At 45.4% G+C, this 70,272-nt stretch overlaps 3 protein-coding genes across 6 annotated transcripts in view; all 3 read left to right on the plus strand.

Moving 5' to 3' along the window:
* The first annotated feature begins 3,787 nt into the window (after positions 1-3,787).
* Cela1 (chymotrypsin like elastase 1) lies at positions 3,788-20,651 on the plus strand. Its single transcript, XM_042668735.1, has 8 exons — positions 3,788-3,887; positions 4,472-4,554; positions 6,500-6,600; positions 8,328-8,453; positions 9,614-9,750; positions 12,083-12,228; positions 18,898-19,047; positions 20,442-20,651. The coding sequence occupies exons 1-8, from the start codon at positions 3,848-3,850 to the stop codon at positions 20,457-20,459; spliced, it is 801 nt and encodes a 266-aa protein (XP_042524669.1). The 5' UTR covers positions 3,788-3,847; the 3' UTR covers positions 20,460-20,651.
* Positions 20,652-23,688: 3,037 nt separating this feature from the next.
* On the plus strand, positions 23,689-57,631 carry Bin2 (bridging integrator 2). 2 transcript variants are annotated; one of them, XM_042668734.1, is made up of 12 exons: positions 23,689-23,883; positions 35,040-35,120; positions 39,224-39,278; positions 39,537-39,631; positions 40,624-40,719; positions 44,321-44,428; positions 44,712-44,797; positions 46,327-46,402; positions 47,164-47,246; positions 51,938-52,700; positions 55,516-55,590; positions 57,185-57,631. In XM_042668734.1, exons 1-12 carry the CDS (start codon positions 23,803-23,805, stop codon positions 57,212-57,214), a joined length of 1,629 nt encoding a protein of 542 aa, XP_042524668.1. In that variant the 5' UTR covers positions 23,689-23,802; the 3' UTR covers positions 57,215-57,631. The 2 variants fall into 2 exon arrangements, with proteins under 2 accessions (XP_042524668.1, XP_042524667.1); XM_042668733.1 differs by having other exon boundaries at positions 23,694-23,883; positions 51,935-52,700.
* Positions 57,632-61,809: 4,178 nt separating this feature from the next.
* Positions 61,810-70,272, plus strand: part of LOC122098355 (small cell adhesion glycoprotein) — a 17,189-nt gene continuing 8,726 nt past the window's right edge. The window contains exons 1-2 of one of the 3 annotated variants that reach the window (XM_042668739.1): positions 61,810-61,858; positions 62,843-62,914. In XM_042668739.1, coding sequence (XP_042524673.1) covers positions 62,881-62,914 — 34 coding nt within the window. In that variant the 5' untranslated portion in view covers positions 61,810-61,858; positions 62,843-62,880. Of the gene's footprint in view, positions 61,859-61,935; positions 62,045-62,503; positions 62,573-62,842; positions 62,915-70,272 lie in introns of those variants that run through there. The other 2 variants (XM_042668737.1, XM_042668738.1) reach the window with 2 other exon arrangements.

The raw sequence follows: 70,272 nt of genomic DNA on the forward strand, positions 1-70,272 counted from the left end.
CACCACCATACCTGCCCAGCACAAGAACTCTGATGCTGTGCTAGGAATGGAAATGAGAGCTTTGTGTATGTGAGGCATTCCACATGTCTAGTTCCAAAGGCCACATTTGGACTTTGGTGGACCCTAGACACTTTGGTCTTCATAGTATTCTTGTTTCATTAAAATAAACTAATGATAGCTGTGCTTTAAGGCGCATACCTGTAATCCTAGCCACTCAAGACACTGAGATAGGATATGGTTCTAAGCCAACCCAGACAGGAAAGTCCTTGTTATCTCTAACCAGAAAAAAGCCAGAAGTGGTAGAGTGCTAGACTTAAGCAAAAGAAACAGGGACAATACCCAGGTTCTGAGTTCAGGCTCTAGGACCAGCACCAAACACACAACTAACTATAATTTATATGTAATTTATGTAGCCATACAATAGATGAGTACATTGTTCTAAAGGTGAATATACAGATTGTAATTTCTTCTAAACTCAAGAGAAAGTAAAACATCTTAGTTTATGGGCCCCTTGAAGTATTCTGGGCCGGGCACCATGCCTGCTGGCGTCAGCCCTATGGAGGAGCAGGTTGGTGCCCAGTGCAGAAGGGATTTGAGTGTCACATGAATAAATCAGGCCAGCTGTGAGAAGTCATGACCCCTCACCTTGAGCCCATTGCTGGCATTAAACACCTAGACATCTGTCAGGCAGAAATCTTTGTATTGTGGATAGCAACACCCAACAACACCCAGCCCATTCATATGGTTTCCAGCCAAGGCAACCTATTTCAGTACCAACACACCTCCTCCCACCTGTCCTCAAATAACATGGCATCTTGCAGGAGCTAGCAGCTGATAATGACCATGCTTAGGGAGCCTGGGGCTTGGCAGGACCACATCCTGCCCCCTCCCCCCCCCCAGGCCCAGGGGAGGGGCAAGAGGAGCACAGGGAAGGAAAGGGCAATGACTGCGGTAGTAAGAGCGTGGCTCACACCCGGAATCCTAGCTGCCCACAAGTCTGAGATCTGAGGACCGCGGGCCTCAGACTATCTTCAATTAACTAGCAAAATGCTTTTCTGGAAGTATGGCTCAAGGGGTAGTAGTACCAATGATCGAAAAGCACAATGAGGGTGCAAGGCCTTGAGTTTAAGCCAAGGTGCAGCACTAAAAGAAGATAAAGAAGGAGGAAGAGGAGGAGGGGGAGGAGGGGGAGGGGAGGGGGAGGGGGAGGAGAAAGACAGCAGCAGCTAAGAAACACTAGCTCCTTATCCTTCCTTTTAACTGTAGCTGGCATTGCCCTATCTCGACACCTGTACTTTTCCTCCTGACAGTCTCAAAGCTAACCTAGGGCCACCACCTCATAAAACTTGCAGCTAGCCCTATGAAACACTTTTCTGACATCTTGGCACTAAAGTGCTGATCCATCTGACATCAGTCTCCCATTTGTCTCCCATTTGAAGAGTATTAAACGATTGCCCAAACAGCTATCTTAGAAATTATTGTTGTTGTTGTTGTTGTTTTCCAGTCCTGGAACATGAACTCATGGCCTGGGCACTGTCCCTGGGGTTCTTTTGCTCAAGGTTAGCACTCTACCACTTGAGCCACAGCACTACTTCTGGACTTTTCTGTTTATGCAGTACTGAGGAATTGAACTCAGGGCTTCTTGCATGCTAAGCAAGCACTCTACAACCATGCTACATTCCCAATCCGGATTTATTATTTTTAATTACAGAAGCTATGTGTTGGAGTGGCTCAGTAACAAAGCATCAGACTAGCAAGCATGAGGCTCTGAGTTCAAATCCCAGAACTACTCCCCACTCCTGCAAAAGGAAAGGAATTCATAGTGTCCTTTCCCTACAGAGTTCTTCTCTGGAATAACTGTTGACAGTTTGATATCTAAACACTCCTATACTTTTTTCTATGAGTATACAGATATATACCACACTCTGTGTAACTGTCTTTTCATGTCAATTCATTTAAGTCTGATTCTTGGTGGGGGGGGGGGGAGGGGTAAGTACTTAAGTACTAAGATTTGAATTCAGGGCCTCTTGCTAGCAAAGCAGGCACTGTTACCACTCAGGCCATTCTCCCAGCCCCTTTTTTTACTTAGTTATTTTTCAAATAGAGTCTCACATTTTGCTTAGGCTAGCCTGGACCACGATCCTCCCATTTACCAGGTGGAATGAGATGTATACTCCATCGAGCCCAGCTTTTATTGGTTGCCATAAAGACTTCACGAGCTCCTGGGTCTGGCTCTGCACAGCTTCCAGATCTCACCCTCCAAGTAGCTAGGATTACAGGCCTGAGTCACTGCACCCAGCCTAAAGTTTTGGTTTTTAAGCAAACACAGATTGAGTTTGTGTGGATAAGTCCCTGCCCTAAGGCCTTAGGCAGGGTCTCTTTCTCTTCAGAGAAGCAGAGAGGTGAGAGAGAGACCAGCCCAGCTCCACCCTCTTTTCTGAGGTCTGGGCTGTGTCAGGGCTACCCTCCAGCAACCTGAACTTCAAAGCAAAACTACTCCAAGCAGCTCAAGGGACCTGAAAGGTAAATACTGTGCAGATTCCTTCAAACACCCTTTCCCTGTCTCTCCCAGCCATGCAGGAAGGAAGTCTAGAATCTCAAATGTAAGGGCCACAGAAACCATAGATGAGTCAGGAGATGTGCTTGCTTCGCTGGAGGCTTCTAGACTTCTCCCTTCCCAAATCAAGCTCTGCATTAAAGCCGACCACAACAGCATTAGCACATGCCTGTAATCCCAGTTTTTGGGAGACTGAGGAGGATGGGGGGCAAGTGGGGGTGGGGGGTGAGACCAGACTGGGTTAACATAAGATGCTGTCTCAGGAAACATAAACAAAAATTTTAAATTAAAAAATAATAGCTTCTAGCTGGGCGCTGGTGGCTCACACCTGTAATCCTAGCTATCAGGAGGCTGAGATCTGACGATCATGGTTTGAAGCCAGCCCAGGCAGGAAAGTCTGGGAGACTCTTATCTCCAATTAACCATGAGGAAGCCAGAAGTTGCCCTGTAGCTCAAGCGGTAGAGCGCTATCCTTGAGCAAAAGAGTTCAGAGGCAGGGCCCAGAACCTGAGTTCAAGCCCCATGACTGAAAGCTCCTACTCTTTGCTTCCACCGCAGCCCTGGTGCCTGCAATGGTTCTGATCATTGTATGCCCACCCCAAAGTCCTCTTCCCACCTCAAGACACACTTCCTCTCCCTCCTTTCTCCTCCTGACCAAGCGAGAGCGCTTTACCTCCTGCAGGGCCCAGCCCTTCACCCTCACAGCCCTCAGACTCGCTCCCCATCCTGCCTCACTTTCCCCTGCTTGGGAGATCTCCTTCCAACTTTGTATTTCAGAGTCTGCCCTGCCCTGTTCTGCATGCTGGGTGCCAGTCTGTCTCCATGTGTACAAAGTTAAAAACCAGCATGCCTGCTCCCCTCCTTCTATCCCCTCTCCCTGCTTCTCCATCGGCTGCCTTCACCCCCTAGTATGTAGAGCAGGTCCCCGCCACCGAATGCAGAGGGACAATGAAGGTAGGACAATAAGGGATGCACTCTGAGGGGAGAAATAAAAACAGTTCTAGGCTCTTCATTTGATTTCTGCAAAAGACTTTTTTGTTTTGGATGGTTTTCAACTAAAACCAGATGATTAACTGAGCTCTGACCTTGATCTGTCTTTGAACAACAGATAAATGAGTTGACTTGCCTAAGAAACCTTTTTCCTTTGTATTTCCATGGCACCTGTGAGTTTTTCTGCCTTCCCTCACAGCCCTGCCAGCTGGCAGGAAGGCGGTCAGCAAGGCTGCTGATAAGAGGTGTATAAAGAGGGCCTGCTTCCCGGCAGGGGACAGTGGTCTCTTAGCCAGCACCATGCTCCGCGTCCTGCTGTTTGCCACCTTGGTCCTTTATGGTAAGTGGATCGCTCTGCCTGAGGGCCACGGGAAGGGCGATTGGAGGGAGAGCAGGGAAAGCCTTCCCTAAGCCCAGGTCGGATGCTCTGCCTTTCCTCTCTTGGACAGCAAGGCAGGAAGGGAACCAGGGCCCTTGGTGGGCCAGGCAAGGGCCTTCTGGACCTCAGGTCCCCCGAGCCACCAAGCAGAAAGTGGCCCTTGCAGGGGGGAGCCTGGGCATCCCCTCTGGTGCCTAGACAGGAGGCGATGGTCAGCCAATGCCTGGCCCTGGGGAAAATCTCTGCCAAACCCTAGTGAGAGGGTTCTCTCAAGCCCCAAGTGAGTCCTAAGGCAAAAGCTATGGCCTCATGGGCCCTGTGTGGCCCTGGGCTGCTTGATTGTGGAGAGCTGCAGAAGGCACTGGCCTGGCTGCTGATTTCCAAAGGGGCTTGGAGAAGGGGGAGGGTGGCCAGGGTTGTCAGGGAAGAGCTGTGAATTTGCAGACAAGGCTAACCCCCCATCAAAGCCACGGCCCCTCCCCGCCCCCACCCCACCCCCGCTGACCCCATGCTTAGTCATCACTGGTGTCTCTTCTGCCACAAAGGACACAGCACCCAGGATTTTCCAGAAACCAATGCACGCGTAGTTGGAGGGACTGAGGCCCAAAGGAATTCCTGGCCCTCTCAGGTGGGTACTCCTTCACAGCCAGGATTTTTCCAGAATGTGGGGGGGGGGGGGGGGGATGTGTGTGTGTGTGTGTGTGTGTGTGTGTGTGTGTGTGTGTGTGTATGCAAGTGTGTCAACAGGCCATTCAATTGCTAGATTTTTGTGTATGGGTGTGTGCTGGTAGTGGGGCTTGAAGTTAGGGTTTGGGTGCTGTCCTTGAGTTTCTTTTGCTCAAGGCTAGCACTCTACCACTTGAGCCACAGCACCATTTTTGGCTTTTGTTTTTTTCTGGTGGTTAATTAGAGATTAGAGTCTCCCAGATTTTGCTGCCCAGGCTGTCTTGGAACCATGATCCTCAGATCTCAGCCTCCTGAGTAGCTGGGGTTACAGGGGTGAGCCGCTGGCCCCCAGCTCCTGTTGGATTTTAAAGACTGCTGAGAGCAGGTCAGGTGTTGCAGAAGGCTCGGAAGGTGGGGAGTTTATACACCAAGCATGTTCTCCCAGGTATACATCCTAACCAAACTACATTTTTTTTTTAGTGGTGCTGGGACTGTGAACCCAAAGCCTTCTACATGCTAGGCAAACGCTGTGTTACTGAGTGACATGCTCAACTCATCAACTACTTTATACACCCAGGGACACTACGTACAAGAAACTCACAAGACTGTGTGCCAGACCCGCACATCCAGCTCCACATAGTTTTTTCCCACAGGTCCTGGGGTTTGAACTCTTGAGAGTATGTTTGCTCAGCTTGCTTGTCTGTCATTCTCCCCACTTGAAACAAGTCTCCAGCCCAGTTTTTTGCTGATTGCTTTGGGAGATGGAATCTCAGACTTTTCTGCTCAGTCTGGCCTCAGACTTCAATCCTCTGGATCTCAACCTCCTAAATAGCTAGGATTGCAGGTGTGAGCCACTGGCAGTAAGTTCTACATACCTAGAGACACACACGCACTCATTTCTCCGCACGGTGTGTCACCCCACCCCATTTACACCAACCCACATGGCCCAGCATGTTGCTTATTTGGTTAAAGAGTTTCCTTGTTTGTCACAGAGCAGCTGTGCCCTAATTTAAGCAAGTCTAATGTATAAAACTGGCAATTAATTGGTGAACGCTTGGACAGAAATACCTGCAACTTAATTACATTCAGTGTATAATAGTTTTGAGGCCCAATTTTTGGGAACAGAGCTATTGTGTAATATAAAAAAAAACATGAACCAGTAACACTGAAACAACTGGGCTTTATTTTCTTTTTGTCAGTACTGGGGCTTGAACCTGGGGTCTCCTGACACTCTCACTTGGCTGTTTTGCTCACAGCTAGCACTCTACCACTTGAACCATTCCTCCGGTTCCAACTTCTTTGCTGGTCCACTGGAGATAACAGTCTCGCAAATTTTTCTGCCCTGGTTGGCTTTGTATATCATTCTTCAGATCTCAGCCTCCTGAGTAGCTAGGATTACAGGCATGCACTACTGGTGCCCGACTTCCCATGGCATTTCTAAGAATTCCACACATGGGAGACAGGGTATTTCATAAAAACATCAAAGGGAGGGCTCTGGAGTCTTAAGCCTGTGGGCTTGGCTGAAGGAGAAACACCTTGGCTACATTTTCTTTCGGAGAGGGAACAAAGGCTCATGGCCACAACCTGGAGTGAGGCTGTCTGAGGCCCTGTGGGTGCTTTCTCCCCCATGGGAGACACAGCAAACACCCCAAACAATGGAGCATCCTTTCCAGCTGGTCCCAGAGGCATCTCCACACCTATTCCCAGCAATGTGGTAGCCACTACCAACCAGCCCTGAGCAACTGGCAGAAGAAAAGAAAGCCACCATTTTATGCTATAAGTGACCCAGAACCAGGGGTAATGTGTTGAAAGATGTCAGGAATTTAAGGAGGCGGTATGTTGTATGAGGGAGGGTAAAGCCTTTTGGGAAGCACCAACCTGTCCCTCTTTTCTTCCTTCCCATGTAGATTTCCCTCCAGTATTTGTCAGGAGGACAGTGGCATCACACATGCGGGGGGACCCTCGTCAGACGGAACTGGGTGATGACAGCTGCGCACTGCGTGGACAGGTGAGAGCAGCCTTTCCCCTGGGAGGGGCCGGGCACACTGGTCTTTGGCTTCTCAGGACAAAGCTTTCAAAGGGTTGGCTGGGGAACCACTGCCCAACCCATTTGTATTTGGGGGCTAAGCGAGGGTGGATAGGCAAGAGAAAAGTACAAGTTTTGCAGTTAGGCAAGCTTGGGTTCAAATCTCCTAAAACTGGAGTTTTAAATCTCAGACCCAAACCCCAGGAATTGTACCCGTCCAGCTCCTCACCCCTAGAAGTCAAATGCAAAGGCAGATTGATTGTGTGGCACAATAAATGTATTGTATGGGAAGACAGCACTCTAGACATCTTTGGAATATAGACATGAGTTATTGGTTTAATAGACAAGAAGGGAGACAGGGGCAAGGGGAGATGTAGAGTTAAATGGATTCAGTCACAGACGTGTTCAGGGTGGTCCAATGTAGTAGAGCACTCCATTGTCTACGGATTGGTCGAGTAGGGCCTTAGTATAAGAGAGTCCTTGATGCCTGGCAAATGGTTTGGCCTCCTGTTTGCTCCTACTTGGCTTCCAAGATGCCTGTAAAGGGACTGCAAGAGAGAATGGCTCAGGAAAAAGAACATAGATACAAAATGGCAGAGGCTGGGATGCTTAGCTAGAATCCTGCTTGCAGCTCATTTATGAGGCCAAGCAAGGATTCCACGCTCCTCAACAAAAGCAGCATTTAAGCTCCTGTTGCAATTCCACCATCTTCCAGCTCTGTAACCGTGGTACATTTCCTTAGCTTCTCTACTCTACCAGTCTCTTATCTCTACAATACCAACTTGATAGAGTTGTTGTGAGGACTGAGTAAATATTTAAACAGTCAATACAGGACTGCTAGCTAGATTTTTTTCCCCACATTTGTAATAAGCAGTTCTCAAATCTGAGCATGACTCAGGAGAACATGAAAGGCATGGATCCGCCCAGCGGTGTTTCTGATTGGGAAGGTCCCGGGTGATGATTTCATTTCTAGCAAGTTTTCAGGTGATCCATGCTAACGATGTTGGCCTTGGGGCCACACTTCAAGAAGCACTTGTCTAAGCTGGGTATCCATGGCTCCTGCCTATAATCCTAACTACTCTCAGGAGGCTGAGATCTGAGGATCACAGTTTGAAACCAGCCTAGGCAAGAATGTCCAGGAGATTCTTATCTCCAATTAATGACCAAAAAAAACCCAGAAGTGGAGCTGTGGCTCAAGTGGTAGAGTGCCATCCCTGAGTGGCAAAGCTAAGGGACAGCACCTAGGACCTAAGTTCAATTCCCAGTATTGGGCATGATGGCAGATACTTATAATCCCAGCATTAGAGGCTAAAACAGGAGGATATGGAATTTGAGCCAGCCCGGGCTACATCATGAAATCCCGTGTCAAAAACAAAACAAACATTTTTTTTTCCAGATGATTAGCCTAGAAGTTTCTATTTCCCTGAAAGTCCCTCTGTAGCTGAATGCTATTATTCATGCCCACCTCCCTCCTCCCCGCCCCACCCCAATTCTGAGATATTCAGCCTTGTAGTGTTAGCTTCATAAACTGTGGTTCAACACGTTAGTAAATTAAGGAATGAGAGCATTTGTTTCCTTCTTATCTGCAAGGGTCTTTCTTCCTCCTCCGCCCGAACAAGATGAGTTCCTGTCCTAAAGATAAGACATCAAATGACTTTCCAGCTTTTCTCCAAGGGGACCCTCCTCTGAGCTCTTTTCCCTCCCTGCAGAGCCCTGACCTTCCGCGTGGTTGTGGGAGACCACAACCTGTATCAGAACGACGGTACCGAGCAGTACTTAAGTGTGCAGAAGATCGTGGTGCATGAAAAGTGGAACAGCAACAACGTGGCTGCCGGGTAGGGACCGGGCCGGGCTGGCCCTGGGCTGGGAGGGCAATGGCTGCCTGGCCCAGTAGGCTGAGTCTTGGCTTCCTTCACATATGTTCCCAGAGGACTAGAGATTGCACTGTCTGACACTTGGTGTGTGAGCCTGAGCCAGGGCACTGGCTCATGCAGGGAGCCACAGAAGGAGAATGTCTGAAGATGTTTAGGATTTGTTTGAGGTGAACAGGTGTGCATCACGGAAGCCTCTTTGTAGTTTGGGGATAGGGGTGTCTTGTGTTCTTTTGTGCTGTTGTGTCAGTCCTGGTGCTTGTACTCAGAGCCTAGGCACTGTCCCTGAGCTTTTTCACTTAAGATTAGCACTCTACTACTTGAGCCACAAATCCACTTCAGTCTTTTTAATAGTTAATTGGAGAGAAGAATCTCACAGTTTCCCGCCCCAGCTGGCTTCAAACTGTGATCCCCAGATCTCAGCCTCCTGAATAGATAGTATCTCAGGGGTGAACCACTGGTGTCAAGCTTAATAATATTTCTTATTTGCTTTATGGAACAAATCCCAGCAGAAAAAGGAAATCTCTTTATTTTATTTATTTTTGTTTTTGTTTTTCTTGTTGTTGGAGATCAGACTCAGGATCTCACACATACTAAAGCAAATGTTCTTGCACTAAGCTGTACCCCAAAGCTATTCTTAAAGTGAATCTTACACACAAGCACTGTAGGGCTGGGAATGTGGCTTCGTGGTAGACTGCTTGACTAGCATGCATGAAGCCCTGGGTTTGATTCCTCAGTCCCACATAAACAGAAAAGACCAGAAGTAGTTTTGTGGCTCAGGTGGTAGAGTGCTAGCCTTGAGCAAAAAGAAACTCAGGGACAGAAACCAGGCCCTGAGTTCAAGTCTCAGGACAAACAAACACAGAAGCACTGTAAAGCTGGGTGTCAGGGGCTCAGACCTATAATCTCAGCTACTTGGGAGGATTGCAGAGCACAACTATGCTGCAATACCAATATTCAACCAAAAGATGCCGCTGTTAAACATATAATGTCCTATGGTTGAATTTGGCAAGTTGGCCCCCTCTGTTAAAGTGGTTTGTTTGCAACTCTGTGAGGGCACAAAGGACTATGCACACACGTGCTGATCTGATGCCACAAGTGAGCTGTCTCTTTTCCTCCTGCAGCTATGACATCGCCCTGCTACGACTGGCCCAGAGTGTAACACTCAATAGCTACGTCCAACTGGGTGTTCTGCCCCAGGAGGGAACTGTCCTGCCTAACAATACTCCCTGCTACATTACAGGCTGGGGCAGGACCAGGAGTAAGTCTTGTATATTTCACGCCATCCACCATTGGAATTTTAAGTATCTGACTTTTAGGGCATATTTTTCTATGATCCTAAGTATTTATAGCCAGATACCAACCTAAGGAACCACAGATAAAATAAACTGACAACCAAGCTAAGAATAGGCTGTGAGCCGGGCACTGGTGGCTCACGCCTGTAATCCTAGCTACTCAGGAGGCTGAGATCTGAGGATTGCGGTTCAAAGCCAGCCCAGGCAGGAGACACTGTGAGACTCCAATCTCCAATAAACCGCCAGAAAACCGGAAGTGGCGCTGTAGCTCAAGTGGTAGAGCGCTCGCCTTGAGCTGAAGAGCTGAAGGATAGCGCCCAGGCCCAGAGTTCAAGCCCCACGACTGGCAAAAAAAAAGAATAGGCTGTGAAATAGTCAAGTCAGAAATTCATAGACTCTTAGTACTAAAATATAGTTAAATAAATAGCTGGGCACTGGTGGCTCACACTTGTAATCCTATTCAAAGGGCTGAGATCTGAGGGTTGCAGTTCAAAACCAGCCCAGGCAGCAAAGTCCTTGAGACTCTTATCTCCAATTAACCACCAGAAAACTGGAAGTAGAGCTGTGGCTCACAGTGGTAGAGTGCTAACCTTGAATCGGAATGCTCAGGGACAGCACCCAGGCCTCAAGTTCAAGTCCCACAACCAACAAAAATAAATAGACAGACAGACAGATAGAAACTTAACAGCTTGATGTTGGTGGATCACACCTGTATTCCCAGCTACTCAGAAGGCTGAGACCTGGAGGAAAATGGTACAAAAACAACTCAAGCAGAAAACAGCCAACAGCTAGACTAGAGATATTGCTCAAGTGATAAAGCACTAGCAAAGTAAGTGAGCCAAGCAAGTGGGAGGCCCTGAGTTCAAACCCCTGTACTGACAAAAAAAAAAAAAAAAAAAAAGAAGGAAAGAAGGAAGGAAGGAAGGATTCCAACAACTGTATAGGCTAGACAGGAGAACTCTGAGTTTTAGGACAGCCAGGACAATATAGCCAGACCCTGTCTTAAGAAAAAGGAATGAAGCTGGGTGCTGGTGGCTCATGCCTATAATCCTAGCTACTCAGGAGGCTGAGATCTGAGGATCATGGTTCAAAGCCAGCCCAGGCAGGAAAGTCCAGGAGACCCTTATCTCCAATAAACCATCAGAAAACCAGAAGTGGCGCTGTGGCTCAAGTGGTAGAGTACTTGCCTTGAAGAGCTCAGGGACAGCACCTAGGCCTAGAGTTCAAGCCCCATGACCAACAAAAATAAGATAAAAGGAATAAAGGAAAGAAGGGAGGGAAAGATGAGGGAGGAAGGGAAGATGAAACAGAAATGCACAAGCCAATTCTGCTTTGTGAAACTTAAATAAGTTATAAGCCAAATAAGTTATCAACAAGTCATGTACAGGCTCACACCTGTAATCCTAGCTACTCAAGATGCTGAGATCTAAGGGTCACAGTTCAAAACTAGCTTGGGCAGGAAAGTCTGTGATACTCTTTCTTTTTTTTTTAATTGTGAAAATACCGTACAGAGGGGTTACAATTACATGAGCAAGGTAATGAGTACATTTCTTATCAAACATTGTTGCCTCCTCCTTTGTTTCCCCTTCCCATCCCTTCCCATTTTCCCCCCCACCCCCCAGACTGTGATATTCTTATCTCCAAATAACCACCAAATAGCTGGCTGTAAAGCTATGGGTCAAGTGGTAGAGCACCAGCCTTGAGAGAAAAAGCTGAAGGACATTACCCAAGCCCTGAGTTCAAGCCCCAGTATCAACACCAATATATATATTTGTTGTTGTTGTTGTTGTTGTTGGCCAGGGGGCTTGAACTCTGGGCTTGGGTGCTGTCCCTGAACAATTCAGCTCAAAGCGAGCACTCTACCACTTAAGCCACAGCACCACTTCCAGTTTTCTGGTGGTTAATTGGAGATAAGAGTCTCATGGACTTTCCTGACTGGGCTGGCTTTGAACCACGATCCTCAGATCTCAGCCTCCTGAGTAGCTAGGATCACAGGTGTGAGCCTCCCAGCGTCTGGCTTTAAATAAACTCTAATTACTTGACTAAGTTATCCATGAATGAATAAAGCAGGAGTAGAGTTAGTGAAACAGTAAGCAAGGATGACTTCTTGAAGGAAGAGGCCTGTAACTGCCATAGATAGAAAGATCAAGAAGGACCTATGACATATAGCAAGCAGAAGGAAGGAGCTTGTCCCGAGTTCCGGTTTTACCAGCACCTGGGAAAGCTTGATAGGGAGTGGAGGATATTTTTTCCCCTAGAGCTTCTGGGGTTGATCTCCAGTGTGTGTGTTCTGTTCAGCCAATGGGCAGCTGGCTCAGACTCTGCAGCAGGCTTACCTGCCCAGCGTGGACTACTCCATCTGCTCCAGCACTTCCTACTGGGGCTCCACAGTGAAGAGGAGCATGGTGTGTGCCGGTGGGGATGGCGTTCGCTCTGGATGCCAGGTAAGTACAAGCACAAGTCCCTCTCCCATCCTCCACTTCGCCCATATCCACTGCTCAGCCCACATCTCACACCTACTCTTTTTATTATTATTTAATTTTTTATTATTATAAAGGTGATATACAAAGGGGTTACAGTTACATAAGTCAGGTAAAGATTTATTCCTTTTTGGACAATGTCACCCCTTCCACACCTACCCTGAGTGTGTGTGTGTGTGTGTGTGTGTGTGTGTGTGTGTGTGTGTGCCAGTCCTGGGGCTTGGACTCAGCCAGCACTGTCCCTGAGCTATGTTTTTGCTCAAGGTTAGCATTCTATACTTGAGCCACAGCTGTGTGTGTGGTTAACTGGAGATTAGAGTTATGGACTTTTCCTTCTCTGGCTGGCTTCAAACTATGATCCTCTTTATTGCCTGTCCAGGTGTGGGCATATCCTGCCCATGTTGTTAGGCTTCTTATCAGAGCAAGAATGACAGCACAGGCTGTAGTTTTCCATTGAGAAGGGGAGCTTGTGAACTTGTCTACCTGAGCTGACATTGAACTGCAATCCTCCCAAGTAGCTAGGATCCCAGGCATGGATTACAGCTAGGATCACCAGTACCTAGGTTATTTACATCTTTAATGGCAGGGCCTAGAAGGGGAGGTTGTACTTAATGTCTGTAAGGTAGCTCCCAGTCCCAGAAATCCCAGCTTTCCTTGGACTTCTCCCATGAGGGCCCATTTCATCCAGTCATGACAGCAGTGGGTGCAGGTGAGTTTAATAGGGGAAAGCATATAAAATAATTTTGTAACAATTTTTATATAACACAATTCTCTATTTTAACAAGGTGAGTCAGCAGTCAACCATACTACAGAAATGCTCATTGGGCACTGGTGGCTCACATCTATAATCCTAGTTACTCAGGAGACTGAGATCTGAGGATCACGGTTCAAAGCCAGCCCAGGCAGAAAAATGTCCTTGAGGCTCTTATCTCCAATTAATCACCAAAAAGCTGAAAGTGGAGCTGTGGCTCAAGTGGTAGCCTTGAGCACAAAAGCTCAGAGACAGCACCCAGGTCCTGGATTCAAGCCCCAGGACCAGCTCAAAAATAAAAAATAAAAAAATGCTAATTGTGTATCTACTACATGCCAAGTACTACTAACTCTAGGGAATAAAGGGGAATGAAGTTGTTTTTTTTTTGGGGGGTGGGAGGTCCGGTTGTGGGGCTGAACTCTGGGCCTGGGCACTGTCCCTCAGCTCTTCAGCTCAAGGCTAGCGCTCTACCACTGGAGCCACAGCGCCACTTCCGGCTTTTTTCTTTTTGCTTATGTGGTGCTGAGGAATCGAACTCAGGGCCTCAGGCATGCAAGGCAAGCGCTCTACCACTGAGCCACCTTCCCAGCCCGATAAAGGGGAATGAAACAACATCAAGGGAGAAGTAGAGGCACAGACAGGCAGTAGGGTATTATAATACATTCCAGGTAAGTGCTTATAAAGGAGAGACACACGTACACATATATAGTGGGATAGGAGCCCAAGGACAGTTACTTCTGTGGGTTAGAATCAGAAAGACTGGAATGTAGCCAGGCACTGGGGACTCACGCCTGTAATCCTAGCTACTCAGAAGGCTGAGAACTTAAGGATCAAGGTTCAAAGCCAGCCCAAGAAGGAAAGTCTGTGAGATTCTTATCTTCAATTAACCACCAAAAAGCCAAAGTAGAGCTGTGGCTCAAATACTAGAGCCTTGAGCAAAAAAGCCAAATCAGAGCACAAGGCCCTGAGTTTAAGCCCCTCCTCCCCCCAAAATATAAAAGACTAGAATTTGCAGTGAATACTGAAGGTTAAGGTTAAATAGAACTAAGCAAGTGAAATAAAAGGAAGAAAGATGTTTAAGGGAAGGGAACACTATGAATAAAGTCATTGGGCCAAGAAACAATGTAGAATATGTAGAGAATTACTGAGCATTCTCTTCCAGCAAGAGCACAGTGGAAGTTGGAGCCCTCCATGCCAATCCAGCTTGCTGCTTGTTTTTGGAACGGCCCACAAGCTGAGAATGACTATTAGATTTTGAAATGGTTAGGGAAAATAATAGTATTTCAATTACGGAGCGTAATGGTACATGCCTGTAGTCCCAGCACTGGGGAGGTTGAGGCAAGAGGATTGTGAATTTGAGACCAGCCAGGGCTATCCAGTGAGATTAGTAGCTCAGAAAAAAAATAATTACATGTGAAAAATATATGAATTGGCAATATTCATAAATAACATTTTATTGGAACATGGATACAGTTATTTGTTTACATATTAATTTATGACTGTTTTTGTATGACAACACAGAGAATATGGCCTGCCAAGGCTAAGATATTTACTGTCTGGCCCCTTACAGAAAAAGCTTGTTGACCCCTGGGCCAGAACATAAATAATTACAAATGTCAAGAGATGAGACTAAAGAGGCCAGCAGGGGCCACATGACCTTTATCTCACGGGCAATGGAGCCACTGAAGTCTCCGACCCAGAAGAGTATGATCAGCCTGGCCTTGAGAAGAGCATGCTGACAAAGATGTAGGCCTGTTGTATGAGAAGGGCCAGAGACACTGGTGAGAGTTTGTGTGGCGATCTAGAAGGAAATGTAAGGCCTGAATTCAAGCAGTGGTGGTAGGAACAGAGAGCAAGAGGGACGGAGGTGGCTCTGGGATGATTTCCAGGCATCTAGTTTAAGTGATAGGGGATTGGGAGTTATGGCTTTGAATGAGACATGATTTATAGCATTTACATCAGATACAACTAACCAGTAAGAAGTTAGATACTAAGAAGAAAGCATGAGAGAGAGAGAGAGAGAGGAAAAAGAAGAGAAGGAGGGTTGCTTGGAGCCAGTCACTAGTAGCCTTAATCTTCTGGAGGCTAAAATCCAGAGGATTGAGATTTGAGGCCAGCCCAGTTAGAAAAGTCACTGAGACTCCATCTCCTAAATAACCTGAAGGCTGAAAACATGGCTCAAGAGGTAGAGTGCCAAACAAAAAAAAGAGTAGAGTGCCAGTGGAACAAGCATGTGGCCCCAAGTTTAAACCTAAGTACTGCCAGAAAGAAAGGAAGAAAAGGGCCGGGCGCCGGTGGCTCACACCTGTAATCCTAGCTACTCAGGAGGCTGAGATCTGAGGATCAGGGTTCAAAACCAGCCGGGGCAGGAAAGCCTGTGAGACTCTTATCTCTGATAAAGCACTAGAAAACCAGAAGTGGCGCTGTGGCTCAAGTGGTAGAGTGCTCGCCTTGAGTTGAAGAGCTAAGGGACAGCGCCCAAGCCCTGAGTTCAAGCCCCACAACCGAAAATAAAAAAAAAAGGAAGGAAGGAAGGAAGGAACTTTGGAGGGAAAGCTGGGTTAGAGACACCCTTGGGAGCAAATGTGACTTGCCCTCCTGCTCTTGATGAGTGTTCCACAGTACACAGAGCAGCCAGAAGCCCCCATGGCAAGAACCAAAAGTGGCAACTCTGGCAACAGGTTGACTGCTGTTTGTTATGGCAAAAGCAGTGTCTGTGGAGTGGAGAAGAGCAGAAGCCTGACTGGTGGGCAAGGGAGGAAGAGGCAGAGAAACATAGCAGGAGATGTAGATGACTTTTCCAAGAATCTTGGCTGAAGGAGAAGAACAGAGAAAGGTTGCTTCGGAGACAGCAAGTCATGAGCAGGGTGGAGGTGACAAAAGGGAAGAAAATGGAGTACACGAATAGGCAGGAAGTCAGAGACGGGAGACTGGATGGCACAGATTTCAGACGAGCTGGAAGAGACAGGACCAAGGGCACAGGCTCTGAGCAGGAGGGACAATCACCAGTGTCCATGAAGTGTGGAGGCCTTCGTGGGTGGGGTGGCTGAGATTTGCAAGAGCTCTGTAATATCGTTTCTGGTTATTCATGAACTAGGAAGAGCCAACTTGTCCGCAGGAAATATATGTGCAAAGGTTACATGTGTCTGGAATAATGAAGGAGAATGGAAGGATTGTCCCCTAAAATACTGAGATTGGAGACAAGGATTAAGGGGAAGGATTCTTGCAGGACTGAATGACTCCATGACTGCTGCACAAACATAGCAATAGAACAGAATTACAGATCCAAGATCGGTATAGAAGAGAAGTTGTTTGCAGGAGGCTGGTAGGCAGCCTGAAAATAGTAGAATGAAAAAACTAAAGGGATTTTTGTGAACACCCCCAAATGTATGCACTTGGAAGTGATCCACTCATCCTGGTTGTTTTGTTTTGTTTTGGCTAGTTGGGGGAGGGAGAGTAATGACTCTTCTTAGTTAAAATGGGAACATTCAGGCATGGTAGAACACATCTGTAATCCCAGCTACTCAGATGGCAGAGGGTAAATTTATCAAGATCTTACTTCAAACACACAATAAAAACCAAAAAGAAGCTGGGTGCTGGTGGCTCATGCCTGTAATCCTAGTTACTAGGAGGCTGAGATTTGAGATTGTGGTTCAAAGTCACACCAGGTGGGAAAGTCTGTGAAACCCTTATTTCCAATTAATCACAGAAAAAGGCAGAAGTGGTGCTTTAGCTCAAGTGGTAGAGTGCTAACCTTGAGCACAAAGAGGCTCAGAGACAGTGCCCAGTCCCTGAGTTCAAGCCCCACAATTGGCTAAAACAATTTTTTTTTTTTGGGTCCGGTCGTGGGGCCTGAACTCTGGGCCTGGGCGCTGTCCCTCAGCTCTTCAGCTCAAGGCTAGCACTCTACCACTTGAGCCACAGCGCCACTTCCGGCTTTTTTCTTATGTGGTGCTGAGGAATCGAACCCAGGGCCTCGAGCATGTAAGGCAAGCGCTCTACCACTGAGCCACCTTCCCAGCCCCAAAACAATTTTTTTTTAATTTGTATTAAAGTCATACCTATTAACAGGCTGAAGTTGGCAGATTTGATTATGAGGTTCAATAGTGGAATATAGTTTTAACTCTGCTGCTTTTCCCTGCCACCTCCAGTCAGTAACATTTCTAATTCTTTTCTTTTCTTTTCTTTGTCAGTTGTGGGGCTTGAACTCAAGGCCTGGACACTGTCCCTGAACTTTTTAGCTTAAGCCTAGTGTTCTACACCTTGAGCCACAGCTCAAGTTTTTAGCTCAAGTTTTTAGCTCAAGTTTTCTTGCCCAGACTGGTGTCCAACTGTGATCCTCAGATCTCAGCCTAGTGAGTAGCTAGTATTATAGACATGAGCTACCTGGTCCATTTCTAATTATTTTCAGCTAATTTCTGCCTGCCCCCTCCCCCGCACCCAGTACTAAGGCTGAGCCTATAACCACTACTCCCATCACTCTGGCTGGCTGACTATGTACTCTTATGTCGACCCAGCTAGATCTAATTAGAGCCATTGGCCTCAATGCTAGGGATAAAGGAATTATTAGAACTCTCTACTTTCCCATCCCAGGTCCAGTTCAAGTCAGTAAGATCTTATTTTAAATTTAAGATGTTCAAAGTTTTATGTTTAGCCAGATGTATCAATACACACTTGTAACCCCAGCACTCATGAGACTAGTGGGCTATATAGTAAGACCCTGTCTCCATGCTTTTTAATGTTCTTAAGTCAGTGGTAGGAGTGCGTGATTAAGATGCATGAGACCCTGGTTCAAACCTCAGCACCACAAAAACAAACAGACCACAACAACTTTAAAAAACAAACAAACAAAAAAAAAAAAACAGGTTCTAGCCGGGCACTGGTGGCTCACACCTGTAATCCTAGCTACTCAGGAGGCTGAGATCTGAGGATCATGGTTCAAAGCCAGCCTGCGCAGGAAAGTCCACATGAGACTCTTTTTTTTTTTTTAATTTTATTTATTTATTTATTTTTGTGAACATACTGTACAGAGGGGTTACAATTACATGGGCAGGATAATGCGTACATTTCTTATCAAGCATTGCGGCCTCCTCCTTTGTTTACCCTTCACATCCCTTCCCAGCCTCCCCCCCACATGAGACTCTTATCTCTAATAAACCACTAGAAAACTGGAAGTGGTGCTGTGAACGGTAGAGCGCTCGCCTTGAGCTGAAGAGCTGAGGGACAGCACCCAGGCCCAGAGTTCAAGCCCCATGACTAACCAAAAAAAAAAAAAAAAAGAAGAAATAAAAAACAAAACCCAGGTTCTATGCTAGCATTATGGGGAGAAAAGATCAGTAAGGCGTAGTTCCTGGCTCAAGATGCTCATGGATATGTGTAGGAGGCAGAAACAAATTTCGAAACCAAAATACAAGGCAGAACATGACATAGCTACAACAGAGAGGAAGGAGGTTAGCAGTGGTTTAGAAAGGAAGAAGAGCTTTGTTTTTGACTGTGATGATATGAAGAAAGTGGGGAGAGAGAGAGAGAGAGAGAGAGAGAGTGTGTGTATGTGAGCACGTGCACATGCATGTGCACATACCAATCAGGGCCTGGTCATGTCTCTGAGTTTCTTTTGCTCAAGGCTAGTATTCTACCACTTGAGCAATAACACTCCACTTCTGGCTTTTTGGTGGTCTGTTGGAGATAATAGTCTCATGGTCTTTCCCATCTGGTTAGGTCTCGGACTGTGATCCTCAGATCTCAGCCTCCCAAGTAGCTAGGATTACAGGCGTGAGCCACTGATGCCCATCTTGAAAGTGGAGATTTGAATTAGAGCCTAGAGAATTTCACCACAGCGATGGGTGGGCTGGAGTTTGAGGACTGTGCTTCTCTCCCTGCAGGGTGACTCTGGAGGCCCCCTGCACTGCTTGGTGAACGGCCAGTATTCTGTCCACGGAGTAACCAGCTTTGTGTCCAGCCTGGGCTGCAATGTCTCCAGGAAGCCAACAGTGTTCACCCGGGTTTCTGCTTACATCTCTTGGCTGAATAATGTGAGTCCCCTTAAATGATAGGGTACAATGGGGTCCCCTGAAGGTCTCCACACTGGCTAGGGATGCCATTGTCTTCCTTCTCCGTTCATGTGTTTATTCTTTCCCCTCCCTACATAGTGAATGTTCATTTGGTGACATTGCCATCTTGACTTAACATGGCCTCACTGCTCCCCCAAGTACCAGCAGCAGATCTGAAGCAGGCATCTGGCAGTGCTGTCCTAAGTCAAAGCTAAGGGGGAAAGCTTCAGAAAGGCCTAGCAGTTCCTTTCCCTCTAAGAGCACTGTGAGAATTTGCTGTGTATGTGTGTGTGTTTGCACATGTACCAGCCAGCACTGGAGCTTGAACTCAGGGCCTAGGCGCTGTCCCTGAGCTTTTTTGCTCAAGGTGAGTGCTCTAGCACTTGAGTCACAGCTTCATTTCAGCTTTTTTCTGGTTGTTAGAGTCTTGTCAACTTTCCTGCCCAGGCTAGCTTCAAACTGTGATTCTTGGATCGCCACCTCCTAAGTAGCTAGGATTATAGGTATGAGTCACTGGTGCCCTGCTGCTTTAACTTTTAAAAGAAGTTTGACCATAGTCAAACTTTAAATAGTACTTGAGAGTTAAACTCTGCCTATAGTGACTTAGTAGCATCAGACCACAACACCTGGCACTGTACCTGCCAACCTCCACACACATCCTGGAGACTGGCTCTGTGCATCTGGGCTCATGGTCATTTCAAGGTTTGTCCTTGCCTCTAGGACCTGGGTATGTGCTTATAGTACTGAGGTGTCCTGACACATCTCAAATCTACTGTCTGCCCTCCTTCCGGTAAACCGAGTACATAGCCGCATCTAACTGGAAGCCTTAAGGAAGATTAAAGTAGACGTCAGGGGTTGGAGCTGTGGCTCAATTGATAAGAGCAACAGCTAATGAGCAAAGCATCTGGTACTAAGTTCGAATTCCAGATCCAGAAAAAAAAAAAAGAATGAAGAAGAGTGATAGACAGAAGCGTAATTCAAGTGGTAGGGTATTTACCTAAATAGGAAGCCCTCAGTTCAATCCCCAGTCAGAAGGGAGGGAGAGGAGGAAAGGCTTTTTTAAAAATTCAAATCAAAACAAAAACCTACAAGCTGTGAGCTGGTGGCTCACATCTGTAATCCTAGCTTTGCAGGCAACTGAGATCTGAGAATCAAGGTTCAAAACCAGCCCAGGCAGGAAAGACCATGAGATGCCTATCTCCAATTAACTAGCAAAAACCCAGAAGTGGAGGTGTGGCTTAAGTGGAAGAGTAACAGCCTTGAGTGGAAAAAGCCAAGCAAGAGAACTAGGCCCTGCATTCAAGTCCCAATCACCCCACCCCCACCCCCGCACATACACAGTTACTAACTATAGATATAATTGTCTTTTCCTTTAGGTCATTGCATCCAACTGAACATTCTTCTGAGTCTCATGGCCTTTCGGAGATGGTTCTTAGATCTGCAATAGGACTTGAGGTCAACCAGTAAGAGCACGGTGGTAGAGCTCAATGCCCAGCACTCAGAGAATAAAAAGAAAAAAAACATTCAGAGGCACTATTGGGCCAGATACAGAAAAGTAAATAAAACGAAATATATATTCTTACCAACCCTGTTTCTGCTTGTACCTAAGCCCTCTAGAGAGGCAAAGCAGCTCTGGGCCTACACTGGACCTACCATTTCTGTGGGCTGCTGCTTCTCTTTGCTGCTCTCCATATCAGTCCACAAACTAAGCCTAGTGGGAGCTGTTGTACATCACTATTTGGGATTATTCTAGGAGCTACTTATGCATTAATCTTTTCCTCTGTCCCCTTCTCCTGTCATATTTGCTTTATCACAGGTACAAAGTTCTTTAAAAGCTTCCCAAAGCCAAAGGGACAGCGCCCAGGCCCAGAGTTCAGGCCCCACGACTGGACCCCCCCCCAAAAAAAAGGTTCCCAAAGCCAGTACCAGTAGCTCACATGAGTAATCTTGGCTATTCAGGAGGCTGTAGATCTGAGGGTCGTAGTTCCAAGTCAGCCTGGGCAGGAAAGTCCATGAGACTTTCAACCACCAAAAAAATCTAAAAGTGGAGCTGTGTCTCAAGTGGTAGAGCACTAGCCTTGAGCACAAAAGCTCAAGGCCAAGTCCTAGGCCCTGAGAGTTCAAGCCCCAGGAATGGCATCAAAAAACCAAAACACACCAAAACAACAACAACAACAACTTTTCAAGTGACTATAAGTGCCCTAACTCTCCAACGTAGACCAGGGGCTGCCACTTCTTGTTTCCTCCCCTTTTAGTGCCTACAACTGGTACTCAGTCCAAACTCCTAGGAACCAACTGCTAGTAGGATGCTCTAGAGATCTAGAGAGGAGATGGGTTAGGAAGTAGTCAGATGCCAGCAGACGAACAAAGTAGAAAGAAGGAGGAGGGTAAAGGAGAAAAGAAGAAACTAGACAAAAAAGGGAAGGTATTGAGGGGAAGAGGCAGAAAGAGAGGAAGAGGCAGCAATAGAGCCTGATCCTCAGTGTGAATCAGCACTTTCAGCCTGCAACTATAATAGGCATACCAACCGGATCCAGGGTTTACCCAGGGTTTACACCAAGAGCTAGGAAACTGGTAACTGCTCTTTCCTGGCCAGGCCTCAGTGTGTTAAGAGTAGCCTAGGAAAAAAATGAAGAGGGAACTGAAAGAAGTCTGTGTGGATGAGAATTAGCTTTTCACAGCAATCACTGCAGACAAAGGAGGGACTGGGGAGGAACTGCCTGAGACAGGGCCTCAAAACATGAACGGTTGAGACTGAGGTTATCTGTGACCCAGTTCCATGACTGAGGGTGGGGTAACCTTGGGCGCATTTTCAGCCTTTTCTGTGACTCAATTTCCCCATCTACTTCACTTCTGTGGGTTGTACCTGCTCTAGTACTACATGATTTGGTATCCTTTATTGACACTAAAGGGAGTTTCTCTAAGGAGGTAAATATATTGCTAAGGGCAATATGAGGTCCTGGGAGTGATGCAGGCATTAGCCTCATGCTAATGACACATTTGTGGTCACCGCCACCTTCTCTCACTGTTCTGCAATACCACTGTGCTCCAGTGCTATTCACTCCCCTCCTCTCCCTCCACCGTGATGTCCCTCTATTTGTTTCACTCGTCTCTTCTGGGCCCACACCAAAGTGAACAATCACAATAAACCCCAACCACCTATTGCCTGAAAAATGTTGTAGCCACTGTTATAGATGAATTAAGACTATGACAAGCTACACAGCAGCAGCTCACGTCTGTAATCCTAGCTACTCAGAAGGCTGAGATCCAGAAGATCACAGTTCTAAGCTAGCCCAGGCAGAAGAGTTTGTGAGAGTCCATCTCCAATTAACCAGTAAAAAGTTGATCTGGAAGCATGGCTCAAGTGGGAGAGTACTAGTACAGCAAGCAAGATGAGTGAGAAACCCTGGGTTCAAACCTTAGTACTACAAAAAAAAAAAAAAAAAAGACAGTATAATAATCTGATTAGTAACCTATCTCCACCTCCAGATGTTAAGCATCTTAAGGTTAAGGACTGCATTTTATTTTGGCTTCCCAACACCTCACAAAGCCTGGCACAGCTCACTTGACTGCAGTATGGTGGGGAGAGGAGAAGTGGAAAAAATACAAAAAACACCAAGTAATTTTGTGGCAGACTTGCACTTTCCCTCTACACTGCACAGAAAGTCCCTTTTTTTTTTTTTTCACTGAAATTCTACTTGCCCTGTAAAATCTTTGAGTAAGTGGATTAACTCAAACAGAATCCTAACTTCCAGCTATCCATTCAAATGGGACAGAAAAGAAACTTCCATCCAGAGACCTTTTCCCTAGAGAATAACGACAATCTCATTGGCCCTGCCCCAACTGACACAATCTGTGTGCAAGTTCACATTCTCCTTCCATCTTGTTATGCGGCACTCTAAGTGTTCCTTTCCCAGCCCCAGCTCGAGTCTGTAAACACCCTCTGAGAATGGAACTCAACAATACCTCTGCCTCCCTTCAGTTATTGTCCAGTGCTGGGTGGACAAGAGAGAATTTCAGTTCCCAAGATATTGGTCCTAAAGAGAGTTTCTTAGGGGATGCACAGATGTCAGCACACACCACTATTGTCATTTCTCAGTGTTCAACTATACCTCCATCTCTGCATTTCTCTGTCTCTCTGTCTCTGTGACTCTCTGTCTCTGTCTCTCCTCCTCTCCCTCTCCCTCTTTCTCTATCCAATATCAAGTCCTTCCGTTCCTTTCCCTCTGCCTCTCAGGTCCTCATCATCTTGAGAGGAAAGCCGCTTACTTAGGCCACACGGGAAGGTCCCATTCAGTTGGGGCCATTGTTCCAAAGGGGAGTGTGGGGATGCTGGGGCTGGAAAGTTGGAGTAGAGTAAGGGCTAACTGAAGGCAGGCCAGGCCGAATCCTGCCCCAGGCGGCCTCTGCCTCCTCTCCCTCCTCCCCTCTCCCTCCTCCTCCGGTTCCAGAGCCTCAGGTCCCCAGGGCCCACAGCCCGCTCAGGCCCCACCCCAGCTGGGCCTAGGCCTTATGGTGGCCAGCAGCGGGCCTGGGCTCGCAGTGGGCCTGGGGACAGGGCCTCTGGGTGGTCAGGATGGGCTGGGCCCATGCAGGGTGGGGTGGGGGAGGCAGGGACCGCCCCCACAGCGGAGGTGCAAGGCCTGCTGGGAGTCGCACTTCCTCCTCTGGGGCCTGTAGAAACCACAGGGCCCGGCCCTGCCCAGGCCAGCCGCCCCCGGGGAGCCGGCAGGCAGCATGGCGGAGGGCAAGGCGGGCGGTGCAGCAGGCCTCTTCGCCAAGCAGGTGCAGAAGAAGTTCAGCAGAGCCCAGGAGAAGGTAAGGCAGAGGGGCGGGGTGGGGGTGGAGGGCGAGGGGACACCGGGACTGTAGGGAAGCGTGTCCCAGAGGCCCGGGACTTGGAACTGGAGAAGTGGATGTCCATGAAAACTGGCAAATGGAAGAACCCAAAGCAACCGAGGTGACAGCCGTCTCGCAGGAACCCTTCAGGCTGATCCAGAAAAGGTGAAGGAAAGATTGGTAACCAACTTTTTAGCAGGCCCGGGTGGCCTGCTAACCTGATGATACGAGAGGATAAGTTCACTTACTCAAGGTCAAGGTTGAGCCACGGCCAGCTGTGATGCCAGCTGTGATGAGCACCCCCACGTAGCTTGAGCTGGGGAATCCACTGAGCACTAGAAATCATTCTTTGTGCTTGTCTCTGGCCCTCTCTACCGCTGCCTGGCCACTGCGGGGGTAAGCTGATAGAAGCAGTTGTGGGATCTGCTATCTGCTTCCTGTAGCCATTCTTGGGCGTTGTAGGGTACACCACCCAATATGACAAGCAGGCATCTTCGGTCAGATTGGGTCTTCCTCAGACTGGCTAGCCCCACTCTAGCTCCGGCTTTTAGGTAGAGTACCTGACCATCTAACTTGTCTGCATACCTACCTTATGTGGACACCAGGTGTGTATTAGTACTGGGGCTTGAACTCCAGACCTTGTACTCTTATTTAGTGTTTTCTCTCCAAGGCTGGCACTCTTACCTCTTGAGCCACAGCTCCACTTCTAACTTTTTACTGTAAATAGATTGTCTCAGGGATCTTCCTGCCCAGGTTGGCTTTGAACTGCCATTCTCCGATTTCAGCCTCCTAAGTAACTACGATTACAGATGTGAGCCACCGGTGCCCAGACCCAATCTGGCTTTGAACCTGGATCCTCAGATCTCAGCTTCCTGAGTAGCTAGGATTACAATTATGAGTCATTTTGCTTGGCTAACACTATATATTTTAATAGTATTTTTTGTATCAGTTCAGCATATTTTATTTATTTATTTTTTTTGCTTTTAACTGCTACCTACCAACTTCTAGGAGAAAAGGTGACATGTAAAGAGGCTAAAACAAAAGAAAAACGGGGAGGGGGCGGAAGGATAGGACATGGTAGCTGGTGGCTCATGCCTGTAATCACAGCTTCTCTGGAGGTTGAGATGAAGAGGATCAAGATTCAAAGTCTTACTAACAAAAAGTAAGACTCCCATCTCCACAAACAATCCAGGCATGCTGGTGCAGCCTGTCATCACAGCTGCAAAGGAGGTATAGTAGGAGGATCACCTGTCCAAAGCAAGCCCTAGGCAAACATTGAGACCTGTCTGAAAAAATAACCTAAAAGCAAAAAGGGCTAGAGGTATGGATCAAGTACTAAACCTGGAGTAATAAAGCTGAGGCCTTCAATTCAAACCCCACTAGTCCCCCCCACCCCACCCCAGCAAAAAACATAAAGGCAGTGGTAGGGAGTCCACAAGAACTTCAGATGAATTACTGGTTTTCTTAGTGTTCATGGTCTTAGCAGAATAAATGAATAGCACATGTTTAATGATGGGAATATTTGTATTGTCTTCTAAAGGTAGAGCACTGGTATGAACCCAGGAAGGATTAAAAACCAGCAGCTCTTATAAATGGAGAACTGATGGAATGACTTTGGGGTCTATATATTTTTTCTATTTTTTTTTGAATGGTATTGGGGTTTGAACTCGGGGCCTGGTGCTTGCTAAGCAAATGCTTACCATGTGAGCCATTCCAACAGCCTGTTTTTCCTTTGGTGATTTTTCAAGACAGAGTTTCACTTTATGCCCAAACTGGCCTGCTTTGCTCTGTCACTGAGTTGATAGGTTGGAGCCACTGCACCCAGCCATTGTGCTTCCCTTATGGCATGGGATAATACACACACACATTCACACACATTCCCACTCACATATGTATGTGCGTGTGTATGTGTGTGTGCGTGTGTGTGTGTGGCTGTGTCTGTGTCCGTGTCTGTCTGTCTGTGTGTCTGTGTCTATGTGTGCCAGTGCTTGTCTTGGGGCTTGAACTCAGCCTGGGCACTATCCCTCAGGGTTAGCACTCTGCCACTGAGCCAGAGCTCCACTTCCAGCTTTTTGGTGGATAATTGCAGATAAGTGTTCCTGCCTGAGCTGTCTTCAAACCTTGATCCTCAGATCTCAGCCTCCTGAGTAGCTAGGATTACACATATGAGCCATCAGTGCCTCACTAATATTTTTTTTGTTTTTGTCTGTTGTGGGGCTTGAACTCTGGGCCTGGGTGCTGTTCAGCTCTTCAGCTCAAGGCAAGTGCTCTACCACTTGAGCTACAGTGCCATATCTGGTTTTCTGGTGGTTTATTGAAGATAAGAGTCTCATGGATTTTCCTGTCTGGGCTGGCTTTGAACCATGGTCCTCAGATCTCAGCCTCCTGAGTAGCTAGGATTATAGTGTGAGCCCCCAGTGCCTGGCCTAACTAATAATTTTTTTAGAAGGCATACCAATTGACTTGCTTTGCTCTTTTCCCCTGTTTTTTAAAAAAAATGTATTATTTTTATTTTTATTGTTATTATAAAGGTGATGTGCAGAGTGGTTGTAGTTACATAAGTTAGGTAAAGAGTACATTTCCTGTTGGACATTGTTACCCCTTCCCTTGATCACCTCAGTTTTTCCCTCTCGTCCCCACACATAAGTTGTATAGTTCATTTTCCATATAGTGTCTGGTGAGTACCACTGCTGCATTTTTCACCTTTTGCCTCCATTTCTATTGCCTCCCAAAGACAGATAAATGAACAAACAAGACAAAAAGAAAAGAAAACATGGGGCTGAGAAGGTGGCTCAGTGGTAGAGCACTTGCCTTGCATGCATGAGGCCCTGAGTTTGATTCCTCAGCACCACATAAGCAAAAAGAAAAAAGCCGGAAATGGCGCTGTGGCTCAAGTGGTAGAGCGCTAGCCTTGAGCTGAAGAGTTGAGGAACAGCCCAGGCCCTGAGTTCAGGCCCCAAGACTGGACCCCACCCCCCCCCAAAAAAAGAAAACATACAACAGAAAGAAAAAAAAAACTCTCGTTTCCACTTCCTGAAATGCATTTTGGAACCCTTTCTGTCTTTTAATCTGCCATCATACAATGCTCTTACCTTAGGTGTTCTATCCTTTTATTAAGCTTAGCCTCTAAAATTTTAGGTAAATGTCCTGCTTCACATCATGCATCCATAGAATAAGGGGGTTTCTATTCTTTATGAAACTAAGTGTGGTAAGACCAAGTTGAAAAGAAAAGGAGATGACTCCTTGAACCTGAGTCAAATATTTCCCAAGGGAAAATCCAGCCTCTTCAGGCCTTGAATCCTCACCAAGAAGGGAGAGAAGTAAACCCAAGCCTGCCTTTGAAACCTAGGTTTTAGCCTCCAGCTGTAAACTCCTGGGATTTCACATATCAGGTCTGGCCACTTGTCCTAAAAATATACTCAGTAAATAAATGGTGATAATGGTGAAGGCCAGATAAAAAGAGTTTTATGACATAGCCTGGGAAAAGGCAAAATAAATACTTTAGCCATCTGAAGATTGTAGACATGAGGTTTAGCTTGGAATAGACGAACAATTGGAAGAGGGGGTAAAAGATCCACATACACAATCCCAACTACCAGTGTGGGCCAGTCAATCCTTATTTCAGCTCTGGTTCTCCATGAGTTCCAGAGAAATTATCCCTGTCCCATTTGAGGGGAACAACCAGTTCCCATGAGGTAATTCCTCCTGCTCCAGGATACAACCCAATCATTGTAGGTAATTGTCTTCATTTGGTGGGGAGGATGTGACCTTCAAGGCTCTGCTGTTCCTTAGGGGTAATTTCAGTCTCTTGTCTTAAAGATGTCTGTTCTTATCCTTCTCTAGTTCTGAGGGGACTACGAAGCATATGGTTTAGAACAAAACAAACAGGTCTACAAATGGGCACCGAGATACCAAGCCTTTCTCTTGCCTTTAGTTAATTCAAAGGCACAAAGTAAGGTAGTAGTGCTTTTTCGGCAAAAGCTGGCACAAGGGACTTCTCAGGCAGGGGACCAACATCCTAATGATACGATTTCACTTTATCTCTTTAAGCCGGTTGCTTGTTTTCCCCCTTTCTCCTAGTGCTGGGGATTGAACAGATGTCAGACAAGCACTCAACTAGAGCTACAGCTCTCAGCTCTCATATTCCAATTTGAGAAACAAGAATTACTAAGCTCAGGCCTGGTTATCCTAGCTCCTCAGGAGGCTGATATCGGAGGATTGACGTTCAAGGCCAGCCAGGGCAGACAAAGCTTGAGAAACTCTTATCACAACTAACAAAAAGCTCAAAGTGGAGGTGCAGTGGTAGAGCATTATCCTGGAGGGAAAAAGCTAAGTGACAGCATGAGGTTCTGAGTTTTAAGACCCAGCACCCACACCAGAGAGGCGGGGGGAGGGGAAGAGAGTGGAGGGGAGGGAAAGGGGGAGGCATTTTTGAAAGAGATTGGTAAATGGTAACCACTCCTGAAACCCAGCTACCCCTTCTTTCAGTCCTAACCTCAGGCCACTGGCTAACCACCTTTCTGATAAGTCACTCTGACATCTGTGCCCTTCCCCCACTTCCGGCTCCTCCTTTCTCTGGAGTCAACCTAGCCGAAGAAACACTTTTTTTTAAATAAGCCCATCTTCCTCTGAAAAGCAGGGGTTGACGGTCTGGTGACTGTTACACAAAACAAGGATGAAGCATTCTAATTCTGTTTTCCATTTCCCACCAAAACTCAACATGAGACCAGGTTCCGGCTGGCTTTATTGTATTTTACAGTATGAGACATCCTGACATTGTAAACGGCTCTCACACCATCTGTTTGTGATTTCTGCGCAGCAGACTTCTCAGATCACCCCTGTGCAAGAGCTTTTTTTTTATTTCTTTCTTGTTTCCACCCCTTTGTTGGTCTTTTCTATTGACTTTTACTCAACTTAGATCTCCTAGGGTTGAAGCCAGCAAATATTTGCATAAGATTGCTTTGTTCACTGGGCTGAGCTAGACCCAAGAGGGAATTTAGAGATGAATAAGAAGCCGTCCTGCCTGCCGGAAGCTTACAATCTAATGGGGGAAAAATAAAGTGAAAATGAATGAGCTGAGAGATAGGTACATCCGTGGGAACTTCGGAGACAGACAGCTGCAGAGCCTGGAGGGAGTTTGGTGTTGGAGGCTGCATTTGAAATGGGAACTGTCTATGAGTCAAGTTTCTCAGGCCCAGGAGAGGACAGCCCTGCTGAGAAATGCCAGCGGGAGCCAGGCCGAGCTGCTAATCCTTTTAGGCAGAACTAGGAGGAATGCATCTGGCCTGGAGCTTAGGAGTGACGGAAAAAAGTCTGGAAAAAGTATATTGAAGCCACGTTAAGGAAAGCTAACTGACTTTAACGTATATCCTAAAAATTTTTGCATTACCAAAATCAAATTACTAACCCCTAAAAAAATGAATATTCTACAATACCATCTGCCATCGAGGCCCTACTTAAATTGCCCTAATTGACAAGAATAGTTAAGTATGTAATAAGTAATTATGGTAAGAAACTGAGCCTTTATACCTCCTACCTCAGTCTGTAAAGTTAAAAGCATAGGTCATGCTGGACACTGGTAGCATAGCTCATGTCTATAATCCTAGCTACTCAGAAGGCAGAATCTGAGGATCATGGTTTGAAGCCAGCCTGGACAGGAAAGTTCTTGAGACTCTTATTGCCAGTTAACTAGCAAAAAGCTGGAAAGTGAAGCTGTGGCTCAAGTAAATAAAGTGCCAGTCTTGAGTGAAAAAAAAAGTCAAGTGAAAATGAGATCTTGTTTTCAAGCCCCAGCACCGGGCCCCCCCCACACTAATAACAACAACAACAACAACAACAACAAAATAAAAAGAATAGGTCAGTAATCACTGGGACATCTTTCATCCATCTTCACCAAGTGTGAACATTTGTATCACACTTGTCCTTACTCTTGTTGTAAGAATCAGAACTTCTTAGCTGCCAGGCCATCAAAATTGGGGCAGAATTCTCAGGACAAGACTTTAGGGATTGGCATTACATGGATTTCCATGATCCAAAAATAGAATTTATTGTTTCAGTAAATATCTGTTGAGCATCTGTACACTGTTTCCTGGAAGGAAGAACACATGTAACACAGAAGTGCCTAACACACAGACTATTTGCTTATAGCAAGAAATGATGGCTCAGAGGGATGAGTTTCTGGTTTGCACTTTCAGAATTGAAGGTGGGAATGCTTCCTCAGCACCCACCAACCCTCATCCCTCCACGCCATGAGCTCTGGGGGACTGGGAAAACTGGCCCACACAGACATTCTCAACACAGACTCTGAACTGAGTTTTCTCCATCTTTTCTAACCTCTTCACCTAAGAAGTACCAAGCCCTAGACAAAGGAAGGGAGGAGTTGCAAAAGGGAAGTAGGAGTTGTACTTAACACTAAACTAGGCGGTTTTGCAAGTTTTCTGGTAGGGAACCTAGTTTTGTTGGGGAGGGGTGAGGAAGAAAAGAGAGGAGAGAAGAGGGGAGAGAAAGAGCCTGATAGGCCAGGTGCAGGTGGCTCACAGCTGTAATCCTAGCTACCCAGGAGGCTGAGATCTGAGGATTGTGTTTCAAAGCCAGGCAGCTGGACAGGAAAGGTCCATGATACTATCTCCAATTAACTACCAAAAAAGCTGTGGCTTAAGTGGTAGAGCACTAGCCTTGAGCACAAAGGCTTGTAGACAGTGCCCAGGCCCTGAGTTTAAGCCCCAGGACTGGGAATGGGAGGAGTGGGGACCAGACATGGGAAGAATGGACATTGCTTACTGTAGTATAGCAAGGAGAAAACAAGCTAACATGCATAATCTCATTTAATTCCCCAACAACTCCAGGAGAATTTTTTTTCCTTTTTGTGTTGGTCCTAGTGCCTGAACTCAGGACCTAGGCATTGTTCTTAAACTTTTTTGCTCAAGGTTAGTGATCTACCACTTGAGCTACTTTCAGAGTGTGTGTGTGTGTGTGTGTGTGTGTGTGTGTGTGTGTGTAATTGGAGATGAGGCTCATGGACTTTCCTGCACAGGCTGGCTTTGACCCATGGTCCTCAGATCTCAGCCTCCGAGTAACCAGGATTACAGGCGTGAACCACCTATAACAACCAGCTGAAAAATATTATCTTAATGAAGGAAAGAAACTCTGTAAAGCAAGGCTCAAGAGTTAAGTGACTTGTCCCAAAGCTTGTACCAGTAAGTGGAAATGCCAAGATGAGAGTTGATACCTGACTCCGAGAGCTCTTGATCTTAATCAGGAAGTGAGACACATTACTCTCACCACCAGTAAGACTGCAAACACTCAAGGGACAGTGTCTACATGGAGCTGGCCCTGCTCCCAATGCTTGGGTCCTCTTGGATGTAATTCAAAGCCCTGAATATTGAGATACCACTCTGCCTTTCTAGCCACATTCCCTACCACTCCCCCTAACACACCCTAAATTAGACAGGCAAGCCCTTCCAGGAAGCTGTCAGGAATTTCCTTACTCTCATGACTTTGCTGAAGTCCTTGTCTCATTGGAATCCTTGGACTCTTCACTCTTCAACACAGTATTCCAAACTAACTCCTTCTGTTGTGATCACTATAGTTTTGCTGGTTACTAGGTGATCTAAAGAAGTGAATATCTATTTAGAAGGAGACATAGATAAATACATATAAACAACAACAACAATAATAAATAGAGGTATATACAAGGTAACTAACCAAAGTCATAAGCATTTAGGAGTGATTAACTTATTAAGAGGATGAAGTAGGTGCAGATAAAAGTTACAAACTATATGGAGTAGGAACTGGGTTGTTATTTGTTTTTAGGTATTTGCCTGGCAGACAAAGCAAGCAAGGACCTTTGAGAAAGAGGGAACTTGCTACATAATTAACAGTGTGGCTTATTCATGAACCTTAAAAGAAAAGTGTAGTTTGTGTAGGGAGACCTTCAGCCAATAGGAATTGTGCATGCATGCTAGAGTTTGACTATTAATGGATATATAATGGGCATTTGATAGAAATTAAGCAGAGAAGAGTCAGGAATTAGGAGTTAGTAGTTATTAGAAACTTTAGACCTATTTCAGCAAGCTATGGAAGAAACAATGTACCTAAGGCTTTGGTTTGTTTTTTTGTGTGCATGTTTGTTGTTAAGATTTTGGGTCATAGTTTATTTTCCTCCTATTCTTAAAAGAGTTGTGGCACTGAGATTTGAACTCAGGGCCTTTTGCTTGGTGAGCAGATGCTCTCCCACTTGAGCCATGCCTCTGGTCCTAGCATCTATTAGTTATACTGGACTACAGCTCTGCCAGTGAGACCAGAAAGCATAGGCTAGTTTACAGAGGAGTCCATGAAGAGAGTGAGGGAAAAGTAACCAAAAGCAATTTCTCAAACCTGGGGGGATGATGGTGGCTTTTTCCAAGATAGGTGTTGCAGCAGACTCCTGCCCTTCTTCTTCTTCTTTTTTTTTTCCTTTTTTTTTGGGGGGGGGTCCAGTCTTGGGGCCTGAACTCTGGGCCTGGGCGCTGTCCCTCAGCTCTTCAGCTCAAGGCTAGCGCTCTACCACTTGAGCCACAGTGCCACTTCCGGCTTTTTTCTTTATGTGGTACTGAGGAATGGCACCCAGGGCCTCAGGCATGCAAGGCAAGCGCTCTACCACTGAGCCACCTTCCCAGCCCCACTCCTGCCCTTCTTATCACATATCATTACTTGTTTATGAGTGAGTAGCCCATCTGACAGACTGTACAGCGTCACCACTTGTACTGACACCAGTGTGACGGTTGGCTGTAGTGTTTCCTACCTGAGAGGAGACAGACACGGGTAGCATTCATTTCTAGTTGAGTTCCAGTTGTATATGTGTGTGTGAGAGAGAGAGAGAGAGACGGGCTTGAACTCAGGGCCTCCCATGCTCCCTGGCTTTTTCACTCAAGGCTGGCACTCTACCTCTTGAGCTACACCTCCAGTTCTGGCTTTTTGTTGATTAATTGGAGATGAGTCACATGGGCTGGCTTCAAACCTCAATCCTCTGGTCTCAGCCTCCTGACTAGTTAGGATTATAGGCATGAGCAAGCAGTGCTGGGCTTTGAATGCATTATAGCAGGGCTTCCTGAGAGAAGAGTCTTGTGCCCACCTCTCTCCACTTCATCTCTGGAGAGAAATCTGTCATTGTGGCTGGAAGGTTCATGTTTTACATTATTGTCATTAATTCTCATTTTAATGTAATGACCTCTCTCTTGCCTCTTATGAATCGCTTTAGGGCTGAATGTGTAACTCAGTTGTAGAGCATGTGCTTAGCTTGAGCCAGGCTCCTTCAGCACATGCGTGCCCTCTCTCTCTTTCTGTCTGTCTCTGTGTCTGTCTTTCTCCCTCTCCTTCTCCCTCTCTCCTTACCTCCCCCCTCTCTCTCCACAACAAACGAAAGCCACACACTTTAAATAACAGTGAGAAGCCTTGCATGCTGTGATGCAATAATTCCTGCTGCTTGGGAGACAGGGGATCAAGGTAGTCCAGGACGTGAATAAGTTTGGGAGACTCCATCTCATCAATAGCTGAGTGCTGTCTCAGAAGAACAAGTAGGGGGATTGCAACCCAAGCCAGCAAGACCCTACCCCTTGAACATAACCTATGTGAAAAAGGGCTTGGAGGCATGGCTTACATGGTATTTATCTAGCAAGCAAGTGTAAGGCCCTAAATACAATCCCCAATGGTGTTTTTTTGTTGTCGTTGTTGTTTTGGTCTGGTCATGGGCCTGAACTCTGGGCCTGGGCGCTGTCCCTCAGCTCTTCATCTCAAGGTTAGCACTCTATCACTTGAGCCACAGAACTACTTCCGGCTTTTTTTTTCCAGCTTATGTGGTGCTGAGGAATCGAACCCAGGGCCTAGTGCATGCAAGGCAAGCGCTCTACCACTGAGCCACCTTCTCAGCCCCCCAATGGTGTTTTAAGAGAAGAAAGAGAAATTTAAAAAAATGAAACAATGAAAATCGATGAGATTCCAGAAAGTTAGATCTTAATTATTTATTAATTTATGTTTTGTTTTGCCCACCCTAGGGCTTGAACTCAAGGCCTGGACACTGTCTCTGGGAAGTTTTTCTTTTGTTCAAGGTTAGCACTCTGCCACTTGAGCCACAACTTCACTTCTAGCTTTTTTGGTAGTTAATTGGAGATGAGAATCTCACAGACTTTCCTGTCTGGGATGGCTTCAAACCACAGTCCTCAGATCTCAGCCTCCACAGTAGCTAGGATCATAGGTGTGAGCCACTAGGAGCCTGGCTTACCTTATTTATTCATAATATGAGATATCTCTTCATGAGCACACTACCACTTATACCCAGTTAGCCCACTTTGAGCACTCTCATTTTTGTCAGCAACATGTTACATTTTTGCATTGCTAATTGTATGAGCCCTTAGTCATATCCCAGACTCTGAGAGAAGCCTATAGATGATTATAGTAGACTTGATTGTAATCTTTTTTTTTAATTGTGTTTTTGTTGTTGTTGTTGGTCATGGGGCCTGAACTCTGGGCCTAGGTGCTGTCCCTCAGCTCTTCAGCTCAAGGCAAGTGCTCTACCACATGAGCAACAATGCCACTTGCGGCTTTTTCTGCTTATGTTGTGCTGAGGAATTGAACCCAAGGCCTCATGCATGCAAGGCAAGCACTCTACCACTGAGCCACCTTCCCAGTCCCTTGATTGTAATCTTTTATTTATTTATTTATTTATTTATTGGTCAGTCGTGGGGCTTGAAATCTGGGCCTGGGCCCTGTCTCTCAGCTCTTCAGCTCGAGGCTAGCACTCTACCATTTGAGCCACAGCACCACTTCCAGTTTTCTGGTGATTCATTGGAGATAAGAGTCTCATGGACTTTCCTGCCTGAGCTGGCTTTGAACTGCAATCCTCAGCTCTAAGCCTCCTGAGTAGCTAGGATTACAGGCCACTGGTACCCTCTTTTAATTTTTTATTGTAATTATAAAGGTGATATACAGAGTAGAGTTAAATAAGTCAGATAAAGAGTACATTTCTTTTTGGACAATGTCAGCCCTTCCCTTGCTTTCTTCCAGTTTTTTCTTTCCCAACTCCACTCATAAGTTGTGTAGTTCATTTTCATCATAATTTGACTGTCATCTTATGGGATTTTTCTGTTTTATATCCCCAGGTACTGCAAAAATTGGGGAAAACTGTAGAGACCAAAGATGAGCGATTTGAACAAAATGCCAGCAACTTCTACCAACAGCAGGTAATCTGGAGAGTGGAGAAGGGGAGGAATAAAGAAAACAGAGGCTTAAGTGGCAGAATGCAGGTTTTACAAACCAGCAAGCATCCTTACCGAAATTTGGGGGGGAGAGAGGGCTCTTTTTCTTTGTGCTGTTGTTGGGTCTTGAGCTTAGGGTCTGAGCACTGTCTTTTAGCTTTTTTGCTCAAGGCTGTCATTCTAGCACTAGAACCACAGCTCTGGCTTTTTGGTAGTTAATTAAAGATAAGAGTCTCACAAATTTATCTGCCTGGCTTTGAGTTGTGGTTGTCAGATCTCAGCCTCCTGAGTAGCTAAGATACCAGTGTCAGCCACCAGCATTTGTTTTCAGAGGACTTTTTTTTTTCTTCCAGTAATTTTTCTTTCTTTTTTTTTTGGTCCGGTCGTGGGGCCTGAACTCTGGGCCTGGGCGTAGTCCCTCAGCTCTTCAGCTCAAAGCTAGCACTCTACCACTTGAGCCACAGCGCCACTTCCGGCTTTTTTCTTTTTGCTTATGTGGTGCTGAGGAATCGAACCCAGGGCCTCATGCCTGCAAGGCAAACGCTCTACCACTGAGCCACCTTCCCAGCCCCTCTTCCAGTAATTTTTCTTAGTATTGCCAAGGTACTATGCCACAGATCCTAAGGCAGTATCAGGAAAAAAGAAAATGAGCTTCAAAACAATAAATTTTTACACTTCCTAATCTACATCCACCATCCACCATTATTTCATATCCTTGAAATTGTTTTGCTGTATATGTATGGTAGCTAGATATACACATAATAAGTAAATGTGATGCTTACAAAAGTGAAATTATTTCATTGCTTTGTTGTTGTGGGGTTTTTGTTTGTTTTTTTTCTTGGGGGGAGAACTGGGTCTCATTTTGCAGCCCAGTCTGGCTTCAAACTCAGGACTCTCTTGCCTTAGCTTCCTGATGGCTGGAATTATAAGCTTCTGCTCCACAACTGGTTACATGCAGATGGTTTTGCAACTTGCTTTCTTTTCACTTGATAACATGATACAAGTATCTATTCAGAAATTCAGATTAAGTATTCTACCAAGGGTAAGTTTTAGTGCTATCCAAAAAAAAAATAGCATCATTCTTTAATATCCAGATGTCCAAGCCAGGTGCCAGTAGGTCATGGCTGTAATTCTAGCTACTCAAGAGGCTAAGGTATAAGGATCGTGGTTCAAAGTCAGCCCAAGCAGAAAAGTCTACAAAAGACTCTTATCTCCAGTTAACCACTCAAAAACTGGAAGTGGAGCTGTGGAGCAAGTGGTAGAGTGCTAGCCTTGAGCACAAAGCAGTTCAAGGATAGTGCCCAAACCCTGAGTTCAAGCCCCATGACTGTCAAAAAGAAGATGTCCAGCAAGAGCTGGGATGTAGCTCAAGTGGTAGAATGCTTGCTCAGTACATGCAAGGCCATGATTCAAAGCCTGGTACAAAAAAAGGTTAAAATTAATTAATTAAACAAAGTCAGTATTCAGATTCCCCTGACCGAGTCATCATTTTTTATTTGAAATCAGCTATTCTTTGACATGTTTAAGCCTCTTGGATGTGTAGTTGAATCTCTTAATCTATAGATTCTAATCCCTCTCTTATTGTAGCTTACTTATTGAAATCAGCCTGTTTTGCAGGGCCCTGCAATTTATATTTTGCTGATTCAGTTTTATGGCTTAACATAGTTCTTCCTCCCGTATTTTCTGTAAATTGATCGATTTAGAGGCCTGCTGAGATTTAAGCTTTTGGTTTTGTTTGTTTTGATGGCAAAAACATCACATAAGTGGTCTGAGTAAAGTGGCATATGCCTATAATCCTACCTACTCAGGAGGTAAAGGTAGAAGAATTAAGGTTTGAGGCTGGTGGTGGCAAAAGTGTGTGGTTCAAATAGTAGAGCACCTTCCTCACAAGCCCATGAGGCCCTGAGTGCAATCTCTGGTATTTCCAGAAAATAAAAAAGATGCTCTTATAGTCTTCCATCAGAAGGCACATAATGGTGTGCCTCACACCTGTAATTCATGTTTAGGAAGCTGAGACCTGGAGGACTATGGTTCAGAGCCAGCCTGGGCAGAAAAATTCTCAAGATTCTACCTTTAATTAACCAGAAAAAAAGCTAGGCTGGAGGCTTAGGGTAAAGGCCCTGAGTTTAAGCCCTGGCACTGACAATAACAATAATAATAATTAATAGTAACTTAAAAATGGAACAGTCTTCTTTTTTTCCCTCCTAGATCTCCACTAGATCAGACACTTGCTCAGGACCTGATCGTATTCTTTGCCCTTGTTCTGCTGAGCATTTGGTTTTCTATAAGTCTATTTTTGTCTAGCAAGTAAGGAAGTCCAGACAAGAATCTTCTTGTTCTTTCTAGTATCCCCTGTCTCTTTGGTCCTTGGTGTCTAGCTGACTGCTTAGGTGAGTGCCCTACCATGAGCCACTTCCCAGCGTAGCTAGCTGCTGGGGACAAGCTTCCGCCGTGAGTGGTTCATTAACTGAGGGCTGAGACTGTTTGTATAAGGGGTGGCAAGGACTGACTCAGACTCTTGATGGCAAAGCCAAGAATTTGGCAAGGTTTCATGGAGCAGAGTGATAAAACCATAAGATCTGGAGTAGAAATGGCCTTACCTCTACATTTATGGATGAGGAAACGAACCAGAGAAGTGGAATAACTTGCTAGTTGGGAGGAAAGCCAAGTTACCTGACGCCCAGACAAGTGAGAACATAGGACTGTAAGAGTTCCATCTCAGGAAAGGAGAGGATGCTGGGATTAATCAGCCTGCAGTCATTTCAGAGAAGGATGGACAGGTCTATGGCCATACCACCCTGAACGCGCCCCATCTCGTCTGATCTCAGAAGCTAAGCAAGGTCAGGCCTGGTTAGTACTTGGATGGGAGAGAAGGATGGATGGGTCAGAGAAATAAAATGACAGTCAGAGATGTGCCATCTTATCCCCATGTCACATGCCCTGCCACCAGCCCCTTCCACATAAATTCCTATACTGCATCTCCCCAAGGGGAGGAACAATAGCATAAAGGAAGAACGTTTGAGTAAGAGGCTTGATTTTAAAACATGAGTGGAGATGGCTTCCTGAGGCACAATGCAAGGCAGAAGGCATTCTCATTCTGGGCTGTGACAGAAAGTGTTAGTACCTCATTGTTTTGTGCAGTGCATGGTCAAAGACTTGATCAGTGATACTTTTAAGGCTGAGGATATTTTTGTACTGAGAAAATAGGAATCTTATTTGTTAGAATTATGCTAAGTAAGCCAGCTGTGGTGGTACATACCTGTAAGCCCAGTACTCATGACACAGAGGCAGGAAGATTATGAGTTTGAGGCTAGCTGGGACTATGTACCAAGATCCTGTGTCCAAACAAACAAACAAAAGGCATAGTTCAAGGGGTACAACTCTTGTGTAGCATCTACGAGGGCCTGGCTTCAGTCCTGTGGTAGAAAAGGATAGAGAACTGATGTAAAATAGTGTAATTGTTTTTGTTACTCAAATATTTTTTTGAAATCAAGTTTTCATGGTGAAATAAGTTTTCTTTCGAAAAAGCATCTGAAATATTCGTTCATGTTTATAATCCTCCAAATTCTTTCAAAGCTCTTTAAAACCTTGATTACCACATTTTCAAAACTCAAAAACTGATACTTATCTCCTATACATTGTATTGTAGGGTGCCTGTAATCCTAGCTACTCAGGAGACAGATCTGAGGATTGTAGTTGGAAGCCAGCCGAGGCAGGAAGGTCTGTGAGACTCTTAACTGTTTCATCACTGTTTTACACTGTCTGCATGGTGCCTTCTCAGGGTTACTGGTTCGTGCTGGTACTCCTAGCCACTCAGGAGGCTGAGATCTGAGGCTCATGGTTCAAAGCCAGCCTGGGCAGGAAAGGCCATAAGACTCTTAACTCCAGTTAACCACCAGAAAGCTGGATGTGGAGCTTGTGGCTCAAATAGTAGAAGAATGCTAGCCTTGAACAAAAAAGCTAGGGACGGCACCCAGGCCTTGAGTTCAAGCCCCAGGACCAACACCAAAAACAAAACAAAACAAAACAAAAACACTTAAAAAAAATTAAAATGTCTCTTTAGTCACCAAAGCTATTTTTCCCTTCAGGCAGAAGGCCACAAGCTACACAAGGACCTGAAGAACTTCCTTAGTGCAGTTAAAGGTAGGTCTTTTGTACATAAGAATTACTAGGCATTTGTGGCCCTGCTGGGGTTGGGGGTTGCAAAATTACCACACCTGGGTTCCTTTCTGCTTGCCTCCAGGCACTCTTATTTTTTTCTTAGCCAGCCCCATCCAGCATCCTTCATGGATAACCTTCTAAGTTTGACCTTAGAAATGGATCTACTGCTTGTCTCTCCTGCAATGACCTCAAACTGCCCTCTGGGAAAATTCATGTTAGGACTGAATTCTCTGCTTTCAGTGATGCACGACAGTTCGAAGAGAGTGTCTGAGACACTGCAGGAGATCTACAGCAGCGATTGGGATGGGCATGAGGACTTGAAGGCCATTGTCGGGGTAAGGGCAGTTTGGGCTTGCTGACTATTCTGCATAAACTCTGTCCACAGCTCAGCTTAGCTCAGCTGAACATCATCATCTAAGAATGTACTTCACCTCTGCATTTGGATTGCCTCAGCCTCTGGACAGTGGGAAGAAACTGCAATTATTACAAAAACAACTTTCCATAGTCCAGCACTGGTGGCTCACATCTGTAATCCTAGCTACTCAGGAGGCTGAAATCTGAGGATCACAGTTCAAAGCCAACTTGGGCAGGAAAATCTGTGAGACTCTTAATTCCAATTAACCACCAGAAAGCTGAAAGTGAAGCTGTGGCTCCAGTGATAGAGCGCTAACCTTGAGTGATATAGCTAAGGGACAGTGCTCAAGCCTTGAGTTCAAGCCCTAGGATGGGCAAAAAAAAGAAAAGAAAAGAAAAAGTGTGCCCTAATCTGTGGATTCCTCTGGCTTTGATCCGCTTTCACCTCATTAAGGCTTTCTAGAACTTTCATCTCCTGAAGATGGATTGTTTTTGAAAATGATCTTAGGCAGTTACATATTATCCAACTTTTCATCTAAGCTCTTGAATCCAGGGCTTTGATGGTGTGATTCTGTTCTCTATGTCTGAATATATGTCTGATCTCTTTCTGAGTAGTTTCTGAGGGCAGGTTTGGCTTGTCTCCTCCTCTTCCTCCTCCTCTTCCTCCTCTTCCTCCTCCTCCTCCTCTTCCTCCTCCTCTTCTTCTTCTTCCTGCTCCTCCTCCTCCTCCTCCTCCTCCTCCTCCTCTCCTCCTCCTCCTCCTCCTCCTCCTCTTCTTCTTCTTCTTCTTCTTCTTCTTCTTCTTCTCCTTCTCCTTCTCCTTCTCCTTCTTCTTCTTTCTTTCTTTCCCCAGAAACTTAACATATTTTAAATACACTGCTACAAAAGTTTCTTTGGCAGGGAGGATCTGAGTATTTCCTGGGAAGGCTGCTGAGAAGTGAGGGCTCTCATGGCCTCCACCTCTTTTCCACAGAATAATGATCTCCTTTGGGAAGACTATGAAGAGAAACTGATTGACCAGGTTTTGAGGACCATGGAAAACTATGTGGCCCAGTTCAGCGAGATTAAGGTACTTGATTTGTAGAGTCAAAGCTAGACTGTGAAGCCAGGAGCCAGTGGCTCACACCTGTAATCCTAGCTACTCAGAAAGCTGAGATCTGAGCATAGTGGTTGGAAGCCAGCTTGGACAGGAAAAGTCTATGAGACTCCTATCTCCAGTTAAATCATAGAAAAGGCTTAAAGTGGTGCTATGACTCAAGTGGTAGAGTGCTATCCTTGAACAAAAGGAGGTCAGGGACGGTGCTTAGGCCCAGAGTTCAAGCCTCAGGACTGGCATGAATGAATGAATGAATGAATGAATAAATAAATAAATAAAGCTAGGCTGTGAACTGGGCACTGGTGACTCACGCCTGTAATACTAGGTAGTCAGGAGACTGAGATCTGAGGATTGTAGTTCAAAGTCAGTCTGTGAGATTCTTATCTCCACTAAACTACCAAAAAGGCCAGAAGTGGTCTGTGGCCCAAGTGGTAGAGCATTAGCCTTGAGTAAAAAGGAGGTCAGGAACAGAACCCAAACCCTGAGTTCATGTCCCAAGACCAGCACAAAAAAACAAAAAACAAAACAGAAGTAAGGCTGTGGATTGCCCATACTGATTAGAAAATAGATCAGGTTAAATATTACTAGTAGCCATAGAGCTACTTGCATAGTTCAGGAGAAGGATTAAAGTTGAGAGTTAGACAAGGTTATTTAAAGTCAGATTTCAGGCTCAATGATCAGTGAATAAGATCCAAGTCAAGGCATACTTTTTTTTTTTTTCTTGGAAACAAGTCTTCCTGTGTAGGCACACTGGCTTTACATTTGCTTTCTGGTACTCAAGTGGTTCATGCCTATAATCCTAACTACTCAGGAAGCTGAGATGTGAGGATCAAAGCCAGCACAGGCAGACAGATCCTTGAGACTCCTATCTCCAAATAACTAATAAAAAGCTGAAAGTAGAAGCATAGCTCAAATGGTAGCGGGCTAGCAGCTGTAGTGGGGAGATGTGGGTGGGGGAACCATACACCACAGCCACACAATGAGGACACAAGATGGTCAAGAGCTCTAGACCCTGTGTTTAAGCCAGTTATCAACACACACACACACACACACACACACACACAAACACACACACACACACACACACACACACACACACACACACACACACCCCAAAACTGGGGGAGGACTGGGGGAAAATGAGGGAGAAAATAAGTTTGACAAGAAATGTACGAACTACCTTACTTAGGTAACTATAACCCCTCTGTACATCACTTTGACATTAAAATTAAAAAGAAACAAAACTACTATCCACCTGCTTTAGATTATAGATGTCCACTACCATACCCAGCTAGGGCATCCTTTTATATAAGAGAAACAACTAACAGGATTAAAAATATTCATCTTGGGGGGGAGGGAAAGTGGAAGAAAACAGGGAGGGGGTAACAATGTTCCACAAGAAATGTACTCAGTACCTTACTTATGTAACTGTGACCCCTCTGACATCACCTTTACAATTAAATTAAATTTTAAAAGTTCATCTTACAGAAGAAGAAACTCAGAAGATAGTTATCTTCAAATACTTGAAATTTTGTTAGATAAAAGGGGAACTTAACATATTCTAAATTATTTCAGAAGGCAGAATTCCCCTTCTTTATTCATTCAACTAAATTTATTAAACATCTACTCTGTCGGGTTCTGTGCTGATTTTAGATTAAGAGGAGGAAACTAGAGGGAGGCAGACTGAAGTTTCTAAGTTTATGCTAACAGTTAACTTTGCAGGGAGGGCCAATACTGAAGCTTCAAATCAGGGCCTCATGCTTGCTTGGCAGGTGCTCTACCACTAGATCCACAACCCCAGCCCTTAAGTTTGACTTCTCAATTAAAGCTTTCTAAAACTTAAATGCAGTACAGTCTGAGATTGTTGTCTGTTCTCTGTTTAAATACAAGTTGAACTTCTTTTTTTTTAATTTTATCTTATTTTTCTTTTTTTTTCACATAAACTGCTTTGTTAAATTGCAAAAAATTCAATACATAACCTAAAATTAAGGTAAATAAGGAAAGAGGTAGGTTGGGATGGGTGGGTGACAAGGTTGAAAGGGGTGACATTGATCAAGATGCACTATATTTGTAAACTGCTTTCATGAATGGTAACTCCTTTATACAACTACTTAAGGATAATTAAAATATATTCCAAAATATGTTCCAAAAGTAATAATGATAATATTTTTTCTTTAAGTAGTTATACAAAGGAGTTGCCACTTAACAAAGCAGTTTAGAAAAACAATGCATCTTTTATCATTCTCACCCATCCCTCCCCTCCCGTATCTTAATTTTGTAGGATCTACATTGAATTGTTGACTGCATTCTAGAAGTTGAACTTCTGTTTACACTTATCTTAGGCATTGAAAAGTTGCTTCATTGTCAGAGTTGCCTCATTGTAGAGTTGCTTCATTATAGAGTAACTTCATCAGACATTAGACCAGGACTGGAGCTGTGGCTCAGTGGTAGAACTTGCCTAGCATTTATGAGGTCCTAGGTTTGATCCCCGCCACCCCCAAAAAATGACAACCAAAAAAGGAAGATGTTGGATAAGGTGATCACTCAGATCTTTTCAAATTATGTGTTTGAGAGGATGAGATGGGCTAATAACATACTTAGTTTGTTTTCCTCCCAGTATAACTAGTAGTTTTGATGAGATTGAGTAGACTCTCTCACTACTTACAGTAATTTATGATGTTTTACTGTGCTTTAGAGTTCTCAGCACTTTATATTCAGTTCAACATCTGATTTTAAATGATGCTTGTGTAGAGCAGAAGAGGTTCCTGAAGCTTCAGAAGAGATGGGCCTTGATCTAGGCCAATAATGGGCAGATTTGGGATTAAGACCCAGAAATCCTGACTTTCAGTTTAGTGAGATTCTCAAGGTTGTTTCTCCTGAAGGAAAATCAGTTTATAATGGTTTCATAAGAAGCATTTATTTACTCTGGGCACTGGTGGCTCATGCCTATTATTCTAGCTACTCTGAGGATCGCAGTTCAAAGTCAGTCCAGGCAGGAAAGTCCATGAGACTCATATCTCCACTTAACCACCAGAAAACTAGAAATGGTGCTGCGGCTCAAAGTTGTAGAGCACTAGACTTGAGCAAAAGAGCTCAGGGACAGCTCCCAGGTCCTGAGTTTAAGCCCTACCACCAACCAACCAAAAAAAGATTTTTTTTGTTTAGCTAGTGCCAGTACTACCAGGGTTAAGACCTCAAGCTTTCACTAGGTTTTTTTCCCTCACAGCTTGTGTTCTACCACTTGAGCCATGTCTTCAGTCCAGCATTTCCTGGCTAATTGGAGATAGTTTTGAGGACACTTCTGCCCAGTCTAACTTCAACCACAATCTTCAGATCTCAGACTTCTGAGTAGTTAGGACTACAGGTGTGAGCCACAGGTTTTGACATGCTCTGTAGAATTACACACACCTGAGAAGTCCTATTATTCTCAGGCATTGAAGGAGATCCTAGGACATATTCTCCTTTCCGCTAGAAATAATTTGGTAATAAGATCCAGGAATCCTGCGTCTGTTGTACACATCTGGCCACTGACAAGTGGATGTCATCTGCACTCTTTCTCATCACCCTGAGCTAGGAGAGAATTGCCAAGCGCAGTCGGAAACTTGTCGACTATGACAGTGCCCGACACCACCTGGAGGCAGTGCAGAATGCTAAGAAGAAAGATGATGCCAAGACTGCCAAGGTAACAAAATGAAACAACCTGCTTAGACCTTCCTGTTCTCCACCCCCCAGGGGTGGCAGGTGCTGGGTACAGGAAATGCAGCATCAAGTGACCTAAAGGAAATCTGGTTTCTTCTGACCCAGCCACTGTAGGCATAGCCAGAGTCTTCAGGCTGGAGTGTGGGGGAGAGATGGAGCTGGGGAAGGAGATAGGAGTACCTGGAAATCCACAAAAGATGAAGGAGGCAGCTTATAGTCATGGCGTCACAATAGAGGAGGATTGTCTTGTCTCTTTTACCATTTAGGCAGAGGAAGAATTCACCAAGGCCCAGATTGTCTTTGAAGATCTGAACCAGGAACTATTGGAGGAGCTGCCCCTCCTTTATAACAGGTAGCAATTGAGATTCACAAGAGGGCGGGATTCCTGAGCTATTTGCAGCCCACATCTGGCACCTCTTTAGTAGAACACTGGTCCAAGAGTGGGAGGTAGCCTCAGCCTTGCCACTAACATGCTGGCAAGCTACCCTGTCTCTCTAGGCCCTGGTTTCTTCACCTCCAATACAGAGATAATCATCCTTGCCCTGCCAGCTCTTCTGGGTCTGAAGATGAGATGCTTCTTGGGTAGGGAGGATCTTGGCAAGGGAACTGCTGTCATCATGCACAGTGCAAGGATCTGCTTTTATGCTCAAGTGTGTGCTATATCAAGTGAGCTTGGTTTGTAGACATCTAAATTTACATAGATTAACTGTGAGGTGATAGTTAATGAAGAGTCCTTACTTCATACTAGATGAAAGTGTTTTAGATTTAAGTTTTCTACATTGAAAGAGAAATCTGGTCAGAAACTTTACTCTGTGTGTGTGTGTGTGTGTGTGTGTGTGTGTGTGTGTGCGCGCGCGCCTCCGCGCCCATGTGTGCACACATGCGTATGTGCATGTGCGCTAGTGCTAGGGCTTAAACTCGGGGCCTGGGTGCTGTCCCTTAGCTTTTCCACTTAAGGCTGGCACTCTCCCAGTTGAGCCACAGCTACTTTTGGCTTTTTGGTGGTTAATTGGAAATAAGAGTCTCATTGACTTTCCTGCTCAGGCTGCCTTTGAATCTCAGGTCCTCAGATCTCAGCGTCCTGAGTAGCTAGAATTAAAGAGCATGAGCCACCCATGCCTGGCCAGCTTTACTTGTATTCCGTGTTCACTATACAACTATGCTGTAAAACATATCATAGTAAGACCATTGATATTGCTACTTAAAATTACTCTACATGTGATGTAGCTTTATTTTATTTTAGACAGTCTCACTATGTAGCCTATGCTGCCTCAAACCTATAATAATCCTACCTTAGCTGGATTGCAGGCATGTGCCATTCTGCCCAACTGATACAATGTAGCCTTTATAACAACTATACTTATTGTAAAATATTAATGATGAGACTTAAAACTTAAATAGAATTGAAATTTAATACATTTCCTTTCAATGTAAATGTCACCAATTCATTTACAGGAGAATTCTATTAAGGTACACACGTGCATATTAGTACTGAATTGCATCAAGAGAAAGAATAACAACTTGCTATAATAATAATAATCATAATTACATGGTCTTCTGTTTGTACAGCCTTTCAAAAAAATTCTTCAAAGCACTTTCATGTCTATTTCAACACTTGAAGAGCCCAGATCAGATAATTTCATGAAACTGAAGTTCTGTTAAACAATGGGGTTGGTCTGGGCTAACACTGGCTCACAAGAGTCAGAGCTATTCCCGGCCCATCACTAATGAGTTCAGATTCCAGAACTTTGGGGTCCTGGATGTGGTAGGGTGCCTCTCTGAGGATCCTTGGTGCTGGCGAGTTCTGGCCTAAGGACCTTATATTTCAAACAAGGACCTCCTTGATTGTCCCCTATGTGTATGTCATTTGCCTCCTAATAGTCGCATTGGTTGTTACGTGACCATCTTCCAGAACATTTCCAACTTGAGGGATGTCTTCTACAGAGAGATGAGCAAGGTGAGTGACATCAGGTCCAATGAAACTTCTAGGTAGATTTTTCTAGGAAATAAAAAGGCAGCCTTGATTTACATCATTTCTTGAAATATCTGTATTGGAAACCCAGATTTTTTTTTTTTTTACTTTTATCTCATGATTAAATAATAGCCTGGGATTTACTGGGTTGAACTCTAGGAAAGAACATTATATATATATAAGTTATCAGAGAGTTCTCTCCATTTCCCTTGGCAACTGTGTAAGAGCATCTGAAGTCAAGCTTTAGCATGAATAAAGAGGTCAGGCCTTCAGGCCAAGGAAAGCTGGGGAGCAGGAGGGAGAGGCAAATCACAAATGGGTTTCTCAGGTGATTAGTCTTCAGTAGCACCTATCTTGCCATATAACATGACCTCATAAGGTCTTTTCTAGTCTGATATCCTCTGCTATTACAATATTATATTCACACAGCCACACAGCCTCTCCATAGCTCCTTTGGTTAAATAATGATTTGCCTAGCTAATATTAAGATGACTCTTAAGTCCCTGGACCACCTGAGAGAAACTAGACCCTTAGTTATGGACCATGATTTAAGAAAACTGCCAGGAGGATGGGAGGAGCAGGACACAAATCAGAAAGAAGAGGGGGTGCTGTGACAGGGAGGTGGAGGAACGATTGCAGAGCAGAGTGGATGGGGGATGGGTTCTTATGAGGGGTAGTTGTCTGGCAGAGAGGACAGTTTGGCGTTCCCATTTGGCTAACATTGTCTTCTTTCTTGCCGGCTCTAGCTGAACCACAATCTCTATGAGGTGATGAGCAAACTGGAGAAGCAACATTCCAACAAAGTCTTTGTGGTGAAGGGATTGTCAAGGTAAGCAGCTTCCACAACTTTTCTGCACCACTTGTCCCGTGGGAACAGGCCAACAGGCTCATCTCCAGTACAGAATCCAGGCCTTTCCTTTATATTGCTCAACATGACCTTTGTTGTTCATGCTATGCTGATAGCAAATTTATAATTCTGCATAGATAATATATAATCCTAGCTACTCAGGAAGTTGGATCTGAGGATCATGGTTCAAAGCCAGCCCAGGCAGAAAAGTTTATGAGACTCTTATCTCCAGTTAACTAGCAGAAAACTGGAAGTAGAGCTGTGGCTCAAGTCATAGAGCACCAACTTTGAGGGGAAAAAGCAAAAGTACAAGGTCTTGAGTTCTAGCCTCAGCCCCAGTCCTGGTGCGTGTGTGGACACACACACACACACACACACACACACACACACACACACACACATACACTCTCTCTCTCTTTCTCCCCCCTCTCTATATGTGTGTATATATACACACACACAACACACACACACACACACACACACACATTTAAAATATAGCCAGGCACCAGTGGCTCACAGCTGTAATCCTAGTTACTCAGGAGGCTGAGATCTGAGGTGACAGTTTGAAGCCAGACTGGGGAGAAAAGTCCCCGTGAGACTCTTATCTCCAATTAACCACTTAAAAACTGGAAGTAGAGTTGTGGCTCAGTTGGTAGAGTGCTAGCCTTGAGCACACTAAGGCTCAGGGACAGCACCCAGACCCTGAGTTCAAGCCCCACAATTATCCCCACTCCATTTGTGTGTGTGTGTGTGTATACACACAGATATAATATTTATATATATATAATTTTTTTACATCTTTCAGACATAACTAAAAGTATAAGGAATAGGGCCACAAGTAGCCATATACCTATCACCAGACTTAAGAACTATTGTAAATGTAGTTGAAGCTTCCAATGTCCCTTTTTCCCTCAGTTTTCCATTCCTGCCCTCACCACAGTAACCCCTGGTTTAATTCAGTATTTAGTATTTCTGTGCATGTCTTTTTTACTTTATGTCACTTAGTGACACACAAAATGCTGTTTCATATTCTTAAATTTTATATAAATGAACTTACACTGTATATATTCTTCTTCAGTGTTTTGTTCTATTTTGTTCTGTTTTGAGAAAGGCTGACACTAGGTAGCCAAGGCTGCCCTGAAAATTCTGTCTCTGTCTGCCTCTCTCTGTCGCTGTCTCTCTCTTTTTCTCTTCAAGGTTATCAAATTTTAATAGAGAAGATAAAGAGGAGATTACAAAACAGGCATAATGTACTTCGATTGGGCTAACCCATGGAGAAACAAAAGGAGCCCTAGTTCCAGTCTAATGGGATCAGGATTTGCTGGAACAAGCCGGGCTGGAGAGCTGACAGAGGGGGAGGAGCTGGCCAGGAGAGTGGACAGACAGAGATGCAGCTGCCATTTTGCAGAGCTGGGAGGTGGGCAGAAGCAGAGGTGAGGACCAGACCTTGGGTGAGCTCACAGAGAAGGCGCTTCAACTGCTGTGGCTGTGGGAAGCAAGAAAGGCTGTTAAAGTTCTGGTTTCATTTGTTCATTCATTCATTTGTGGTGTTAGGATCAAACCTATGGCTTTGCACAAAGCCGGAAGTGGCGCTGTGGCTCAAGTAGTAGAGTGCTAGCCTTGAGCTGAAGAGCTGGGGGACAGCGCCCAGGCCCAGAGTTCAGGCCCCATGACAGGACCCCCCCCCACACACACACACAAAAACATATTTGCCTTTCAGAAAGATCATTAGAGCTGCAGCAAGGGAAAAGAGATTGAAGGGGATCAAAATAGAGGAGACTCACTAGGTTGTTTCAGCAAACAAAATGTAGGCTGGCTTTGAACTCAGTCTTCATATCTTGGCCTCCTGAGTGCTAGGACTACCGGTGTGTACACCTTGACTGCCATTTCTTGTGAATTCTGTTAAGTTTCTCTAGGGTCTCTACATGAAATGGGATTTTGGAGTTACAGTGTGTTACCAGGGCTTCCTCATTAATAGGCATCGCCAGATGCTCTATGAAGCCATTGTTCCAGTTTATCACTTGCCAGCCATGGGTGGGAGCCCATGTGCATCTATGTTCTTGTTGCATTTGAAATTCTCTCACTTCTTAATTCTCCCGAGCTCATGATAGAAAATGAAATTCTTTGTGGTTTTAAAAGCCACAAGCACCACAATTGCTAGCTCCCCTGAGCATCTTTTCATGGTATGGTTAGTGATGTAAGGTCCCGCTCTGTGATTTTCCTATTTATCCTTTCCCTATTTTCATTTGGATTGTCAACCCTTTTTTTTTTTTTTTTTTGGTTGGTCATGGGGCCTGAACTCTGGGCCTGGGCGCTGTCCCTCAGCTCTTCAGCTCAAGGCTAGCGCTCTACCACTTGAGCCACAGCACCACTTGTTTTTTTTCTGCTTATGTGGTACTGAGGAATCAAACCCAGGGCCTCATGCATGCAAAGCAAGCACTCTACCACTGAGCCACCTTCCCAGCCCTGTTAGCCCTTTTTTGGAAAAGTGGTTATGATATTTTTATTGGCATATTCTGGATACTAATCCTTTCATTGTATGCATTGCACATATCTTTTTACCAATCTGCATGGCTCACTTTTTTGCTTTTTGGGATGATGTCTTTCACCTTCATAATGGGGTCAACAACTTGCTGGTCCTTTGGGATATGATTCCTTGCTTTTTCCAAAGCTTTCATTTAGGGCTGCAAAGGTGGCTTAGTGGTAAAGTGCTTACCTAACATGAATGAAGCCCAGGGTTCCATTTAAACAGAAAAAGCCAGAAGTGGTGCTATGGGTCAAGTGGTAGAGTGCTAGCCTTAAGCAAAAGAAGCTCAGGGACAGTGCCCAGGCCCTGAGTTCAAGTGCAGGACTGGCAAAAAAGAAAAAAGCTTTTATTTGGCAAGTTTCAGTGAGTTCTTACTATGCAAAAGGCCTTAAGAATCCAGTGAACATAGGAGACTCAGTCTTTGCCTAGTGACATCCACAAAATGTTCGAAGTACAGAACTTGTGTCTAAGGAGACAAGAACCAAAGGATATAAATTTGCTGGTGCTCTGTCTGCCACTTGAGCTACAGCTCTACTTCTGGCTTTTTGATGGTTAAATGGAGGTAAGAGTCTCACAGACTTTTCCTGTCCTGGCTGGCTTCCAATCTTGATCCTCAGAACTCAGCTTCCTAAGTAGCTAGGATTACAAATGTGAGTTACCTGCACCCAACAAAATTGTTTCCCCCCTCCTCTCCTTAGTTCTTGAGCCTTCTAAACTTAAGAGAGTCCTAGGATGCTAGGGCTAGCAAGAACCTTGTCCTGCAGCTCTACCACTAGAGCCACAGCTCCACTTCTGGCTTTTTCGTGTTTGACTAGAAATCAGAATCTCATGGACTGTCTTGCCTGGGCTGGCTTTGAACTTCTATCCTCAAAGCTCAGTCTCCTGAGTAATCAGGCTCAACCTGATTATAGGTGTGGCTCCCAGCTCCCAGCATCAGTGACAACATTTTAATCAACTAGCTACTGCATAACCTGCTTTCTGTGAGTTTTTATTTGAAGATCTTATCTAATAATGCTGTCACTTCATTAATATTGGAACTCGAAGCCAAGAGCACCCAACTCATGCCTGAAGTAGTTTGTGTCGCACACGTTTTTTTTTTTTTTTTGTCGGTCGTGGGGCTTGAACTCTGGGCCTGGGCACTGTCCCTCAGCTCTTCAGCTCAAGGTGAGCGCTCTACCACTTGAGCTACAGCGCCACTTCCGGTTTTCTGGTGGTTTATTGGAGATAGGAGTCTCACGGTCTTTCCTGCCCGGGCTGGCTTTGAACCGCGATCCTCAGATCTCAGCCTCCTGAGTAGCTAGGATTACAGGCGTGAGCCACCAGCGCCCGGCTTGCACACATGTTTTTACTGTAACATAGCACATCATCATCAGCTTGAGTTCGTTGGAAATAGCAAAGTCCCCAACAGAAAGGCACAAAACTACAAAAAGCATGATGAAAAAGCTATTTGTTTGCAGTTTGTGAGCTGGAAAAAAAAAGGCAGATGGTTCCTTGTCAGATTTCAGCTGAGGAGTCCTGCGCGTGCCAGATAATTTTTCACCATTCACACATGTACACAAATGACCAGGAATATTGATTTGAGGCAAAGAAATCAGTAGGTAGAGCCAAAATCTGCATGCTTCAACTCTATAGCACCCATGAATCTTTTCCCTTGAGGAAATATTTGTTATAGCAGTTTTTCTTCCCTCTTTTTCTGTAATGGGGATGATGGTACAGATAAAAATGTTATCATCATTTCTGCTATTTTATAGCATAAGCATAATTGAAAACCAACATCATTCTAAGTGCTTTATTCTGTGTGTGTGTGCATCCATGCACACGCGTGCTAGTGCTAGTACTAGGGCTTGAACTCAGGGCTTAGGTGCTGTCCTTTAGCTTTTTCACTCAAGGCTGGTGATCTACCACTTGAGCCACAGCTCCACTTTCAGCTTTTTGATGGTTAATTGGAGATAAGAGTCTCACAGCCTTTCCAGACTGAGCTGGCTTCAAACCGTGATCCTCAGATCTTCACCTCCTAGGTAGCTAGGATTAAAGACACAAACTACCAGCATACACTTCTTCTGTTTTATTATTATGAATGTGTGAACAATGAGGTGGCTTCAGAGTCTGACCCTGCTGAATCTGAATATGGTTCCTGTTCTAGCAACAGCAAGCGCTCTTTAGTCATCTCTTCCCCAGTTCGTACGTCTCCAGAGGCCAGCCTGAGCCCTTCAACCTCACCTACAAGTCCTTCTGCCAACTCCTTGACCAGTGAGAGCGAAGCCATCTTGGCAGCAGAGGAAGAGCTGCCCCCTGAGTCAGCTCAAAACGAAGATGATTTGGATATCAAAAAAGAGTCCTCAAAAGATGAGGGATTGGAGGAAGATGGGTCTGAAGGAAGCTCCTCTGAGGAGGAAGAGCCTCTGTCAACCTGTAGTGGCTCAACCCAGGCCCAACTTTCTCCTACTACAGAGGGAGACAAGCCCCAGGAGGAAGATCACCAACGCTCCCCTGCCCCATCACCAGGCACATCCCTGACCTCCTCCCATCAGCCTCCATCATTTGTCCCAGAAGTAGTTCTCCGGACCCGCACCTCAAGTGAAGGAGCCGAACAACCAAAGAAGAAAGCCTCCATCCAGAGGACCTCAGCACCCCCTAGTAGGCCTCCTCCACCCAGAGTCCCTGGGAGCCCCAGGCTCTCCTCAGGGAACATGCCATCCAGCCCACCTGCCTCTGGAGGGGGCTCACCTACCAGCCCCCGGGTCCTCTCCAGCTCTGGGACTCCAAGTCCTAGGGCCTCCTTAGAGGTCTCTCCTCATCCAGAACCACCAGAGAAGCCACTGAGAACTCCTGAGGCCTTGGAAAATGAGACCACCCACAATCCCAGCACAGAAGAGCTTTACACTCCCCCCTCCTTGAGCACCTCTCAGGTAAGAAGGAATCCGATTGGATCTTTACTCCTTTTTTGGTGGTACTGGGGATTGAACTCAGAGCCCCAGAAATGCAGGACAAGCACTGTGTCACTTGGGTCACCTCCTCACCCTTTGGTTTGTGTTTTGTTTCTGAGGCAGGGTCTCACAGCTTTGCCTTTGCCTTTGCTTGGGTTGTTCTGTAATTAACGATTCTCCCATCTTTGCCTCCTGTTTACCTATGTGGCATGTGTCACCATTCCCAGTTTCCCAATTTGTTTCTTTCATTTGTTTGGGCTGTACTTGTGTGTGTGTGTGTGTGTGTGCGCGCGCGCGAACTCAAGGCCTACTTGGCAAACTGATTTTTCTACCTTTGTCTCCTGCATAGCTGAGATTACAGAGGTGTGTCACCATGCTCAATTTTATTGTGCTGTTGCTTTTTTCTTTTTTGTTTTTGCTGTACTGGGGCTTGAACTCAGGGCCTTGCACCTGTGGACAGATACTCGACCACTTAAGCCATGCTTCCAACATCCCTCACTTAACATTTTTTATTCTAGGCTGAACTCAAAACTGTGATCCTCCTATCTCTGCCTCCTAGGTAGCTGGGATTACAGGCACAAGCCACTATGCCTACCTCAGTCCTCTGTTCCTGTCTCTATCTCTCTCTCTCTCTCCCCCTTTCTTTTGCCAGACCTGAGGCTTGAACTCAAGGCCTGGACACTGTCTCCCTGAGCTTCTTTTGCTCAAGGATAGTGCTCTACCACTTGAGCCACAGCACCACTTCTGGTTTTTTCTGTGTATGTGGTACTGAGGAATCGAACCCAGGGCCTCATGCATGCTAGGCAAGCACTCTACCACCAAGCCACATTCCCAGCCCCTTCTCTATTCTTTTATAACCTCAATGTAGATCATCTTTACTATAATTAAAAGACTCCATAGTTGATGTTATTATTTTACATTCTCAGAATTGGGGAGTCTCAGAATCTTGGGATTGTTAAATACCTTCACAGCTGCTAATTTCATAATATAATCTTAGACTAACCAACTTCTATAAAGGACTTATTTCTAGTATTATTATGAAAAGATTCCTTTTTTTTTTTTGGTCGGTCATAGGACCTGAACTCTGTGCCTGGGCACTGCCCCTCAGCTTTTCAGCTCTACCACTTGAGCCACAGCACCACATCTGGCTTTCTCTGCTTATGTGGTGCTGAGGAATTGAACCCAAGGCCTCATGCATGTAAGGCAAGCACTCTACTACTGAGCCACCTTCCCAGCCCATGAAAAGATTCTTACTCTTCTTTTAACTCCAATTCAAGGAGTTCCCAATATAAATCCACAACTAACATCCAGAGTTTCCCCTCCTTTTCTTTTCTTTGGGTCTTTTGGGTTTGTTTGTTTGTTTTGGACTTTTTGTTTTTGAGATAAGGTCTTTCAATGCTGTGCAGGCTGCCCTTTAACTTAATCCTTCTGCTTCAGCCTCCCAAATGCCCTGATTACAGTTATGTACCTTCATGTAATCTTCCCCTTTTGGGAGGATGTGGTGGGATGGGCTGGGATGGAGGAAGGCCACCCTTCAGTTTATCAGGCTGTGACTATGGTAAACAGACCCTGAGAAAAGTGACACATCTCCAGGGTTAAGAGAGACCTGAAAGCTGGCTGCCAACACGGTTAGTAATTGGTTCTATTTTAGGATGCATTTTATAGTGAGTCAATTACATTTTAATTAACAATACATTTAGCACTGGTGGCTCATGCCTGTAATTCTAGCTGCTCTGGAGGCTGAGATCTAAGGATCACAGTTCAAAGCCAGAGCAGGTAGGAAAGTACACGAGACTCTCATCTCCAATTAACTACCAAAAAAGCTGACGTGGAGCTTTTGCTGAAGTGGCAGAGTGATAGCTTTGAGCAGAAAAGCTCAAGGATAGTGCCCAAACCCTGAATTCAAGCCCCAGGACTGGTACACCAAAAAAAAAAAAAAAAAATTAATTAAAAGTAGGTTTGGGGGTTTTGTTTTGTTTTACTGCTAGGTTGAACTCAGGGCCTTGCACATACTAGGCAAGTGATATACTGTTTTTTATATGTATATATGGATTTATATATATATATTATTTTACATTTCCATATATATATGGATTGCCTGGGATAGATATGAATATTGCCTGGAATACATATTCATATTCATTTCTATCCCAGGCAGTAAAAATAATATGTGCATATATATATATATATATATATATATACACACATATATATGTGTGTATATGTATGTGTACACAATACGCACATACACTCACTGTGGATTGAACTGAGGGCTTCCTAGCTTGTTAAGTGAGCATTTAACCACAGCCTTAACACATTTGTTTCAAACCTTTGAATGTTTATGTCTTCTTGCATAGAAGTTTTTAGGCAGAGCTCAGAACCTGGAGCTTTTCCCAAAGAAACTATCATACCTCCCCTGTCTCCTAATTGCTCACTGAGGTTTAGGATCACTGACCTGTAAGCACAGTACAGTCCTGAGGAGGTTAATGGTTTGAAGACCTCACACCCCACCTAGGTACCTAGGCATGCATGACACACAGATCATAAGGAGTCTGGCTCATCACTGAAACAGCACTGCAATCCAGAGACTTGGTTTCCTGTCCTAGCAAGTCATTTCCCGCTTTTGAAGGCCTGGAGGAAGGCCTTCCCTGAAGCTTCAGGCCTAGATGACACTGCATATTTGCCCTTTGTATTGTTTGTCACCCTTAAAGAGCAAAAGGCAGGGTAGACCCGCAGCACATAAGCTGAGGGGCTATGGGTTGGAGCCATCTCCCAGTCAGAACTCTTGTCTTTGTAGGGCCAAGACCTTCAACTTCCTGTCTCTGTGGAGCCAGAAGAGAACAAGGTCACAGCACCTGAGCCTCCAGAAGAGGTAAGGTCCCAGGTATACAGAGGACATTGTGAGTGGTGAGATGGGCCAGGGGGTTGGCTATGTGGGATACAAGCCTTAAAAAGAATCTGGTAGATGGTTTCTCTTATTTGCAATAACTAGTATATGTCTGAGACAAGCAGAAAAGGTCAGATAAGATGATGTTAAGTGAATTGAACCCCAAGATAAGGACACAAATGGTTTTTTTCTTGCTTGCTATTGTTTCTAACGTATTTATAAGGTACCATGTGATTTTTTGTTGTAGCTTTGTATGTCCCTCCCCCATGGTATAACCCCTGTTTTCATTGTATTTGATGCTGGTATAATTTGGGGAGTGGAAGGGAAAAAACAAATTGTTTACATAGGGATACAAGTTGACCCATTGCAACAATGAGATGTACAAGAAGCTATGTCAAAAAACAAACTTTACAATTTAGGCGGGGGAGGGGGGGAGTGGGAAGTGCAGTTGTACAGATGGGAGGAAAGGGATGGTAGGGGAAAAACAAAGGAGGAGGAAACAATGCCTGATAAGAAATGTATTCAATACCTTGCTCATGTAATTGTAACCCCTCTGTACAGTATTTTCACAATAAAAACTTACTAAAAAAAAAAAAAAAAAAAAGAATCTGGTAGTAAGCAATAGGGCCTAAGACAAAGCAGGGGGTGAGGCCAAGGAACCAAGCAGAACTAGAACTTTACAGAGTCTCTGTGCACATTTCCCAACACATGGCCTTACACTAACCTCATCTCCTAAGTATTTATGTAATTATGTCAGAAAGCCTATACCAATTTCATAGATATCTCTCATATATTTAATTAGCTCACACAGAAAAAGGCACAATAAACCAGGTGCTCCTGCCTGCAATTTTAGCTACTCAGGTCATCCTACCTCCTGACTGTAATTCCTTCCTTGTGCCTGCCCTCAATACAGATGTGTTACTACATAAAAGTACTCAGCTGGGCACTGTGGTTCATGTCTAATCCTAGCTACTGAGGGGGCTGAGATCTGAGGATTGTGGTTGGAGGCCAGCATGGGCAGGAAAGTCTGTGAGAATCTGATCTGCAATGAAAAGTCTAAGGACAGCCTTTGGCTCAAGCCCCAGGATGGACACACACGTACAAACACACACACACACACACACACACACACACACACACGAAAGCACAATAAACTCAGAAGTCTGACACAAAATAGTGACAGAATATGGAACCATGAATTAGGCAAGTACAAAAAATACATTATATTAGATACACTTATTAAGGATGAGCCAGAAAATTTGTTCCAGACTTTCCCCAGCGTCCAAGAAGAAGGAAAAAACACCTGATCACTTTGCCCAATTTGTGGTGGCCATTCCTTAGGAAAACAATAACTGCTGAAGTGAAATGGTTTCACTGGTGAATACCGAGAGGCAAGTGATGTAATGAACAGAATCCACAACAATAATCCCAGTCATTACAATAATCACCACTCGCAGTAGAGGCCAGTAGCATAACATGAAATAGGATTGAAGAGAAGTCAAGCAATTGGGTTTTCATCCCTCTTGATGGTTGGTGACAGTGCAGATCAGTATCTAATGCAATCATGTTTACTTTCCAGGCAGGTCCAAGTGAGAATGCACAACTCTGAAGAGAAACTGCCAAGACTTCCCAACCCCTATCTCTCCAAAGAAGCCCCTTAAGCAGAGGGAAGAGGTCAAGGGGCATAATGCCAGATTCTCAGGCCAAATGAATGCTGGGAATCTCTAAAGACCTGGCAATTCATTAATGGAGGCTGAGGAAGATGGGAGGGAGGAAGGTTTGGGAGAGGAGAATGTCTGACTTGGATTTTTTTTTTTTAATTCAGGCTTGAGCATTGTTAGAAGAATAAGACTTTATTATACTGGGGTTGTAATGACTAAAGAATGCAAGTAGCTGTAGACACATCCACTTGCCCATGCACAGACACATAATCACAAACACGCATGATCATGAACAAATACACCTTCAACTTAACCACTGGAACGAACAGATTTTCAAATTGTTAAATAAAGTATGATTGTGACTACATGTGAATGCGTTGTTTAGACACAGGGTGTTGCTGCAGCCCAGGACTGGTTTTCCACTTAGACAAGGTTATTGATTTTGACACTGGTTCAGGAAGTTTTGATCATATCTCTGACTTCAGCTCACCCTACCTCCTGACTAATTTCTTCCTTGTATCTGTCCTCAATCCAGATGTGTTACTACATAAAAGTAAATACTCAGCTGGACACTGTGGTTCATATCTAATCCTAGCTATTCAGGAGGCTGAGGTCTGAGGATCATGGTTCAAAGCCAGACCAGCAGGAAAGTCTGTGACTCTTATCTCCAATTAACAGTAAAAAGCCAGAAGTGAAGTTGTGGCTCAAATGGTAGAGTGCTAGCCTTGAGCAGAAAAGCTCAGAGATGATGCCAAGGCCCTGAGTTCAAGATCCAGGACTAGCACCACAAACAAACAAACAAATGCTCTGGGAAAGGGGTTATATTTTAGAGCTAGATCTAGTGCTAATGATCTGATATTATAAGGATCTGAGCCAGATAGAAGTAGATATGAAACTCTTAAGAGAATAGATACAAAGCACGACAATACAGTGGAAATAGCATCCATGTTGGAATCAAAAGTTCCAGATTCAAATCCTACCATTTGACATTAAAAAGTGATTCTGAAGTACTACTACTTGACAAACATGCATGTGCAGACATGTAAATCTATATTGGTTTTTGCTCATAGAATTAATGATGTCACCATTCTTCATTTATTCAGTAAGCATGTAACAAACACTTCTGCCAAGCACTGAGCACCAGTACTGGTTACTAAATAAACATGATGACGAAGAAATAAGATCTTTGCATTGGTGGCTCACACCTGTAATCCTAGATACTCAGGAGGCTGAGATCTGCGGATTGCAGTTCGAATCCAGCCTGGGCAGGAAAGTCTGTAAGACTCTTTACCCCCAAGTAACCACCAGAAAACCAGAAATGGAGCTGTGGCTCAAAGTGGTAGAGTGCTAGTCTTGAGCAAAAGAACTCAGGGACAGTGCATAGGCTGAGTTCAAGCCCCATGACTAGAAATGTATATATATATGTATATATATATATTTATTACTTTTTTTTTCTTTCTTGGTACTGGGGTTTGAACTCAGAGTCTCATGCTTGCTAGACAGGTGCTCTATTGCTGAGCCATGCCTCTAGCTCTATTTCTTGCTGGTTAATTTTGAGATAGGGTCTTGTTTCCTACCAGAGTATAGAGCTAAATCCACCATTCACCTAGTTTAGGCTTCCTGTCAGTTAGGATAGCCAGTGTGTGCTATTGAGATGGAGTTTCATGCATTTTCTGCTGGAAATGGCCTTGAACCACAATCCTCTCAATCTCAGTCCACCCAGCACCTAGGATTGAGCTATACTTACTGGCAGAAATTTCTGCCAGTAAGACCTTGAAAGAGGTAGAGAATGTTGAGCAGACACAGAATTGATAGTATTTAATGATAAGTTAGAAGGAGATACTTTTTTCTTTTTTTCTTTTTTTGGTTGGTCATGGGGCTTGAACTCGGCTTGGGCGCTGTCCTTGCGCTCTTCAGCTCAAGGCAAACGCTCTACCACTTGAGCCACAGTACCACTTCCAGTTTTCTAGTGATTTAATGGAGATAAGAGTCTCACAGACTTTCCTGCTGGGGCTGGCTTTGAACCATAATCCTTAGATTTCAGCCTCCTGAGTAGCTAGGATTACAGGTGTGAGCCACCGGTGTCCGAATTTCTTTTCTTTTTTGTGCAGGCCCTTAAGTTTGAACTCAGGACTTGAGTGCTGTCCCTGAGCTTTTCTTGTGCAGAACTAGAACTGTATCACTTGAGCCACAGCTCCACTTCTGGCTTTTTGTTGGTTAATTGAAGATAAGAATATCATGGGTTTTCCATCCTGGACCTCAAAGCATGATTTTCTGATCTCAGCGTCCTGAGAGGATTACAGGCACGTACCACCAGTGCCCTGCTGGACACAGGTTTTAGGGAATGATTCTAGAGTAGATTTGAGAGACTAGCATCTGATTGCATTATTTCCTGAAACAATGACTACCAAAGGAAATGCCCTTATCTAGGTCTTCTGAACAAACTGACAAAATGAAGTAATAAAGAATACATTGGGCCAGGTGCCAGTGGCTCGTGCCTATATCCTGGTTCCTTCTGGCCAGGGTAGATGATAATAACTGAGTTATTTTTTCCAGTGGAAAAATACCTGTGTGTGTGTGTAGTGTAGTGTAGTGCTGGGAATTGAACTCTGTGCCTTGTGCTTTCTAGTCAGGAACATTATCACTTGAGCAATAACTCCAGTCCATTTTTGTGGTGATTATTTTCAAGGTAGGATCCCACTTACACCCAGGTGAACCTGGGTAGCCATCTTCCTACTTGTTTGGAGGAGGTACTGGGGCTTTAACTTAGCTCTTACTGGGCTTTTTTGCTCAAGGCTGGCCCTCTACCATTTGAGCCACACCTCCATGTTGGCATGTTACTGGTTAACTCTTAATGAGAGGCTCAAGGATTTTTCTGACCTAGCTGACTTGGAACCATGATTTTTAAAGCCCAATCTCCTGTACTCAGATCAATCTCCTGTACTAGATTGAGCGTGTGGTGATGCCTGTTTTTTGTTTTTCCAATTGATAGGTATAAATATGTATTTCCAAAGCCACAGAGCTCATCAGAAGAAAGGAACAGAGAGGTCTGTGTCACTGGATGGGAGGCAGAGTAAGCACAAGAGGTGCAATCCTGAGTGGGCAAGATCAGAATAGCTATAGCATTTCCTGGGCACTCAGTATGTGCCAGGTGAAGTTCTAATGCCTCCTATTTATCAACGCATCCCATCCCTACAAAAATACTGGTATAAGACAGGCATTGCGCCAGGAAAGAGAAATGAAGAAGTGACATGTCTCAGCTTCCACAGAGCCATCACAGAGCCTGCATTCTATAGAATTACATCCGCTTAGTCACTGACTTCCTCTGGTTAAAGGGAGAGCATTTCCTGCCACAAAGAAGTGAGTCAAAAAGCAGCTGGAATGTGACACACATATTTAAGTTGAAGTGCTTATCATGTGCTATAACCACAGTTGTAAGGTAGTTATCACTTAAATTGGGGGTAATTTAACAAATGGAAATTGAATTTTATACGAATTTTATTTTATTTGCCTGGTGATGGGGCCTGGGCGCTGTCCCTCAGCTCTTCAGCTCAAGGCTAGCGCTCTACCACCTGAGCCACAGCGCCACTTCCAGCTTTTTCTGCTTTTGTGGTGCTGAGGAATGGCCTCATGCATGCAAGGCAAGTGCTCTACCACTGAGCCACCTTCCCAGCCCTATAAGAATTTTATAAATAATGTGTAACCAGAGGAGCTGGGACTTTTGAATCGACTTCATGACACATTGTGGGTGTGTATGTGTGTGTGTGTGTTGGTACTGGGGCTTGAACTCAGGGCCTGAGCTCTGTGCCTTTAGCTTTTTAGCGCAAGGCTGGTGCTCTACAACCTGAGCTACAGCTTCACTTTCAGATTTCTGGTGGTTAATTGGAGATAAGAGCCTCACAGATTTTCCTGCCCGGGCTGGCTTCCACCCCGGATCCTCAGATCTCAGCCGCCTGAGCAGCTAGGATTACAAGCATGAGCCACAGGCACCCGTCTATTGATGACACTGAACCTCCGACGAAGATGGCACAAGGAATACTGTACCCGCAGGTGCATGTTTCTCTCCTCCCTCAGCTGCGTGCCCTACGACAGGTGTGCCCACTAAGCGAGCCTGCAGTCCAAGCTTCATGGCACCAGACCGACGTCCATAACATCTCCGCAAACGCAAGCACATGAATTGCGGGTTTGCCGGAGAGGTCGGGCGGACGGACGGCGTTGTCAGCCCGGGTGCAGCCTCGGGGCGGGCGCGGAGGCAGCGGCTCCGGATGGAGAGCGCGGGGCCAGCGGCGGGCGCAGAGAAGGCGGCTTTCCTCCCGGGGGAGCGGGGACCTGCCGAGGGCGGCTGCTCTCCTCTTTCCTGTCCCACCCAGGCCGCCCGCTCCCCACCCCCGCTCGGGCCCGGACACTGCAGCTACCTCGGCGCGTCCCGGCGCGGCCTCCTCCGGCGCGGCGCCCCCTCGCCCCAGCACCCCTGGGTCCCGCACCCCTCGGCTCGGGAAGCAAAATCCCCCCCGCCCCCGTCTCCGCCCCCGTCGAGTTCCAAAGGACGCGGGCGTCGGGCCCGGCCCCCCGCGGCCCGTCGGACTGGAAAGGCAGGAGAGCACGCGGGGCAGGGGAGGGGACGGGACCGGACGGGCCGGGCCGGGCCGGGGCGGGGCGGGGAGGCCCGCGAGTCGGGTCGCCCACACTCCCACGGCGGCCGCGGCAGGAACTGAAACCGAGGGCGGCCGCAGCCGGCGCGCACCGGAGCGGCGCAGCGCGGAGCCTCGGGCGCGCGGGTAACGCGGCGGGGGGCGGGTGGGGGGGATCCGGGGAAGCGGCGCAGTGAGGGGGGGATCTTGGGGGGGGGAACCTGGCGCCGCCCTGCACCCCGCCCTGCGGCGGAGTCGTGGGGGGCCGGGCGGGGTTTGGCTGGGGCGGGCCCGGAGGGGCGGCTTTAGGCAGTGCGTGGACGGCGCGTGGGACCCCGCGGGGTCGGCGGGGCCAGCCCGGGAGAAGCGGGAGAGCGGGGAGGGGGTGGAGGGGGAGGAGGGGGCGTGGTGGCGGCTCCGGGCAGAAAGTGTGGGGGAGGCCCCTTCTTGGTTTCTGCACGACGACCTCGTGTCCGAGCCCCGCTCCCCGCGCTTGGCGCGCGTCCCCCCCCCCCCCCCCCCCCGCCCTCTCCTGACACCTAGTGGACGGCTTTCACCCGAACTCCAGGCCCCGCAAGCCCGGGCGGCTTAATACCTCGGAACGCGCTTTGGCCAAATCCGATCCGCTGCTTGCCTTGGCCCAACTTTCTAAGAGGCTCTTGAGAGATCTCCTGGGTAAAAGTGGGGGGCCGGTGTGAGGGTCACAAGGGTGACACATGCCAAATACTCCGATCTGCCCTGGAGGAGAGATAATTAGCATAAGGAGATTCAGGGAGACACAAAACAGAAGGGTTGAGGGTGAGTTTAAAAAGGGGACAGGAGGACGGACACAGGGGAAGGGACTCAGGAAAACCTGACACCAAAGGCTTTCCGGGGATCTCTAGGCCCAACAATCCCGTCCAAAAGTCCCCAGCTTCATTCTTGTTTTTCTCTTCCTTCCTCCAGACCTGCCCCTCCCTGCAGGTGCTCACCCCCCAGCAGCGATGAACAGCCTCCTGACCACGCCTTCTCCTGGAGGTAGGTGTTGGCCTTTTGCTATCCAAAGGGAGAGAATTGATTCTTGTCCTTCGTGGCCAGACCAGTTCTGGAATTCCTTAGGCCTCAGCCAGGATGGGAAGACCTTCCCCTCCCTGCCTGCCTCACCCAGGAAAGCTGGAGGCCACCAGAGGGTGTCCCTTAGTGTGGACCTGACCAGTTCTTGCTGCTACCGCTTTATGCTTTGTAACCTTGGCTAGTAATGTTCTTTTACGAGCCTAAAGGAGTGGTTTTACAGTCACCATTGTAATAATCCAGAGCTGTGGCAAAGAATGTGGCAGCAACTGCCGTAATTAAACGTGGAAAAGAAATCTTTCAAATAAAACAGAGAAATTTTTTAAAATGTATTTTTAATGGCCCTGAGGCCAGGCACTGGTGGCTCACACCTATACCTGTAACTGCTCAGGAGACTGAGACCTGATCACCAGTCTTGGCAGGAAAGTCTTCTGACTCTTATTAACCACCCAAAAGTCAGAAGTGGAACTGTGATTTAAGAGCAAAAAAGTTCAGGGACTGTGCCCAGGCCCCAGAGTTCAAACTCCAGGACCAGCATAAAAAAAGGGGGGAGGGGGGAGGGAGGCACCAAAAGCCGGGCATAGCACTGCACACCTGTAGTCCTGGAAAGGGATACTAACTTCTAATTCTATTCCTCTGATCCTACGGGTCCGGAATCAAACTCCATTGTTTCTTGAAGGTATTCCAGACCTGGTGCTATCTCTTTACAACAAGCGTCTTTTCATTTCGTGCAATTATCACATTTAGGTGTAGATAGTTGATTGTCATTATCTCCTTGTCCCCTTCCCTGCCTCTCTCTATGCTGGGTGGGGTGAGGGGAGGGGTAAGCTCTTGGTTGGTCTATATTCATTTGTTTTCATGTGCACAGTCTTATTTGCCATTAGAACTAGTATTCCCTGCTTTACCGATGGGAGCAGGTGAGTGACAGCTCCAGGGTAAGCTGAAGATGCTGTATCCTGTGATTGGCCATTCACAGCATGCACACTTTTAGGTATCTGGTGAGAAGAGATAAGAAAAGTGAGGAAAGCCAGGAATCTGGAATGGTTGCCATAGGCCTACTGAGTGAGGCAGGCCTCCAACATTATCCTAGAGAAAGGAAGAGGTCTGTACACCCTACAGATACAGGCCCTGGGTGAAGCGACAGAGCTGGGGTTTGGAGAATGTTCAGGAGGGAAGGCAAAAACTTCCGGTAAATAGAGGTAATATTTGTCTAGCTGGCTCAGAATTAGCCCTTGGGTTGAGAACTATGGGTTTTTGTTTGTTTTTTGTTTCCCTTTTTTAAAATTTGTGGCAAGCAGGGCACTGGTGGCTCATACCTGTAATCCGAGCTACTCAAGAGGCAGATCTGAGGATCAAAGTTCAAAGCCAGTCTGGAGAAGTAAAGGCAGTTGGATCTTTTTTCCAAGTAACCAGCAAAAAGCTAGAAGTGAAGCTGTAGCTCAAGTAGTAGAGTGTTAATTTTAAGGGGAAAATTGAAGGGACAGCGCTCAGGCCATGAGTTTAGGCCCCAGAACTGGCACACATATACACACAATTGTGGTAAAAACAACTGGACTACAAGTATTATTGTTGCAATCATTTTTGAGTGTACAGTTCAGTGGTCTTAAGTACATCCACCTTGTGTATCCACCAACATCCTCCAATCTCTAGTACCGAAACCCCACATCTATTAAATATTAAACCCCCTGTGCCTTCTTCCCAGCTCCTGGCAATTTTCTACTTTCTGTTTCTACGAATTTGACTTCCCAGGATACTTTCTTTTCTTCTTCTTTTTTCTTTTTCTTTTCTGTTTTTTGTTGGTCATGGGGCTTGAATTCTAGGCGTAGGCACTGTCCCTGAGCTCTTCAGCTCAAGGCTAGCTCTTGAGCCACAGCGCCACTTCCAGCTTTTTCTGTTTATGTGGTGCTGAGGCATCAAACCTAGGGCCTCATGCATGTGAGGCAAGCACTCTACCACTGAGCCACCTTCCCAGCCCCCAAGATACTTTCTATATAAACAGATAGTGCATTATTTGTCCTTTGCTGTCTGGCCTGTCACTTAGCATCATGCCTTCAAGATTCCTCTGTGTTGTTGTATATGTCAATTTCCTTTTTTAAGTCTGAGTAATGTGCCATTGTATGTGCATACTACATTCTGTTTACTCATTTGTTGATGGACTTAGGTTGGCTCCCTTCCTTTCCCTTCCTTTTTCTCCTCTCCTCTCTCTTTCCTTCCTTCCTTCCCTCATTCCTTCCTCCCTCCCTCCCCCCTCCTTCCTTTCCCTTCCCTTCCCACTTCCTTCCTCCCTTCTTTCCTTTTTCCTTTGTTTTGTTCAAGAATGTGGAGGAGAGTCTCATTAGGAAGCCATAGCTTCCAACTTTCAAGTCACCTGGGATTACACGCACGTGCTGCTGAGATCAGACTCAAACTCCAATAGTTGTACATGTCAGGTCTGGCACCCATCCCTATGCACCAGATAAAGAGACCTGATGAAGGGCAGAGGAAGCAGATGTATTTATAGGCACAGACTGCACAGGCTGGGAAAACAGCATATCAGTACATCTTGAGCCATCTTCAGGGGCACAGACATGGTCTCCGGGTTTTATAGATAAAAGAATTGGGAGAGGAAGCAGGAGAGAGGCATGCATAATTATTAAACAGTCCCAGTTGCAGTGTGGTCTGGCTGATCATGATCTGTCATTGAAGCAAGTTGTTGTTGTCTAGTAAGTCGCCTGACCTTAGGAGACATTGTCGTTCCTTAGGGATAGTTGGTCCCTTACCATAAAGACATTATTGATTAGTCGTGTCTTTTTAGGAATCCATGGTGATTGAATGGCTTAGAGCAAAAACATAAACAAAATAGAGGCCGAGATGTCAAGCTTTTCTCTTTTTTTTTTTTTTGGGTCCGGTCATGGGGCCTGAACTCTGGGCCTGGGCGCTGTCCCTCAGCTCTTCAGCTCAAGGCTAGCGCTCTACCACTTGAGCCACAGCACCACTTCCGGCTTTTTTCTTTTTGCTTATGTGGTGCTGAGGAATCGAACCCAGGGCCTCAGGCATGCAAGGCAAGTGCTCTACCACTGAGCCACCTTCCCAGCTTCTCTTTCTTTTTATGGGTGTAGCAGACACAACTTTAAGCAGCTCTTTTCACCCTATCAAACTAGTCTCCACATACTCTGTTGTGTATTAATACATGTTCAATTTTTTTTTGGAACTGGGGCTTGAACTCAGAACCTTGGACTTGCTAGGCTGGTGCTCTACCATTTGAGCCAGTTCCTAGTCCTTAGGATTTCCTGCTTCACTTGACCAGCTACTGGCTGAAATTCAGTCTTGATAACTTCTTGCCTGGGCTGGCCTTGAACTTCTATCTTCCCAATCTCTTCCCATAGAGCTGGGGTTACAGATGGGAGCCACGACACCCAGCTTTTGATTGTGGTTTTGATTTGCATCTCCCTAATGATTATCAGTGACTGTTTTTTCATGCACTTGTTGGCCATCCAGATACCTCTGGAGAAAGCTTTGTCTTATTCATTTTGTTCATCAAGGTATCGTCTTTATGGGAGTCTAGAACTGGGGGCCTTGTTCTCTTGCTCAGCTTTCTTGCTGGCATTCTACCACTTGAGCCACACCTTCAGCCTTTTGCTAGTTAATTGGAGTTGGTGTCTCACAGACTCTCTAAGATGGCTTTCAACCTCAGTCTTCCAGATCTCAGTCTCCTGAGGAGTTAAGATTATAGGAGCAAGCCACCAGCCCTTACCTTGATCGTTTTTGGTATTTTAAGACATAATACAGGTCTTCTAACCAGTGGGTCCAAGCAAATATAAGAAATATGCATTGGATTGCAGAGTTTATTTTTCCCTTCTGGTTTTATAGAAAATTTAAAATCCTTAAATGAAAGCCATTTAAGAATATTTTCAGGGTTGGAGGCATGGTAGGACACCAGCCAGATATCAAGTTTAAGATCTGGTCTCGGACACACACACACACACACACAAAAAAGAAAATCAAAACAAAACATTTTCATACCCCCTCCCACCCAGGTGTGTGTGTGGACCTTTGGTAGTGTGTTGTCTCTTATTAGAATACATTAGTTGTGTGAAGAAGGTTTCACAATGACATTTCCACAAGGTATATATACAATATACCCCAATCAGTCTCCCCTTAAGTGAATGTTATTTGCATTATGCCAAAGCAAAGACTGAAGTTTCAGAAAGTTAAGCAATTTTCAGTAATTAAGAAAAATTTTTCCAAGGGGCAGCTTAATTATGGCAGAGGCGGGATTTTCTGCCAACTTTGATTAACTCCATCTTGATCTATGGCTTGCAAAGTCTCTGCCCTGCTGCCATCGGCACACATCAAAGCGAAGGAAGAGGAGAGGGGCAGGATTCCAGGGCAGGTTCCCACGGAAATGAGAATTGGGGGAGCCACCCTTTGCTGGGCAGGTCTAGAGCAAATAAGTAGGTTGGCAGCCTCCGGTGGCAAATGGATCTGATGCCTTCTTGATAAGAGATTTAGCTCAGCCTGGGAGAACAAGGGCCACAAAGAAACCATGCGGTATCTGGGTCAGCAGAAAGGAGGTGAGTGAGCAGTATGGATGATAGGTCATTGGAGCAGGCTAGGATTTGGGGAGGCCTTGCGTCTTGCTGGGGTCCCCTTTTCTGGCTGCCCACCCAGTGGGAAAATAGTGCTATCATCTTCCCAAGTCTGAGAAAGGAAGATGCAGAATAACATTATTGTGTTTTGGTTTGGATAAGCTGATAAAACAATACTGAGGTTGAGGATCATCATGGGAGAAAGTTAAAATCCATCCCATTGTTGGTTTTGCTTTTGGTTGATTGGTTGGTTGGTGAGTTGGTTTGAGGTGGGGAATTGAGCCCAGAACCTTGAATATGCTAAGCCTTTCCTTCACTGATCTACATGCCCCAGACCCGATTCCTCTCTTTTCATGCCAGGCTTTCTGAACTTACTTTATTGTTGTCATCTATTTGCTTAAAAGGTAATACCTAGCTGAACATCAGTGATACACACCTGTAATCCTAGCTGTTGAGGAGGCTGAGGTCTAAGGATCATAGTTTGAAGCCAGCCCCAGCAGGAAACTCTGATATTCTTCTCTCCACTTAACCAGCAAAAGCTGGAAGAAGAGCTGTAACTCAAATGGTAGAGTGCCTTCCTTGAGTGAAAAGGCTATGGGATAGTGCCCAGGCGTTGTTGACCAGAAAAAATAAGAGTATCTTCCCTTCAGGAATAGCCTTCTAGACCTTTCCTATATACATACAGACATATATGCATGATTATAATCTTGTTGTTGTTGTTTTTAACTTGGGGTGTGTATGTGTATAAGAGAGAGATTTTGTGTGTGGAGGGGGGAGAAGGTCTCATTTCATTGCCCCGGCTGGTCCTGAACACCTGGTCTCAAGCAAGCCTCTTGCCTCAGCTTCCCAAGTAGTTGGGATTATAGGCATGCACCACTGATCCTGGCCTACCACATCCTTCCAAACAATTATTCAGTGTTTTCAAAATGGGTGGGCTGCAGTTTATTTCAGCATTCCTCTACAAATAGACATTCAGGTATGTGTCACACCTGCAAACTGCCACAGTGAGTAACCTTGCCATTTTACAGTTAAACTCAAAGAACACGGCCCAGGGGATATGTAAAAAGACAAAATGTGCAGCTAGAGCAGGAAACTTGGAGAATTGGTTGTTTTGTGGAAAGAACCCTGAGATCAGAGACAGATTAGAAATACTGCTCAGCCATCCATTAAATAATCGGGAGTTGCTTGATCCAGCTTGTTAGCCGGCCTCAGATTTCTGCTCTGTATATTCTTGGAGTGCTTTATAAACCACAGATCCATAAATATCAGTTATAATGGTGATCCCAGGACATTCTGTGACATTTAGACTGACAAAAATCTTGGGCCAGATTACATTTTTTTACTTAAACATTTTATTTTACTTTAAAAAGTTGGTAGGAGGGGCTGGGAAGGTGGCTCAGTGGTAGAGCGCTTGCCTTGCATGCATGAGGCCCTGGGTTCCATTCCTCAGTACCACATAAGCAAAAAAGAAAAAAGCTAGAAGTGGCACTGTGACTCAAGTGGTAGAGCGCTAGCCTTGAGCTGAAGAGCTGAGGGACAGCACCCAGACCCAGAGTTCAGGCCCCACGACTGGACCAAAAAAAAAACTTTTTAAAAAAAAATAAAAAGTTGGTAGGATTATGGCTGAACTCAAGGCCTTATGTGCTCTCTTACCATTTGCACACAAGGCTGTTGCTCTACCACATGAGCCATATCTCCACTTCTAGTTTTTTGACTGGTTAATTGGACATAAGAGCCCAAGCTAGTTTTGAACTTTGATCCTCAGATCTTAGCTTCCTGAATAGCTAAAATTACAGATGTGGGCTGCCAGCACCTGGCTTGAAAAGAATTTTGACTTTCAATTTTTTTTTTGGGGGGGGGGGGGACTTGACTTTCAATTTATAAAAGTCCCCAAATTAAAGCCAGGTATAGTGGTGTATTACTGTAATCCAAGCACTTGGGAGACTGAAGGATTCTGGACTACACAGTAAAACCATGTCTCAAAAACCAAGACAAGCCAGGCACCAGTCTATAATCTTCCCTACTCAGGAAGCAGAGTTCTGAGGATCACAGTTCAAAGTCAGCTCAGGCAGGAAAGTCCCTGAGACTCTTACCTCCAGTTAACTACTGGAAAACCTAGAATGGCACTGTGGGTCAAGTGGTAGAACATTAGCCTTAAGCAAAAAAAAAAAAAAAAAGTATAACCGCTGATGTCACTGTATTTGATATCGGTGCCCTGCATCTTGTATATACATTCTTCTAATTTGGGGAGAGGAAGGGAAATAACAAAATGCTGAAACAAGGATACAGGCTGACCCATTGTAACAATGAGATGTATAAGACACTATGTTGAAAACAAACTTTACAACTTTGAGGGGAGGAGGGTAGCAGGAGGGAGGAGGTGGGGAGGGAAAGGATAGTAGGGGAAAAACAAAGGAGGAAGTAACAGTGCTCTAGCATTGTTACAGTTACTCATGTAACTGTAAACACTTTGTACAGTATCTTTACAATAAAAACATTAAAAAAAAAAAAAAGCTCAAACACAATGCCTAGGCCCAGAGTTCAAGCCCCAGGACAGGTACAAAACAAAAACAAAAACCCAAAAAACTCCAAAATTCAGTCTGAAAGTGATCCTGATGGCAGTTACATTAACTGCTCACTCTTTACTAAAGTTGCCTCCAGTTGCCCTTTAATTTTTTTTTTCTTTTATTAGGTGTAGGGCTTGAACTCAGGGCCTTGGTGCTGTCCTTGAGTTTTTTGGTTTTTTTTTTGCCGGTC

The sequence above is a fragment of the Dipodomys spectabilis genome, unplaced genomic scaffold (assembly GCF_019054845.1).
Source record: "Dipodomys spectabilis isolate Male_0828 unplaced genomic scaffold, ASM1905484v1 ptg000477l, whole genome shotgun sequence".
NCBI classification, from domain to species: Eukaryota; Metazoa; Chordata; class Mammalia; order Rodentia; family Heteromyidae; genus Dipodomys; species Dipodomys spectabilis.

What these genes read in the sequence shown, in the direction of transcription:
- Cela1 (XM_042668735.1), top strand. Translation starts at nt 3,848, where the DNA reads ATGCTCCGCGTCCTGCTGTTTGCCACCTTGGTCCTTTATG. An exon ending in TGCCACCTTGGTCCTTTATG is followed by an intron (nt 3,888 to 4,471) that starts GTAAGTGGATCG and finishes TCTGCCACAAAG; the next exon opens with GACACAGCACCCAGGATTTT. An exon ending in GGAATTCCTGGCCCTCTCAG is followed by an intron (nt 4,555 to 6,499) that starts GTGGGTACTCCT and finishes CTTCCCATGTAG; the next exon opens with ATTTCCCTCCAGTATTTGTC.
- Bin2 (XM_042668733.1), top strand. Translation starts at nt 23,803, where the DNA reads ATGGCGGAGGGCAAGGCGGGCGGTGCAGCAGGCCTCTTCGCCAAGCAG. An exon ending in ACTTGAAGGCCATTGTCGGG is followed by an intron (nt 39,632 to 40,623) that starts GTAAGGGCAGTT and finishes TCTTTTCCACAG; the next exon opens with AATAATGATCTCCTTTGGGA. An exon ending in ATGATGCCAAGACTGCCAAG is followed by an intron (nt 44,429 to 44,711) that starts GTAACAAAATGA and finishes TTTACCATTTAG; the next exon opens with GCAGAGGAAGAATTCACCAA.